General features: G+C 41.3%; 2 protein-coding genes and 1 non-coding gene across 3 annotated transcripts; 2 read left to right on the top strand and 1 right to left on the bottom strand.

The window, feature by feature from the left end:
• Nucleotides 1-25,274: 25,274 nt before the first annotated feature.
• On the top strand, nucleotides 25,275-26,693 carry LOC141590896 (bidirectional sugar transporter NEC1-like). Its single transcript, XM_074411410.1, has 3 exons — nucleotides 25,275-25,423; nucleotides 25,645-25,764; nucleotides 26,202-26,693. The coding sequence occupies exons 1-3, from the start codon at nucleotides 25,298-25,300 to the stop codon at nucleotides 26,514-26,516; spliced, it is 561 nt and encodes a 186-aa protein (XP_074267511.1). The 5' UTR covers nucleotides 25,275-25,297; the 3' UTR covers nucleotides 26,517-26,693.
• A 3,539-nt stretch (nucleotides 26,694-30,232) lies between these two features.
• LOC141589739 (uncharacterized) lies at nucleotides 30,233-34,728 on the top strand. Its single transcript, XM_074410365.1, has 4 exons — nucleotides 30,233-30,289; nucleotides 34,065-34,242; nucleotides 34,370-34,493; nucleotides 34,591-34,728. The coding sequence occupies exons 2-4, from the start codon at nucleotides 34,070-34,072 to the stop codon at nucleotides 34,726-34,728; spliced, it is 435 nt and encodes a 144-aa protein (XP_074266466.1). The 5' UTR covers nucleotides 30,233-30,289; nucleotides 34,065-34,069.
• An 8,331-nt stretch (nucleotides 34,729-43,059) lies between these two features.
• On the bottom strand, nucleotides 43,060-43,166 carry LOC141593706 (small nucleolar RNA R71). Its single transcript, XR_012521775.1, has one exon. It is a non-coding gene; the product is annotated as a small nucleolar RNA R71 (small nucleolar RNA).
• Between the last annotated feature and the right edge of the window lie 28,923 nt (nucleotides 43,167-72,089).

The raw sequence follows: 72,089 nt of genomic DNA, 5'->3' as shown, positions 1-72,089 counted from the left end.
GAGAGGATCTGCTATGTTATCATCTGTAGCAATCTTTTCTATCACTACTTCCTTTTGCTCCACGTAATCTCGGATTAGATGAGCTTTCCGTTGTACATGTCTAGACTTGTTGCTAGACTTTGGCTCCTTAGCTTGAAGATGGCACCACTATTGTCGCAATAGATGGTGATCGGGTCATTCGAACTAGGCACTACGGATAGTCCATGTAAGAATTGACGCATCCATATCGCTTCCTTTGTAGCTTCGACGCGGCATAGTACTCGGACTCGATCGTAGAATCTGTATAACTTTTGTTTCGAACTCTTCCACTGATCATGCAGCGCCATTAAGAGTAAAAACGAATCCAGACCGAGATTTCGAGTCATCTCGATCCGTTTGGAAGCTAGCATCTGCAGAATCGGTTGCGCATAGCTTTTGTTCACCTCCATAAGTCAATGCCCAATCTTTAGTCCTCCGTAGGTACTTAAGAATGTTCTTGACAGCCAGCCAATGTGGTTCACCTGGTTGCTGTTGGAATCGACTTGTCATACTCAATGCATATGCCACGTCTGGACGTGTGCATATCATGGCATACATGATTGATCCTATAGCCGAAGCATAAGGAATCCGTGTCATGCGCTCTTTCTCTTCCGGTGTCTCTGGTGCCTGAGACTTGCTCAAATGCACCCCTGGAGCCATAGGAAGGAACCCCTTCTTGGAGTTAGTCATGCTGAATCTCTCTAGGACTTTGTCTATGTAAGACTCCTGACTGAGAGATAACATCCGACGTGATCTATCTCGATAGATACGGATGCCCGAACTCTTTGCGCCTCTCCCGCATCTTTCATCCGGAAATGGTTTTTCAACCATACTTTCACCGAAGTTAAGAGAGGTATGTCATTCCCAATCAGGAGTATGTCGTCAACATACAATATTAGGAAGACAATCTTGCTCCCACTCGACTTGATATATAGACATGGTTCCTCGACCGATCGAGTAAATCCATTTTCTTTTATCACTTGGTCGAAGCGATGATTCCAACTCCTTGATGCTTGCTTAAGTCCATAAATGGAACGCTTAAGTTTGCATACTTTCTTAGGATGTAAAGGATCGATGAAACCTTCGGGTAGTACCATGTACAACTCTTCCTCCAAAAAGCCGTTTAAGAAGGCGGTTTTCACGTCCATTTGCCAAATTTCATAATCATGAAAAGCGGCAATCGCTAAGATAATCCGAATGGAACGCAGCATGACTACGGGTGCAAAAATCTCATCGTAGTGCAAACCTGGCACTTGGGTGAAACCTTTAGCAACTAGTCGTGCTTTGTAGATATCTTGTTGACCTTCCACAGAATGCTTTATCTTGTAAAGCCATTTGCATCGAAGGGGACGAACCTTAGCAGGTAAGTCGACAAGATCCCACACGTTGTTCTCATACATAGAGTCCATCTCGGATTTCATGGCCTCAAGCCATAGTTTCGAGTCAGAACTGGTCACGGCACCTTTATAGGTTGCGGGTTCACTACTCGTTAAGAGTAGAACGTCATATATGTCATGTTCCTCGACCATACCAATGTATCTGTCCGGAGGAATAGAGACTCTTCCCGACCTCCTAGGTTCCTCAGAATATTTACCGCAGATGGGATTGAAGGAATAGGTTCCTCCAATGGTTGCTCGGTGTTTGGTTCTGGAATCTCCGATGTGTCGAAGGTTCTATCACTCTTTGCATTCTCGAGAAATTCCTTCTCTAAGAATGTCGCACTAGCCGCAACAAAAACACGTTGTTCGGTTGGCGAATAGAAGTAATGACCACGTGATCCTTTAGGATAACCTATAAAGTATGTCTTGACCGATCGCGGGCCGAGCTTATCTTCGTGTCTCCACTTGACATAAGCCTCGCAGCCCCAAACCCGTATAAAGGACAAGTTAGGGACCGTTCCCTTCCATAGTTCATATGGAGTCTTGTCAACACTTTAGACGGACTTGATTAAGTATTAGAGCGGCCGACAAAAGAGCATAACCCCATAATGAATCATGTAAAACCGTGTGACTCATCATGGATCGAACCATATCAAGTAGTGTTCGATTTCTCCGTTCGGACACACCATTCAATTGAGGTGTTCCAGGTGGAGTTAACTGTAGGGCAATCCCACAATCCTTTAGGTGTTGATCAAACTCGTGAGAAAGATACTCGCCACCACGATCCGAACGCAGTGTTTTTATCTTTCTACCTAATAGGTTCTGTACCCTATTTCGGTATTCCTTGAATTTCTCAAAGGATTCACTTTTGTGCTTCATTAAGTAGACATAGCCATATCTACTCAAATCGTCCGTGAAAGTGATGAAATACCTATAGCCTTCTCGTGCGGTGATTGACATAGGACCACATACATCCGTGTGTATGAGTCCTAATAGGTCAGCAGCGCGCATTCCAACACCTTTGAAGGAAATACGAGTCATCTTACCGATGAGACATGATTCACACGTGCCAAATGATTGAAAATCAAAGGCCGAGATAGCTCCATGTTTGATGAGCTGTTTTACGCGTTTCTCATTGATGTGTCCCATACGGCAGTCCCATAGATACGTTTGATCTTTGTCACCAACCTTTAACTTTTTATTCATTACGTGTAATATATCTGTGGTCTGATCTAAAACATAAATTCCGTTCATGGAGACTGCCTTGCCGTAAATCATATCGTGTAATGAGAAAATGCAAGAATTATTTTCTATTACAAATGAAAAACCAAGTTTATCAAGTGCAGAAACTGAAATAATATTTTTCGAAAGACTAGGAACATAATAACGGTCATATAATGACAACTCGAATCCGCTAGGAAGCGGATCACATATGTCCCCTTGAGATGGCAAATACTCTTGCTCCATTCCCAACACGCAAGTCCACCTCACCCTTTACGAGGGGTTCGATGTTTCGGAGCCCCTGCACATGATTACACAGATGAGAACCACAACCAGTATCAAGTACCCAAGTTCCGTAACTTGCGTGGTTAATCTCAATCATATGAATAAAAGTAGAAGAAGAGGAAGACATACCAACAGGTTTAACACGACCTGCCTTTAAGTCCTCATGATAAACAGGACATGTGCGTCTCCAATGCCCAATCTTGTGGCAATGATGGCATTCCATGTTTTCATTCTTGCTCTTTGTCACGCCTGATGAGGTGCTCGACTCACCAGGCCCACTCTTACCTGAACCCGACTTCTTGAACTTCGCCTTACCTCTCGCTAGGTTTGCCCGAGCTTTGCCCTTACCCTTCCCTTTATTCGACACAACGAGAACATCCTGTTTCATGCTCCCATTGGACTTCATGTCCTTCTCGGTCTGTACGAGAAGGGAGTGCAGTTCATGGGAGTTTTCTTCAAATCATTCATATAGTAATTCGCTCTAAATTGCGAATAACCATCGTGGAGTGAGTGAAGTATGCGGTCGATAACAATGTTCTCGCTGATGTTACGCTTAAAGGTCTCCGGTTTCTCGACATTCTCAATCATGCCGAGAATGTGTGGGCTAACCGTTGGCCCTTTCGAGTCTCGCATCAAAGAAGCGAGTGGTATGCTCATAAGTCACGATTCTCGGTGCTTTCGAGAATTCCTTGGTGAGCGTGGTGAAAATCTTGTTTGCACCATGGGCTATGAAGCGTTTCCGCAAATTGGGTTCCATTGCAAAAATGAGTACGTTTTTAATCGCACCCGCTTCCATACGAAATCATTAAACTTGGTGATTTCAAAGCGCTCTAGCCGTGGGACCTGGGTTTGCCGGGATGGGCTCTAATAGATATTTGAGCTTCCCGTCAGCAGCAGCAGATTCCGTAATGCCGCCTCCCGGTCCGCGAAGTTGGATCCATCATTCTTCGATCGAGTAGACCGATTCATCCGATTCATGAAGATCCTAAGCCAGACTCGCGGTCCAATGTGGCACTTGGCATTGGGTTATCGGTAGAACCAGCCATTTGTTGTTTAGCGATTTAAAAACGTGATCTACACTGAAAAAGAAAGAAAACAAAACGAAATAAGCAACTCATCGAGGTGATTTAAGTCTATTTTAAAATTCATTTTAAACATGTAGACTCTTGCACTTGCATAATTGATCTCCCTCAAGAATGATACAAGTGATCCCAAGACTCAATTTCTCAGAAATTGATAAGCCAACTGTTTAGCTAATTCTTCCGTAAGAACTCTTGGTCGATAGATTTCCGTAAATCCTATCTTTAGTCCACCATGATCACAGGATCGTACGAGTGACCACAGTGTTGAGATAAAATAGGTCAATCGGTTCCAACTTACCCGACGTAGAAGGGGTCATATTATGCCTACCGACGAAGAAGGGAGTCATTGGAGTTTGACCTATAAAGACCGTTCTCAATTTTGGTTTATACGAGGAAGATCCCATCAACAAAATTATAATTCATTTTAAGTGAACGAATAACTAGCGTTTGTCGTGAATGAATTTATTTGGATGATGGCTTTAAAAAAAACGTGTGACATGCGAATGTCAAGGAAAACTAACTCGTGACCTCTATATGTGTCAGTTTTCATGCAATTATTAGGTGGTTTGGTTTTTAGGCGGAATATGATGCAAATTATCGTTGCGAAAAATAAATAAAAGAATGCAATACGTAAATAAATTCCTAGTGTGGCCTATCCTAATAAAAAAGAACAAAATACAACTTTGGAATCCACCGTTGGACCCAAGAAGCTTGTCTTGTTGTTCCATCTTGATCCATGTAGCGGGAGTGAGCATCTGGTCTCCGTCTTTGGTCTTCTCAAAAATTACAATTAAAATTACAAAATATAAACCTAATTACATTCTAATAAAAACTGTAATTACAAGTGAAAAATCCAAAACGGAGATACGAGATCTCAAAATACAACCAAGACCGTGTTCCATCATTACGGTAACACGTTCTACTAAGGCCACACTAAGTTACAACTGATTGCAAAATAAATAAATACGTAATTAAAAGGCATTCAAGGCATTCATAATTAACGAAAATAAATGCATCAACTAAAAACAAATTCATTCGTGACATAATTCCGTAATTATGTTAAATTTATCCAAACCACCTTTTAATGATTAAAATTCATGTGATAAAACCGCTTCTATCATTTAATTTTAATCCATTACAATCCGTTACTTTAAAAACGCTTTAAAATAACTTAATGGTACGTGTGTGAACCGTTTCACAATCATAGCGAGTGTACTATATCCGTATAAAGTACTTATTGAAGCCAAAAGAAAATTTAAAACAAAAGAAACAAATTTTCAAAGCTGTCAAAGACGAAATCCCTCGATCCAGGGACATAAGTGCTCGATCGAGGATTAGAGGGCTCGATCGATCAACCGCAAGTCGATCGAGAGGTATGCTAATCAGGAGGTACTCGATCGGCGAATCGGTGGTCGATCGAGGACTTATATCAGCAATACTGCTCGATCGAGTACGAGGACTCCTCGATCGAGCATTGGAGTTTTAAAAGCAGGTCGATCGAGTACAACAAGGACTCGATCGAGCAAAAACTAGTCAGAAAAACCACTCGATCGATTAAAAACTTGGTCGATCGAGTGCAAAAACCTCTGAAAACTTCAAACCCTCGTGAAACAGTTTTGGCAAGACAAAACAAACGCTATTTTGATCAAAACTGATTGAAAACAAATCTCCAAAATGCTAGACATTAACATATTGTTATAATGATCGTGTAAAATAACAATATGCAAATAATCAAAACGAAAATAACCCGTGTAAAACATGTCACGGTACGGTTTTCGATACAAAACAACAACAAGAGCAATCGTGTAAACAGGACACGGTTCCCAATGTAACAAAACCGCAGCAATAACAGAAAAAAAATTTCTGCCGAGAGAATAACTCGCTGCCGCACGGATTTTTAGACAAAACAAAAATCGTTTCAAGATAGTTTTATGAAAAACACATGGAAAAATTCACGTGGCCTCGCTCTGATACCACTTGTAGGGTTAATATCCGTATACTACCCTTTAAATATAGGACTATAACGTAAATTTAACATGCGAATATCGTCATAAAACATAAATACAATAAAGAAACGATAAGGAACAAGAATTAACCTCGGGTCCTTTATAGTGCGGCGTAAAGAACAGAAATCAACAGAGATTTCCTCCTAATAGTTGCACCCAAGACTTGTCCGAGATATGCCCTTGTGCTAGATGGTGTTCTCCGATTGACTTGCAATATTGGGAGAACTGATGTGAGTTTTCTTGAGATGTGAGATCTCGGTTTCTACAGAAGAATGCTCTTCAAACCCTAGTTTTCTCAAAATGAATTGTCTAGGTCAAAAGGAGAGGAGCCTCTCCTTTTGTGCGGTCGGCCGAGAGGTTTAACGAGGGGAGTGGGCTTGTCCACTTCCTCCTTATTAAACTCGTGGTCCGGTCTAAAACTCGCTAAGTGTATATGACGCGGTTTCATTATAAACTGCTATCGGTTATCGGAAATTAAAGCATCAACTAATCATACGGGTTAGTTGACTTATTAATACATGTCCGACAAAACAGTATTGTATAATTTTATTCAATATACATTTAATTAAATATAAATCGCTTATATTTAATTTTACGAATTAACCGGTTAATTCGCCTTAGCCCATGATATTTAATCCGTATTAAATATAATATCTCAACATCACATATTTTGACTAATTACTAGTCAAATAACTCGGACTAACTGGTTAGTCAAATTTGGCATCTACATGACTGTATTTTCATACCGTCACATCTCTCGAACGTATCCTATAGGTGTGACTTTTAGGGACCAGTTGATCACCGCCATCTGTATGACAATAACGTCAAACTTATCTAGCAAGCCAACCGTTATTGATAAACGTGGATCAACTGATAATAATACCAAAAGTATGCCCTTTGATCCTTTTAGAGGTTTATAAGTCCTTGCACTAACTGTTAAGGACACAAACCCCAACAAGCTCCCACTTGTCCGTACAAGTGCATGTGCAATGACGTTATCCGCACTAACTGGAGGACACAGCCCCAACAAACTCCCACTTGTCCGTACAAGTGTATGTGCGATAACCGATTCTCATATTCATTTAAAATTTCTCCCACTCAATGTAAAACAATTTGCAGATCCGGATCCGCAAAGGTCGTATTTTACAATCGATCTGTATCTAGAGTGGTTTCCCCGACTAGAGAGTAACTTAACTGATAAAACGAATCCGTATTCGAGCATGGCCATGCATTTCGATTCTGCTCCTCGAGTGGCCCTGAGAAATATCGAGTACCCGATAAAGGCTGAATATTTCCTTCAACTCGAACTCCTTCCGATCTAAGCACAAAGATGAAATGACCAGAAAAAATCTACTTGGCCCCCTGTTACGGATGACCGTGAGAAAGAAACCAAAGTCACCCAAAATCTGCCTTAGTCTCAAGAGACAGTCGATAGTCAAAAGAATCGACTCTTAGGATCACCATGGAGGTCCTATCCACGACCGGGCACCGAATGTTATAAAACATTTAGGACTCCACGTCGATGTCACAATTGTGTCCTACGAAATATCCGTATAAATCGCCTCTGTGATTGGTCAGTCAACCGGTTGACTTATGGCTCGTTGAACCCACCATCAACCAACGTCACAAAATAATTGCCAGAGTTATCAGCTCATGTGGGTAATTAAGGACTGAAAAATATAATGTTCTTACAGTTCACTTTGTGGTGTTCAAAATTTGTCGTACAAATCCACATGAAAAACAAAATGTAAAATATCAAAACGATGATGTCGTATAGAGTACAAGAGAGTATGAATCTGATCCATAAAAGAGTACTACAACTTAGGAACACGTTTAATTCCCATGGAATTAACATGCCCTTCATGCTTATCTTGTCGTAATGCTTTAGTGAGAGGATCTGCTATGTTATCATCTGTAGCAATCTTTTCTATCACTACTTCCTTTTGCTCCACGTAATCCCGGATTAGATGAGCTTTCCGTTGTACATGTCTAGATTTGTTGCTAGACTTTGGCTCCTTAGCTTGGAAGATGGCACCACTATTGTCGCAATAGATGGTGATCGGGTCATTCGAACTAGGCACTACGGATAGTCCATGTAAGAATTGACGCATCCATATCGCTTCCTTTGTAGCTTCAGACGCGGCATAGTACTCGGACTCAGTCGTAGAATCTGCTGTAACAGTTTGTTTCGAACTCTTCCAGTGATCATGCAGCGCCATTAAGAGTAAAAACGAATCCAGACTGAGATTTCGAGTCATCTCGATCCGTTTGGAAGCTAGCATCTGCGTAACCGGTTGCGCATAGCTTTTGTTCACCTCCATAAGTCAATGCCCAATCTTTAGTCCTCCGTAGGTACTTAAGAATGTTCTTGACGACCAGCCAATGTGGTTCACCGGATGCTTTGTTGGAATCGACTTGTCATACTCAATGCATATGCCACGTCCGGACGTGTGCATATCATGGCATACATAATTGATCCTATAGCCGAAGCATAAGGAATCCGTGTCATGCGCTCTTTCTCTTCCGGTGTCTCTGGTGCCTGAGACTGGCTCAAATGCACCCCTGGAGACATAGGAAGGAACCCCTTCTTGGAGTTAGTCATGCCGAATCTCTCTAGGACTTTGTCTATGTAAGACTCCCGACTGAGAGATAGCATCCGTCGTGATCTATCTCGATAGATACGGATGCCTAGAATTCTTTGTGCCTCTCCCAGATCTTTCATCTGGAAATGGTTTTTCAACCATACTTTCACCGAAGTTAAGAGAGGTATGTCATTCCCAATCAGGAGTATGTCGTCAACATACAATATTAGGAAGACAATCTTGCTCCCACTCGACTTGATATATAAACATGGTTCCTCGACTGATCGAGTGAATCCATTTTCTTTTATCACTTGGTCGAAGCGATGATTCCAACTCCTTGATGCTTGCTTAAGTCCATAAATGGAACGCTTAAGCTTGCACACTTTCTTAGGATGTGCTGGATCGATGAAACCTTCGGGTTGTACCATGTACAACTCTTCCTCCAAAAAACCGTTTAAGAAGGCGGTTTTCACGTCCATCTGCCAAATTTCATAGTCATGAAAAGCGGCAATCGCTAAGATAATCCGAATGGAACGCAGCATGACTACGGGTGCAAAAATCTCATCGTAGTGCAAACCTGGCACTTGGGTGAAACCTTTAGCAACTAGTCGTGCTTTGTAGATATCTTGTTGACCTTCCACAGAATGCTTTATCTTGTAAAGCCATTTGCATTGAAGGGGACGAACCTTAGCAGGTAAGTCGACAAGATCCCACACGTTGTTCTCATACATGGAGTCCATTTCGGATTGCATGGCCTCAAGCCATAGCTTTGAGTCAGAACTGGTCATGGCACCTTTATAGGTCGCGGGTTCACTACTCGTTAAGAGTAGAACGTCATCTATATCATGTTCCTCGACCATACCAATGTATCTGTCTGGAGGAATAGAGACTCTTCCCGACCTCCTAGGTTCCTCAGGAATATTCACCGCAGCCGGGATTGAAGGAATAGGTTCCTCCAATGGTTGCTCGGTGTTTGGTTCTGGAATCTCCGACAGGTCGAAGGTTCTATCGCTCTTTGCATTCTTGAGAAATTCCTTCTCTAAGAATGTCGCACTAGCCGCAACAAAAACACGTTGTTCGGTTGGCGAATAGAAGTAATGACCACGTGTTCCTTTAGGATAACCTATAAAGTATGTCTTGACCGATCGCGGGCCGAGCTTATCTTCAGGTCTCCACTTGACATAAGCCTCGCAGCCCCAAACCCGTATAAAGGACAAGTTAGGGACCGTTCCCTTCCATAGTTCATATGGAGTCTTGTCAACAGCTTTAGACGGACTTCGGTTAAGTATTAGAGCAAATTGACATAAGAGCATAACCCCATAACGAGTCAGGTAACACGGTGTGACTCATCATGGATCGAACCATATCAAGTAGTGTTCGATTTCTCCGTTCGGACACACCGTTCAGCTGAGGTGTTCCAGGTGGAGTTAACTGTAGGGCAATCCCACAGTCCTTTAGGTGTTGATCAAACTCGTGAGAAAGATACTCGCCACCACGATCCGAACGTAGTGTTTTAATCTTTCTACCCAATAGGTTCTGTACCCTATTTTGGTATTCCTTGAATTTCTCAAAGGATTCACTTTTGTGCTTCATTAAGTAGACATAGCCATATCTACTTAAATCGTCCGTGAAAGTGATGAAATACCTATAGCCTTCTCGTGCGGTGATTGACATAGGTCCACATACATCCGTGTGTATGAGCCCTAATAGGTCAGCAGCGCGCATTCCAACACCTTTGAAGGAAATCCGAGTCATCTTACCGATGAGACATGATTCACACGTGCCAAATGATTGAAAATCAAAAGCCGAGATAGCTCCATGTTTAATGAGCATTTTTCGCGTTTCTCATTAATATGTCCCATGCGGCAGTGCCATAGATACGTTTGATCTTTGTCACCAACCTTTAACTTTTTATTCATTACGTGTAATATTTCGGTGGTCTGATCTAAAACATAAATTCCATTCATGGAGACTGCCCTGCCATAAATCATATTGTGTAAAGAGAAAATGCAAGTATTATTCTCAATTACAAATGAAAATCCGAGTTTGTCAAGTGCGAAACCGAAATAATGTTTTTCGAAAGACTAGGAACATAATAGCAATCATATAATGACAACTCAAATCCGCTAGGAAGCTGGATCACATATGTTCCCCTCGAGACGGCAGCCACTCTTGCTCCATTCCCGACATGCAGGTCAACCTCACCCTTTGCGAGAGGTTCGAGATTTCGGAGGCCCTGCACATGATTACACAGATGAGAACCACAACCAGTATCAAGTACCCAAGTTCCGTAACTTGCGTGGTTAATCTCAATCATATGAATAAAAGTAGAAGAAGAAGACATACCAACAGGTTTAACACGACCCGCTTTTATGTCCTCATGGTAAACAGGACATGTGCGTCTCCAGTGCCCAGACTTGTGGCAGTGATGGCATTCCATGTTGTCCATTTTGCTCTTTGTCGCGCCTGATGAGGTGCTCGACTCACCAGGCCCACTCTTACCTGAACCCGACTTCTTGAACTTCGCCTTACCTACTGCTAGGTTTGCCGGAGCTTTGCCCTTACCCTTCCCTTTGTTTGACACAACGAGAACATCCTGTTTCATGCTCCCACTGAACTTCATGTCCTTCTCGGTGCATGTACGAGGAGGAGTGCGGTTCATGGGGAGTTTTCTTCAAATCATTCATATAGTAATTCGCTCTAAATTGCGAATAACCATCGTGGAGTGAGTGAAGAATGCGGTCGATCACAATGTTCTCGCTGATCTTACAATCAAAGGTCTCCAGCTTCTCGACATTCTCAATCATGCTGAGAATGTGTGGGCTAACCGGTTGGCCCTTCTGGAGTCTCGCATCAAAGAAGCGAGTGGTATGCTCATAGGTCACGATTCTCGGTGCTTTCGAGAATTCCTTAGTGAACGTGGTGAAAATCTTGTTTGCACCTTGGGCTATGAAGCGTTTCTGCAAATTGGGTTCCATTGCAAAAATGAGTACGTTTTTAATCGCACCCGCTTCCAAGGCGAAATCGTTATACTTGTCGATCTCGTTAACTCCAGCCGTGGGGCCTGGGTGTGACGGCATGGGCTCTAGCAGAATCGAGCTTCCGTCGGCGGGCGGCATTCCGTAATCTTTGCCTCCCGATCCGCGAAGTTTGATCCATCATTCTTCGATCGAGTAGACGATTCATCGATTCATGAAGATCCGAAGCCAGGACTCACGGTCCAATGTGGCACTAGGCATTGGGTCGTTCAAGTGACCAGCCATTTTGTTATTAGCAGTTTATGTGAACGTGATCTACACTGAAAAAGAAAGAAAAACAAAACGAAATAAGCAACTCATCGAGGTGATTTAAGTCTATTTTAAAATTCATTTTAAACATGTAGACTCTCCCACTTGCATAATTGATCTCCCTCAAGAATGATACAAGTGATCCCAAGACTCAATTTCGTAAACGATAAGCCAACTGTTTAGCTAATTCTTCCGGAAGAACTCTTGGTCGATAGATTTCTGTAAATCCTATCTATAGTCCACCATAATCACAGGATCGTACGAGTGATCATAGTGTTGAGATAAAATAGGTCAATCGGTTCCAACTTACCCGACGTAGAAGGGGTCATATTATGCCTACCGACGAAGAAGGGACTCATTGGAGTTTGACCTATAAAGACCGTTCTCAATTTTTGTTTATACGAGGAAGATCCCATCAACTAAATTATAATTCATATTAAGTGAACAAATAACTAGCGTTTGCGTGAATGAATTAATTTGGGTGATGGCTTATAAACGTGTGACATGCGAATGTCAAAGAAAACTAACTCGTGACCTCTATATGTGTCAGTTTTCATGCAATTAATAGGTGGTTTGGTTTTTAGGCGGAATATGATGCATACTATCGTTGCGATAAAATAAATAATTGAATGCAATACGTAAATAAAATTTCCTAGTGTGGCCTATCCTAATAAAAAAAAAAAAACAAAATACAACTTTGGAATCCACCGTTGGACCCAAGAAGCTTGTCTTGTTGTTCCATCTTGATCCATGTAGCGGGAGTGAGCATCTGGTCTCCGTCTTTGGTCTTCTCAAAAAATTACAATTTAAAATTACAAAATATAAACCTGATTACATTCTAATAAAAAACTGTAATTACAAGTGAAAAATCCAAAACGGAGATACGAGATCTCAAAATACAACCAAGACCGTGTTCCATCATTACGGTAACACGTTCTACTAAGGCCACACTAAGTTACAACTGATTGCAAAATAAATAAATACGTAATAAAAGGCATTCATAAATAACGAAAATAAATGCATCAACTAAAACCAAATTCATTCGTGACATAATTCCGTAATTATGTTAAATTTATCCAAACCACCTTTTAATGATTAAAATTCATGTGATAAAACCGCTTCTATCATTTAATTTTAATCCAATACAGTCCATTACTTTAAATACACGATAAAATAACTTAATGGTACGTGTGTGAACCGTTTCACAATCATAGCGAGTGTACAATATCCGTATAAAGTACATATTTTAGCCAAAAGAAAATTTAAAGCAAAAGGAATAAATTTTCAAAGCTGTTTAAAACAAAAATCCTTCGATCCAGGGACACAAGTGCTCGATCGAGGGACAAAAGGGCTCGATCGACTGGTCTGCAAGTCGATCGAGAGGGTGGCAAACAGAAAGTGCTCGATCGACTAAACTGGTGGTCGGTCGAGTACTTTTATTAGCACATCTGCTCGATCGAGTACGAGGACAACTCGATCGAGCAGTGGGGTTTTGAAAGGGGTCGATCGAATACAACAGGGACTCGATCGAACAAAACCAAGACAGAAAAGGCTCTCGATCGAGTAAAAACATGCTCGATCGAGGGCAAAATTTCTGGAAATCACAAAACCCTCGTGAAACAGTTTTGACGAGACAAAACAAAACCAATTTCGATCAAAATCGCATCAAAACAATTTAACAAATTGACAAAACTTGACATATTGTTATAATCTCCGTATAAAATAACAATATGCATAAAACAAATTGATAAACAAGATGAAAGAACCGTGTAAGACATGTCACGGTTTCAAAAAAAAAAAATTTTAGCCGTGTAAACTGGACACGGTTTTCGATACAAAGGAAAAACGCAGCAACACAAAAAAAATTTTCGTGATTAAAAACCTGCTGCCTCACGGTTTTAAAGCAAAAACGCAACATCCGTGTATTCAAGGCACGGATTTCGAGACAAACAATCGTTTCAACAACGGTTTTATGAAAAACACATGGAAAAATTTACGTGGCCTCGCTCTGATACCACTTGTAGGGTAATATCCGTATAAGACCCTCTAAATTTAGGACTATAACGTAAATTTAGCATGCGATTATCGTCATAAAACATAAATACAATAAAGAAACGATAAGGAACAAGAATTAACCTCGGGTCCTTTATAGTGCGGCGTAAAGAAACAAAATCAACAGAGATTTCCTCCTAATAGTTGCACCCAAGACTTGTCCGAGATATGCCCTTGTGCTAGATGGTGTTCTCCGATTGACTTGCAATATTGGGAGAACTCGATGTGAGTTTTCTTGAGATGTGAGATCTCGGTTTCTCTGAGAGAAGAATGCTCTTCGAAACCCTAGTTTTCTGTAAAATGAATTGTCTAGGTCAAAAGGAGAGGGAGCCTCTCCTTTTGTGCGGTCAATGCCGAGAGGTTTAACGAGAGGAGTGGGCTTGTCCACTTCCTCCTTATTAAACTCGTGGTCCGGTCTAAAACTCGCTAAGTGTATATGACGCGGTTTCATTATAAACTGCTATCGGTTATCGGAAATTAAAGCATCAACTAATCATACGGGTTAGTTGACTTATTAATACATGTCCGACAAAACAAAAGATATTGTATAATTTTATTCAATACACATTTAATTAAATATAAATCGCTTATATTTAATTTTACGAATTAACTGGTTAATTCGCCTTAGCCCATGATATTTAATCCGTATTAAATATAATATCTCAACATCACATATTTTGACTAATTACTAGTCAAATAACTCGGACTAACTGGTTAGTCAAATTTGGCATCTACATGACTGTATTTTCATACCGTCACATCTCTCGAACGTATCCTATAGGTGTGACTTTTAGGGACCAGTTTGATCACCGCCATCTGTATGACAATAACGTCAAACTTATCTAGCAAGCCAACCGTTATTGATAAACGTGGATCAACTGATAATAATACCAAAAGTATGCCCTTTGATCCTTTTAGAGGTTTATAAGTCCTTGCACTAACTGTTAAGGACACAAACCCCAACACTTCGACCCATTCTTCGGGAAGATATCTTTGGGGTCGCTATTCCCCGTGTAATAGCTAATAAGTAATTTTCGGGGCTTTGCCCCTCAGTACCAAAAAAAAAAACACGTTCAAACGTAAAAGGGCTTTGTATCACCTCACGTGCAAGGTCACGAGACTCGGCCTCTTGGACGCGAATTCGTTAAATTATGGCATTAGATGAATGTGACTAAGATGCATAATGATGATGTGTGTATATACAACAGATCTTGAAAGAGACTATCACTTAGTAAACTTTTTGATACTTTGACATATCAATTAAAAATTAATGGAAAAATGGCACTGACAGTAGTAATATGGGTACGTATACACTATAAATGGAGTACTAATAAAAATGGTTACAATATATGACAAGATAGGTACCATTGTTATGAAAACATTTTTCAAATAAAAGAGACATTTGAGTCGCAATCAATAATAAAAGTGGTACGAAAAATACTTAAAGAGGTACGACAAAAGTGATCTCTCAATAACTTAATGAGAAACGTTTCTGCAAAGTTTTTGTAAAACGTAGGATTGGAGTATTTTTTTTTTTGTTCAATAAAGTTGCAATTAAATCCAAACTCAAAAAATAAGAAATGAACTTTATAGAGATCCTTACAATATTGTACTTTTTTTTTGGGTTATAATTGATGAGAATAATCTCAAATATGTTTGTCCTGCTTAAAATAATTTCAACTTTTCAATAACTCAAAATAACCCTGTCATCATTTAACTTATATTGCCCCAAGTGAAGGGCTACCTACTCAGCAGGTAACTCCTTCATCTTTACTCGGTTTAAACCCTTCACTCACTTACTTGTTTAATTCCCTATAATAAACTTTTGTTCATCATCTATCATTTTCTTCAATCAAATATCATCATCCTAATCAATCATTTTTTGTTGATTAATGAAAGAGATGAACACAGAGATCTATAGCAAGTAGGGTCTCACACAAGTTTGATGGGGCATATTCTGCACCGCTGACCAAGTCAACATATTGAGCAAGGTCAAAGATATCCACAGCAAGTCAACGACTTAGACAGCCTAGCCGATGCAGCCCATCGGCTGTCGGCTGGTCTCGGCATGGCAACTTGCCAGCCGGGGCACATACCCGCGTACTCACATCCAAGACCCCTCGGCGGTGAGTCAACAGGGCCCGCCGGCCTGCCATAGAAACCTCGGCCGAGGGGTAGATCAGTCTTTCCACCTACTAGCCACTTGGCCACTTGGCCACTACGTGACAAAAGGTGAAAGCCTATAAATACTCCTCAACCTTCATTGAGGAAAGGATCCATAAAATACACAACTAAACCTAAATACACTATTCATCTGGTAATATCTTCCTTATCTCTCTACAATATGCATTCAGCCAAGTAACAACTTATCCTTTAAGTTTACTGACTTGAGCGTCGGAGTGAGTACGCTTGGCACAAAGCCAAGCCCTCAGTTCGTTCATTGTTGCAGGAGAGGCCGAGAGGAACGATTAATGAAAGAGATGAACACAGAGATCTATAGCAAGTAGGGTCTCACACAAGTTAAAAAAAAAAAAGAACGGAAAAGGAAAAACAAACAAGGCAACTATCCATCACAGTAACAAGCCACTAACAAACACTAGCTTTCGAAGCCCTCATTTACACAATCCTTTTCTCCTCTCATGATCGCAATGTTGTCCGCTTATTTATCCACAAATTGCCATCACTAAAACCCACCAAAAATTGAAAAATTTTCCGCTACTCAAAATTAAGAAAAACCCAAGAATTGGATGTCCGGCCTGTGGATTATTGATTTTGTCGTCATTAAAACCTGATAGACGAACCATCTCAACCAAAACTTTAAAGTGATGGTTGAGGCTTAACAATTATATTTATATTTGTTTTCTATTATGCCCCCTCACTCGAATGCCCATTGAGCTCGAAGAGTGGTTAATGCACATGCTCCTCCATACCACGTGCTGAAATTTCACTTCCTTAGTTTTTGGAGGCTGACACTTTGTCAGAGTTTGAACCCGTGACCTTTAGTCACACTGACTTTAATACCAGAATAGATAAAACATCTCAACCAAAACCTTAAGTTGATAATTAAGACTCAACAATTATATTTATTCTCTATTAAAACCCAAAAAAATTACAAAAATTAGCCAAAACCATCTTAAAACAAGCCTCTTTTAATTATTTTTATTTATGGATTACATGTGCACAAGGACAAGAGTAAAAGTGAGGTGCAAATGCAAGGATTAGGAGGTGGCATTGTGGCTATAGTTTGCCACTATTGTTAATCATGTACAAATAACTTTTAAGTAATAGAGATTAGCCGGATAGCTATCCTCATTTGCCACCTCTCATGCCATATGCGACCTACTTCCTTATTCCTTCCTTGATTACCTTTGTCATTTTACTCTAGTTTTTTTCATATTTTATTATAGACCCTCTTGATTTATATTAATATATTATTACTTCACTTTTAGTCCTTCAAAACTTTTTCTTCCACCCATTGATATTTCTCATGCTCGAGAGAATCTATCTATTTCAGGTGTCGACCCATCATTTTGAATCACACAAATAGATGACGTAAGATTAATGTTATGCGGAAGCGTGAATATTTTGTGTTGGGTCTCTGCTGTATTGATGCCCACTGTCCATAATAGTATGATATTGTCCGCTTTGGCCAAGCCCTCACGGATTTACTCTTAGACTCTTTCCCAAAAGGCCTCTTACTATTATATTTTGTAGACACATATAAAGATGAGCTATATAAAGATGAGCTTTTATCTTTATTCTACCAATGTGGGATATGAGTTTGCACCCTACAATCCTCCCCTCAAACAAAGGACCATCATCTCGACTCGGACCTTGACCTCTATGGAGAACGCCCACACTTCTACAACCCAAGTTCTAGATAACCGAAACATTACAAGTCTTGATAACCTCCCCTTAGCCGACACATCATGCTACCACGAGCGATGTCTTGCACCACATGTCACCACCTGGTCAAGTGAGTGCCCACACATAGAGTTGGCATAAAGGGCCGCGGACCGGTGGGCGGCACGGCTAGGCACGACCCACAGCACGACACGACACGGCCCGACGAGAAAATCGAGGAAGCACGGGCACGACACGAATGGGCTTTGGACGGGCTCCGACGCGATTTTCATCAAAAATCCGTGCCTAGGCACGGCACGGCCCAGGCACGGTGGAGCCCTAAGACGCACCGACGACGGGCTTGGCACGGCCCGGCACGAAGAAAGACCCGTTTATTATTATTTATTAAATAAAAAGTACAGTAACATTTAACAAAATATATATTTAAGCCATTAATCATCATTTATTAAACTAAAAGTACACTAATATTTAATAAAATATATATTTAAACCATTAATCATCATTTATTTAACAAAAAGTACTAAAAATATATCAATTATATAACGTTTTTTATTTAAATAAAAAAAAATATTAAGGCACATGGGCCGGCTCACGGACAAGGCACGAAAAGCCCATGGGCCAAGCACGACCCGAGCACGAAAATGGCCGTGCCTTGAACTGGCCGCGGCGTAGGTTTGGATCAGTGGGTCTGGCACGGCACGGCCCGAGGAGCCCAATATCCGTGCCTAGGCCGGGCCAATTTTTGGGGAAGGCGCGGTGGGCCGGCACGCGGGCCGGCCCAGCACGGCCCATTGCCTACTCTACCCACACATGCTCCTGAGCCTGCATGTTCATGTGCCCTTTTTGGGGATTCGCTACACATGCATATCGAACAATTCTCTGCATCCAATATACCCTGGACTGGGTTCGTCACTTCAGTAGTTTTAGAACACAAACGGTCTCTGACATCCAACCTGGAAAGGAGTCACCAGACCTCTGACACCCAACCTGATAAGGGTCCACCTGATCAACAGTTCCAGTACACAAATGGTCTTTGTCCCACAAGACTTATGACGCCTTTTCATCCATTTAATCCTGGATCGGGCTTGCTCAAGGACTCACCCCGGGCTAGGAGTTCCATGTCTTACAGTGTACAACTTCAAGTCTTGGGCCTGCTGATGCATCCTCGTGTCTAGCCCAAGTCGAACCTTGGGCTCTGATACCATTTGTTCTGCGGAAGCGTGAATATCCCCGTGTTGGGTCTCTTACTATTATATTTTGTAGATACATATAAAGATGAGTTTTCATCTTTATTCTATCAATGTGGGATATGAGTTTGCACCCTAACATTTAAGTTATGTGCTAATATAATAACAACAACAATATTACCGCAGTGTCTCAATAACTCCTATAAATTACATAAAAGGGGTCGGACGTATACAACCTTACGACCCTACCTTTATGTTAACAACATAAAGAGATTGTTTTCAAATGACCAAGATGAAAATTGTATCGAAAACTACATTAAATGACCGCTATTTCATAAGAGAGAGAAGTACAACCACTTTAGTAAATCATTTTGATTTATTCCATTCTAATTCAAAACTAAAGAGTAAGGTGACTTTGAGTCTAATGAAAATATGAATTGAACTTATAAAAAATAATATTAAAATGATTATATTCCCATACACAAATTATGGTATAAAATCTATAAGATGATTTTCATTTAATTAAAAACTCATTTATTATTACTAGTAAATAAGTGTTTTTTTATATATTACATGATCATTTAAAACAACCTAACATAATAATTATTAACTTCAAATCATCTTATTAAAGCTTCCAAACATTTTGACATGCCTTTCCACATTAGTACTTTTACTAGATTCAGAAATGTGCAAATGCGATCTACTACTACATGAAACTGAAATAACTCTTTCGTACACGTTATATATGTTCATGGGATTTGATCAGCATCACTTCTAGCTCTATGTTAGACATTTATTTGGTTGTAAAAATAAAGGTTAACTTATTATAAAATTGCGAGTTATATAAAATATGGAAAACCACTTATATTTAATCTTCTAAATTGAAAGCGGTCTCGTAAACATTTCACTACTTATGTAACCAAACACTTTTAATTGATTTAATATTTTAAATTTCTATTTTGTACGAATATAAATAGATTACCCGTCGCCCAAGATCTATTTCATATCCGGCCATCAACTTTAATTATACACTAGTTTTAATCCCGTGCAAAAAATGCACGGGTCAATTTTTAGATTATGACATACGAAACATGTTAGTTAATACAATAGTTAGAGGTATTTAAAACTTTATTACATTAGTTTCAAGCAAGTAATTTCAACTTTTAATTTCTTTTAGTATTGATTGTGTATTTGTTAACATACAATCACAAAAGTAAGTCTACAATTATATATTATTTTCCATATTTATTTAACACAAATTAGTACTATTTTCATCTTATTTATTTATTTATTTACCTTTTTTCATAATATGAGAATATTTTAATAAAAAATAAATAGATAAATGAGACGGAAGGAGCATGAAGCCTAGTAGCTATTCTAATAACGGCTATTAATCAATAAAATACACAACCATCATTGCCTCATACATCCAATAAATCATAGAAAATTTACGTAAAAAAAAAAGAAAAAAGAATAGTTGAAATACAACTCTAGATATTTCTCTTACTCTCACCCTTTCCATCAATTTGTGTACTTCGCCGCATATACATCAAACCCTCTGTTTCTCTCTCTCTCTTTATCAGCTACCTTTTTATAATTTATCTACTTGATCTCTTTATTCATCTACCAGATCTCATGCAAATTTAAAGTATTTGACTTTAATATTGAGGTCAATGAAAGATAATAATCGGAAAAATTTCATGTAAGTATGATACAAAGCTTATATTTGGTTCCTATTATATTCCGTTGCATTTATTTTAAAATTTATATTTTATCGATTTGAAAAAAAAAAAGTCTTATTTTTATATTATTTTGCGAAAATTTTCAAACCTACTTGTACTATATTGGTTAGGTTATATTTCGTTTTTTTTATATTTGTTTGTATTTATTTTAAAGTTTATAATCTTTCGATTTGAAAAAAAATCTCGTATTAATTTATTTTTTACGAAAAATTTCAGATCTTCTTGTAATAGGTTATATTTACGAAAATTTATAAAATATCATGTCAGTAATTGTATAATGTATAGTTTGGTGTAAATTTTTAATCGATAATTAAATAAGAGTAACAAAAGAATAGAGGTGTAATTAAACCTACTAAGATAGTGGCGGTCCCTACATAAAAAAAATGGTTTTTTTCATCCCTAAAAAGCATCAGCCAATGAGAGTCCTTTAAAGAACTCGGCTTTTATACTAGGTAGATATTGTATTACCGCACCAAAAAAAACTCTACATATCGTATTTAACAAGCACACAATAAATAATGTGTATTCACTTACTTTCGCATGGTTAACAGGCTTTTAATTATCACGTGTAATCACAATTAAAATAATGTGTGTTTCAAGTTTTTCAGGTGAACTGAAGAGATATTATTATAAATCACGAGAAGTCGTCTTTGGCTACATAACCTTACCAGATTAGAGCTAAAACAAGTACCATTTACCAACCCTATTTCAAGAAATTGTATGTTAAATGTTTTATATGAATCTAAATAGATGACTCGTCGACCAAGCTCTATTTCATGTCCGATCACGAACCTTACCTATCGCATCTAACAAGCACACAATAAATAATCTGTATTCACTTACTTTCGCACGATTAATTGGCTGTTATTTATCACATGTAATCACAACTGAGATAACATGCACCTCAAGTTGATAACGACATAATTAACACTCACGAGAAACAATCTTTGGCTACATTATCTTACCAGATTAGAACTAAAACAAGTACCAACCTTATTTCACAAATTCATATTTGAAAAATTTATTTATCACATGTAAACAACTAAATAATGTGCCTGTCAGGCATTTAAGGTGAGCAAATTTAATTAAAACTCACGAGAAATAATTTTACGCTGGCAGTCGCCCTACCAAACTCGAATTTAATAAAATTATAAATTGAAAAAAAAGTAACTATACCAACATTTTTAATTTTTTTCACAAATTTTTAAAAAAGATGCATGTTAAAAGGCATGCATGTGTTGCATGAATAAGGTTTTTATTGGTCGGTCACTCGGTCCCTACATAGAGGATCTGCTATGAGCTGCTGTTGTTAGTCCAACCTCAAATGATTTACAAGTAAGAACCCACAGAACATATGCTCGAGAATGGAAGACCAAAGATTAACCGTAAACTTAAATGAAGGGACTACAATTAAAGCTTGCTTCTTGTAAAATTAATACTCTCCTCAATAAAGCAACTACTCCTAGATGATCATAAATCACTCATTGGTAATCAATGTAATTTATTTAGTTTTGGGAAATTCTCACTTGTACCTCTCTGATATAGCCTAACTATTATTAATTCGATTAGATTATGAAGGTTTTGTTTTAGATTTGTTAGTCGTCTAGGTATCATTTCATACCAGATTAATTCAACATCTAATAGTTTTAAATTCTTTCAATTTGAGTCCAATTATCAGTGGCGTATCTAGGATTTGCTTATAGGGGGTGCAAATTTATATGCTTCTAAAAAAATGAAATATTAATCGAATATTACAAAGTTAGGCGTCTTTTTAATACTGTATGCTCTCAAATTTTCGAACTAATAGCCTCTTTCAAGAGAGAATGATGTATTAATTCAAACAAACTATACTCCCTATATCATATAAAATGGATGATCAAAAACATAACTATTAAAAGATACCAAAACAGACCAATTTAAAGAACACAAATTCTAGAATAATTCTCAATCTATGAGACGGTCTCAAACTATGAGACGGTTCATTTTTATAAAAAAAAAGTTGTTCATTTAGTGTTAATAAATGAGTTGTCTTTGTATATAATGGGATCGTCTCACCGTCTCACAGTCACAGTAAGACGTCTCACAAGAATTATTGTTTACAGAAATACTCCATAAATTCCTCAACTGTCATTTATTGCAATTTGCAACTCCTCGTCTACTGGGTACTTTTCCACATCACTATCACTCTATTCTAGGCCCTAGGAAAGATTAAAAATCTTTGATAAATAAAAAAAAGTAAAAATTGCCTACTAAAAGTCTCGAACCGGCAATCTGTTGGATAAAATCCAAGTTTCTAACCATTGCACCATAATAGATCTCTAGTCTTTAGATGTTTCTTTATATATATTAACATTTTTTCCTGAAATCAGGGGGGATACAAGCGCACCCACTGCACCCCCGTAACGACGCCTCTGCCAATTATATAAAATTGTTGTTATCCATATACTTCCTCCATTCCAATCAATTATATACATTTACTTTTTAAGCACTATTCATAGGTGCGGAGAATCTTCGATACAACTTCTAATATATAGCATAAAAGATAGTCATGTGAGATCTTGTTTTAATTGTCTTACCGAGTACATTGTGAATATCAAATTTTTATAATTTTTCATAATATGTAACTAAAGATATGAACAAATAAAAACGGGCATTGATAGACGTATATAAAGCAAATGCATAGAAATGAATGGAATGGAGGAAGTATTATTTATGATTCGAGTGGAATCATTCGAATTGAGACGCCATCCTAGATATAATTCCAAGTACGAGCTAGTATGTAGCAAAGTTAGCCAGACAAAGTTAAGCTATACAACAGGCGGTATTAGTAGGCCTAACAATAATCGGGTAGCTTGGACTTAGTAATTTTAGATACAATTCATTTTCGAGACAACTCATTATTTTGAAGGTCGATTGGTATTAGGTTGTGCCTGTGTTAGCTGTGTTGGATTATTAACATTTTTGTTTCAAATTTGTTAATTGTCAATTTGTCATTTAGATACAATTAATTCAGTTAATTTTAAATTCTTTTAATTTCAGGCCGCCAATTCTGTAAAATTTTATAGTTCGTATATTATTTAAAATTTAATTAAGTCGAATCATTCGAATCGAGACGTTATCCCTAGACACAATTCTAAGTATGTACGAGTTGGAAAGTTAGCCAAGCAAAGTTTTAAGCTAATAAGCTAGTAAAGCAAACAACAATTATTGTCAAGCAATGCATGTAAAACCTCCACCCAACCCTCTCGAGACTTGTAGTATTAGTCACAATAACAACAATATACAGTAGCTAGCAAACTATGTAAAACAACTCACACCTAATAAACCAACAAGTCTTGCTGAAGACGGGTCGGAGTAAGTGACGGGTAATGTCACTCACAAAACGGATTGGGGGGGATAAGGTGGGGCACCTCCATGTGCTTCCCTCTCTCCTCTATTTGGGTCATTTGTGAGAGGAAATGGTATCATGCCGTCTTCAATGAGATTTTGTGTAAACTGAATTATTAATTTCTCAAAATAAAGCTACTTTTTTTGTAACGAAATTAATCACGTAAGAGTATAAAAGTAAAGCCTTTATTTGTACCACTCAGTACACGCCATTTGTGGTTTACACTTTAATGTTACGGCCTATATAAACCACAACCTTGTTACACCATTTCTTGTCGCAGTCGCCATATTAATAATATCTCTTGATCTTCTCTCTACAAGAAGCTTATTATTACCTTCATTTGTTCTTTATTTCTTCTCTTTAATTCTAAGAAATTATTAAATTTAGAGAAGAATTAACTTGAGGTTATTAAAATGGCACTGACCCATTTTAACCATCATGAATTAATGTACATATTTGGTATTCTTGGTAACATTGTTTCCCTTGGTGTCTTCTTAGCTCCGTTGTAAGTCCTTTAATTTTCACTCTTTCATATACTCGACGTCATTTTGATCTTAACCTACTTATTCTCGTATAAAACTGTTTCATAATAAAAGCGTAAGAGCAGATGTTAACTAGTTTAGCTAAAGAAGTCATGAGAAGTAGTACTCACGTGTCATTACCCGAATTCGAATCCCGTCAGTAACATATTGTCCAGCCTTGTGTAGAGATGATCTAGCATCATAATACAAGTCTTATAATATGTTACCCTGGTGAAATTGTCGTGAGAACGTGTTATACTAGAGATTTAATGTTTAATGTGGTGTATATATGTAGGCCAACATTTTGGAGGGTGTTCAAGAAGAAATCAACAGAAGGGTTTCAAGCATTACCATATTCAGTGGCACTCTTTAGTTGTATGCTGCTATTGTACTATGCAATGCTAAAGACACAAAATGCGATGCCAATAATCACTATCAACTCTGTTGGATTCATTATTGAAGCTTTTTACTTGATTGTCTTTCTCATCTATGCACCCACTAAGGCCAGGGTACGTACTTCTATTCTATGGTCTTTATCACACGTATTAGTACTGATTTGGGTGTCGGACTTGGCTATAAGTACATACTAATAATGTGGTTGAATATATGGTGAACAGGTATACACAATAAAATTAATAGCTCTATTCAATGTCACATTTTTGGGGCTAATCATAGTAGGAACCATGGTTTTTGCTCGAGGTGCGGATACACACAACTTTTTCTCAAAAGGAGGCGTACGTGAAACATCCGTAGGATGGATTTGTGCAGTGTTTTCTGTTTGCGTATTTGCTGCACCTTTAAGCGTTATGGTAAGAAATCTAATCAGTTTAGTTATTTTTTGTAATATATATATATATATATCGTGTTACCGTTACATTTAAAACTATTGTTTTGACAAAAAAAAAGAACATTTAAAACTATCGTATTTATTATAATTCGATTTTTATAAAGCTATGCAAACTTTATTTCCATGTAGAATACGTACAATCTTTAGCTAACTCACGTCATTATTGTCCTTTTTTGATGACAGAAAATGGTGATCAAGACGAAGAGTGTAGAATTCATGCCATTTTGTCTATCATTTTCTCTTACCTTATGCGCCGTTATGTGGTTCTTTTATGGTTTCCTCATCCAAGACTTTTACATTGCGGTAAGTAATCACCATGCATTAACTTCTTTCTCTATATATGGATGTCAATTTTTCTAGGAATTTTTTACTACAAGGTCACCATTTTTACCACGGTTAAACTTCTTAAGCAAACTAAAATACAATGATATTATCAAGTGATATTGAATCTCGATATCACTCTCTTCATGTGCATTAAGTAGTAGTGGCTCTAAGGGGATGGATTAGCGAAAGTGTTCGATCCTTCGATTTTTATTTTTTAGTCATGTGTTTTGACCTGGGTTATGAATATCATCCTTATGACTTTACCAGCTAAACTATCTGATATATGCATGTTATTTATCATGTAAAATTTGTATATTGCATGCAAAGGGTCGTATTGAATTTCGATATTATTATTTGATAATAACTCCATCATATCATATGTTAATTAACACACAATTTGTTTAAAATGTGAACAGATGCCAAATGTGCTTGGATTTCTATTGGGAATAACTCAAATGCTATTATACATCATTTACAAAAACTCATCACCAAAAAACCAACAAAAACACCTTATGCTAAATGATAATGAGATGAAACAATTTGAAGCTGAACTTGGTATTGAAATCATCAAGATCAACAACATGGACAAAATCAACAAAGATCAAGAAATCATCACAAATAATAATAATCCTGATCAAGTTGTTGAGATTATAGTTCATGATATGAAGGGTAATGACATAATGACCGTTGACGGCGGAGATCGAACCGTTGATGTTCTGCCACGTGTGTGAAGGTGCATGGTATAAATTTGAGAGCCTTCAGAATTGCCGCTACTTCAGCCTGGCCAGAGCATGCGCAAACAGACCATCTTCCGTACAATTCCAGATTTTTAAACAGTTATTCACCTTAGTAATTTCAGTTGCGGTTGTTCTAGCTGAGATTTCGTTATAAATAGAACTAGTTTTAAAACCGTGCAAATAATGCACGGGTTGTAATAACATGTGTAATTATTGGACATAAAATGAGCTTTAGTAAATGTGAATATCGGGAAAATATAAATAAGTCCATAATTGGAGATTCGATGTACATGTAATTTAATTAACGTTTTTCATTCCGACGACATAATATGTTTTTCATCATTAACATGATTAACGTACATATAGTTTATGGGAAAAATGACGGTTTTCATTCTGACGATAACAGATTTCATCATTACTAATTAAACTAATAGAATTAACTTCTCTCTCAATACTCACCACTCCAATATATGAGATTAATATAACATGATATTTATGGTCATCCTTAATTTTGTACAACTTTTATTATATTTATTTCATACCAAACATACAATTTTAATAGTTTTTGCCATGTAGTATTATGCAGCAAGATTGAATAAATTCTTAATGGATGATATATCATGATAATCTTAGTTTTTATTATTTTTCTAATATCACTACCTATTAATACTATAATTTTTAATATTAATTATTCAAGTAATAAACTATTTTTATTAATTTAGTAAGTTTTAATTACATTTTGTAATTTTATATGGAGATAAAACCACATAAAAGATATTATATAATGTAAATTTTAAGGTCATACTTAATTAGTAGCTTACGTCAATCTCCCACGTGCAACGAAAGCAAACAATCGACAAGTAAACCGTAAAAGTAAAAAACTGCAACCAATAATAAAATGAGGTAGTATTTAGGGTCAAACCCAAGGAGAAACCCTCCAAAACGGAGGAAACCCTACTAAACAAAAAGCTAAGACTAGAATCTACTATAAAAGAGTACTAGTACAACGTGACCAGCATCCCAAATAAATACCAATTTGGAACCCACAATAACTAAAGATAATAACCTCTAGAATGCTCCGCTAATATTGGTAATGCCACCAAATCGCCAATCACAAAACCCCTAGAGTAACCCCTCAACTAGTTTATTATAACACTGGTGTACTACCTCTCACACCCTCAAACCCGGACTTTGAAGTCACTTTGTTTGATATATAATTTTGTGAGATTATCGTTTCCAAAGGATTTACATCCTTTATAAAGTCATGTGAAGTGTCGTTATATATTGGAATCATAAAGTCACTTCACATTATCAAACAAATGAATTAAAACAATTCATTCGTTTTATGCAAATCCTTACACAACAGAATTCACAAATGTACGGTATCGTAGTAGCACTTGAGGGTCGATTTCACGGGGATCTTGTTATGCAATAATGATCAATTCTAGCTATATGTTAGCTAAGTCGACAATAATTGAGTTTGATTTTAATCTAATCAACTAAACTAATTACAATAAAATGCAATTAAACTAGATTTAAAAATTGAGCAAGTAAATGTAAATTTTGTAATTCAATGGAATAAAAAGCCTAGGACTCGATTTCCCACCAGGATTTTGTGTTTATTGTCATGATTCCTTTTAACTAGCTATTGGGCGTGATACGTAAGGAGGATATGAATCCAATTCGCCTAACACCCCCCTTACGGGTTCGCATTAGGACACTAGTTCTTCCAACCCCCTCCCTTTCGGTCTCGGAGGTCGGAATCCTTAGGTAGAATCACGACTACCCTAGAAACGTAAACTTTCCCAAGGTATCCTAACATCACCTAAGTCCATTAAACCCTCATCATTTTACGGGTCATCCAACTCCTTCTCTCGAAGGTCGAATTCAAACAATAGTCTAGAGGTGTCCTCTCTTAGTCCTCCCTTTCGATCTCAACCTTGGTTAGCAATAGGTCTAATTTTTGGGTACCCGATTCCCACCCTAACCAACTTTCGTTGATGGACAAGGGTCACAAACCAACATTATCCACAATCGACCAATTCATCAAATCAATCCTATAGCCTACTCTTACTAATCCTCCCCAGCAACTATTTTTGTAGGAATCAATCAAACAAACCACTCATGCTGGGGTAAATCGAGTCCTAATGAAAGGACTACTCACTTTATTAGAACAAAACAAATGATAAAGGTTGATAATTTAGCAATTGACATGTTATTAAATTAATTTCTACAACTAATCATGCAATTAGTAACAAAGATGATGATAATAGACTAATTAAACTATAATTAAACTGAAATCAAACTTAAAGGTGGTAACTTTGACTACAAAAGATAAGACAAACATAAACTAAGGAAATGAAATTGATAAAAACAAAATAAGAAATTGAAAAGAGGAAAAGAAAATATACCAACTAAGATGAAAGAAATAAACTTGATTGAATTAATTGCTTGAATAATTGAAGAACAAGATGAGATCCAAATTCTTCTACAAAATTCCTCCAACTACCCAATTTTTTGATCTAAATTAAAGTATATCTACTTATGTCTCAAATAATAGGGTTTAACTATTTATACAAAAGGTCCAAAACACAATTACAAGGGTAAAAAACTGAGTTAGGCCTAAATCACGGGTCCATCTGGTGTATTGATACGTCGATCGTGTGCCTTTTTCGCCGGATGGACCTCAGTTACACCCATGCTCCAAAAATTACACCCATAAGGCTAAAAAGATACACCCTACAAGTCCTTGTTGCACCTTGCTTGAAGTCAATACACCCACCTTCAACCAAATACATCCATAGGAGTAAAAAGATACACCTACGAGTACTAGTTGCACCTTGCCTGAAGTGGACGCACCCAAGAGGCTTAGAAAGGCTTTAAAACGGTTTTAACTCTTCATTTCCTTTCTTGCAATTGGTTCCGGTCTTTACTCGATCTCCTGTTTTACCTATAAAAGCGTGAAGTACTACAAGAATCTAGCAAAGCCGTGAGCAAAGTACATAGATGCAAATTGATCATAGAGCAAAGATATTTAGCATGGAAATACATCAAAATTGGGGTCAAGTTAAGGGTTTTCGGTCAAAATAGTAGGGCGATAATGTAGTTATCAAACCTCTTGCTCTCCACCTTCCCACAAACAGGAATTTCACCATTGCGCCCGTCTGTAACCTGAAAATAATTTACCTTCCTTGTCTCTTCCGAGAACGAAACACATGCACGACTTTTCCATTTCTAGTTATCCTGTGAGGTTTTTACTTTATATGCATCCAAACGGTATAAGCCACAGCGTAGCTCCCCTGCATAAGGACCATAGAACTTTTAGCCACTTTTATTACTCCCACTACAAGAAAACACGACAAAGGCGACAGACATACTACAGTCGCCAAATTGGCGACAGAAAAAAAGACACGGGCGACCACTATCCGTCGCCAATTTGGCGACTATACCTTTTTATCCAAAAATCCGTATGAAATCCACGGCGACGACAATATTATCCAATTTGGCGACCGAAATCGATCGCCAAATTTGGCGACCATTACCCGTCGCCAATTTGGCGACCAAAAACGGTCGCCAATCGTATATATTTTTTTCGCGATTCTTCACCCCGTCCACTTCATTCACTCTAACATCAACTTAAAAAAAAAAAAAAACGCCTGTAAATCGACGACCCGACGCCACCACCAACTACAACGACCACCGGACACCACCACTCGCCGCCGCCATCCGCACACTACATCCCTACCGACCCTTTGTTTATAATAAAGGTTTGTTTTCGACTCAAATCGATTTAATTACTTCAATCCTTCATATTTTGTTTAAGTTGTGATGCTTATTTAGTATCTAGTTGTAATTTATACATTAGTGATGCTTATTATTGTATGTAGTTGTAATTTAATTAGCATTTTTGTTAATTAATTTGAGTTAGGGTTAGAAATTGGGGTTTTTGTTAAATTAGTAATGTGATTTGATTAGGGGATTGTATAAGGTAGTATAGTTTTATGAAGGTAGAAATTGGGGTTTTTGTTAAATTAGTAATGTGATTTGATTAGTGATGCTTAGTTTTAGTAATATTGAAGTAGTATTGTTGAAGGTAGTATAGTTTTATGAAGGTAGTATAATGTTAGGATTGTATAAATTTGCCTTATAATTAACCAAATTAAGTTAGAATGATTTAATTAGCATTTTTGTTAATTAATTTGAGTTAGGGTTAGAAATTAGCATTTTTGACAACTTGTATAATTAACCAAATTAATTAAGTTAGAATGATTTAATTAGCATTTTTGTTAATTAATTAGCATTTTTCTTGAATAGAATGAGCATGATGTATAAATTTGTTAAATTAGTAATGTCATTTGATTAAGGGATTGTATAAATTTGCCTTATAATTTTGACAACTTGTTTAATATATAATGACCTAGTAACCGTTCAAGAATTACTCATTAGGAGCAATTCTTGAATAGTCCCCATTTTGGGATCCTGTCTTTGTGCGTTTCAAGTCACTTAGGTAGTAAACACATAGTTGTGATTTTATTAATGAGAAAAGAATTTGGTTGCAAATTTCTCCAATGTTCTCTGAATACATATGTGGAATATGTATCTTTTCCACATTGTGTATTTGGAGAACTAAGGGGAATTGCTTTGCGAATTTTTTCTCATTAATAATTCACAAATGTGTGTTTGCTAGTGACTTGAAACGTACATTGATGGGTTTAGGTTGGAGTGATAAGGACCCAATTGAAATCTTGAAATTAGCATAAAATGGAGGATGAGATAACCATTGCTTTTTTTGTTGAAATTAAATATTATTATTTAAAATGGTTAGTTTGCTATATATTGCTTATAGATTAAAATGAAGAGATCTGAACGTAGTTGGATGTACGAAGAAAGAGTAGATAAGAAGAAACGTCCTATCGCTAGATTTGTAAAGGGAGTTCGTGGATTTATTGAATTTGCTAGATGTCAAGATTCATATGATTTGGAACAACATAAACTTAGGTGTCCTTGTACTAAATGTAAAAACTTAAAATATTTATTTGACATTGAAGTAGAAGAGCATCTTGTTACAAATGGTTTTTTTCCAAACTACTACAATTGGATCTCCCATGGAGAAAAATATTATCCCGAAGAGCCTCAAATCCAACAAAATGAGAACCCATATAGAGAAATGGTACTTGATGCCTTTCGGTCTAATGATTTCATTAATGACGACCGTGTACCAATGATTGATGAAGAACAACCAAACCCAAGAGCAAAAGCCTTTTTTGACATGCTAAGTGCTTCCGAAAAAAACCTTATATGAGGGGAGTAGAATGACATTGTTACAAGTTGCATCCAGGATAGTTTCTTTAAAATGTGAGTATAATATGCCATTTAAAGCCGTTGATAGTATTGCTACGTTGGTTGAGGATGTTATACCCGATAATAATGTTATGACCCGAAATTTCTATAATACCAAGAAAGTGGTCAAAGGTCTTCAACTTCCACATGAAAAGATTGATGCATGTCCTAAAGAATGTATGCTTTTTTGGAAAGATGATGCTTTGCTTGACAAATGTAAGAAATGTCAAAGGGATAGATATGAGACAAGTGAAGGAAATATTGTTTTGAAGGGGAAGAAGGGTAATAAAAGGAGTGGAAAGAGAAAGAAACCAATATCAAAAAACACATTAATTTATTTTCCATTAGCTCCTAGACTTCAAAGAATGTATGCCACGAAAAATCTTGCCAACCAAATGAGATGGCACAAAGAAAATCCTCGTACACCAGGAAAGATGTGTCATCCGAGTGACGGGGAGGAGTGGAAGCGTTTTGATAGGTTATATCCCGATTTTGCCGAGGAACCTCGCAATGTGAGACTTGGCTTGTGTACGGATGGGTTTGACCCTTTTGGTCAGTTTGGTAGAAACTACTCGTGTTGGCCCGTAATGACCACGCCGTACAACTTACCTCCTTGGCTTTATCTGAAAAGACAATTTATTTTCCTCTCTTTACTTATTCCCGGTCCTGATAACCCAAAAAACCATCTGGATGTTTATTTACAACCGTTGGTGGAGGAACTGAAGTATTTGTGGGAAGTTGGTGTAGAAACATTTGATGTGTCGAAGAAGCAAAATTTCCAACTAAGAGCTTCATTGTTATGGACTATAAATGATTTTCCCGCATATGGTATGCTATCAGGATGGGCAACCGCTGGGCGAAAGGCATGTCCTTATTGCATGGATAGGAGTAAAGCATTTTATCTTCCTAATTCCAAAAAAATTAGTTGGTTTGATTGTCATAGATGTTTCTTACCGGATGGACATATTCATAGAGAGAACAAGAAATCTTTCTTAAAAGGTAAGGAGGTGCGTGACAATGCTCCGGTTCGACTCCAAGGGGATGAGATATGGGAGGTCAGTACGTGATTTGCCAACAACTGTCGATGGGATCAAGAAGAGTTTAAAGAGTTGAAAAAGAAAAAAATGGTTGGTTTAAAAGAAGTATTTTTGGGAGCTTCCCTCTTGGAAAACAATGTTGATCGGACACAATTTGGATGTGATGCACATAGAGAAGAACTTCTTTGAGTTACTTATTCATACGATTATGGATGTGAAAGGAAAGACACGTGATGATATTAATTCAAGAATAGAATTGAAGAAATTTTGTGATCGTCCTAAACTTCATATTCGTAAGGATGGGGCTAAACCAAAAGCCATATTTACTCTTGACAAAGCTCAAAGAAAGGTATTGTGCGATTGGATAGGAAACTTGAAGTTTCCCGATGGATATGCATCCGATTTGAGCCGTTGTGTTGATTTGAAGGAACTGAAGTTGAAAGGGTTGAAAAGTCATGATTGTCATGTTTTCATGGAGCGCTTATTACCCGTGGCTTTTAAAAATTTACTCCCGACTACGATTTGGAATGCGATTCTGAGAAATAAGTCAATTTTTTAGAGATTTATGTTCCTCCACGATATCAGTTGAGGACATGAGTCGTTTAGAAGACCAAATACCAGAAATTTTGTGTAAACTTGAGATGATATTTCCGCCTTCTTTTTTCAATTCGATGGAGCATCTACCTATCCATTTGCAATGGTGGGCCGTTTTTAAAACAAAGGCACGATCAGAAGTTGATACATCTTTTTTCCAAGAAGAGGTTGTATCAGAAACAGTTTTGTCCCCAGTTGATCATGATGAAATTATTTATGCAAATGAGATAGAAGCGGAGGAGGAGTTAGAAGAGGAAGAAGAAGAGAATGATAAGGAGAGGGATGGGATAGAAGAGGGGGAAGAAGAAGAAGAGGAGGAGGAAGAGGAAGAAGAAGAAGAAGAAGAAGAAGAAGAAGAAGAAGAAGAAGAAGAAGAAGAAGAAGAAGAAGAAGAAGATGAGGATGATGATGATGATGAGTAAGAGAAGGTATTAAAAGTATACATATCAAAATTTGGAAACAATTATTAGCGTTTTATTTTGTCTTTTATACTTGTTTATTAGGTTTTATTTTTTTGTATCTTATAATAATTATCCTGTAATATTTGCTAACACTTTTTATTCAATTGTAGTACACATGGCTCCTGGAGGAAGTAGGCAGCGCGGAGGCTATAGTGAGGGAGGTAGTAGCTCCCGAGAGCAGGAGGAGGACGTTGACCGTTCTACTACGGAGGTGAGTGAGGAGGAGGAGGAGGTTGCTATACCCCGACATACTGACAACAGGATGATCCTTGATCCGAATGGTCTTTGGTAATTTTTTATTCATTCTATTTTGTAATTTTTTTATTTAGTAATAAATGACTTTTTTTAGACATATGTTAATTATACATTATTTTTTTTTCCTATATAATTATGTTTTTAACATGTTTGATTTCAGGTTTAGAAGTCAAACAGTTGTTCGTGGTGTGACTAATAGCACCCAAGAGAACATGACACACGGCGTTACTTGTTGGAGTAACGCTAGTGATGAAGATAAGGAGATGTTGTTCAACAACTTCCGGGTATCTATTTATAAAATATATATTATTAAATATAATTTATTTATTCTTTTTACCTTATTATTAATTTGTTTCTCATCTATGTGTTTACTTTTTGTAGCGTGTGTTCTATTGGCCAACCAACCTTGAGCGCCTAGTTTGGCAAAGGTATAATGACATTGGCAAGAAGAGGCTAAGGGACAACATGTATAAGGTGTCTAAGAGGAAGAAGGCGCCATCTTTCATGAAAGGTATTTAGTTTCTTTTAATACCCGTAATTAGTTAAAATTCATTACATATTTTGAAAATATATTAATTAATAATTGTTATTTTATTGATTACGGGTTCGTCATATGAGGAATATACCAAGTACCGAACAGTCCCGAGTTCAAGGAAGCATCGGCCGGAACAAGATCAACGAGAAAGGAGGGGATAAGGATGCGGAAGTTGAGCCTACTCATTATGGAGGGTCTCAATCTTTTCATGATCGTGTGGTGTTAGATGTAAGTTATTTGTCTTAGCTTTTAATTTAATAGTCTTCTAATTTAATTAGTCTCATTAATTATCATGTTTGAGTAACAATTTCCTTGTTTTTTTCCTAAGACCAAGAAGAATAAGGGTAAGGTACCCACGATTGTTGATCTCTTTGTTGACACTCACGCAAAGAAGACAAGCAAGGGCAAGTTGATCTTCGCGAAGGAAAAAGATCAACAATTATATGTAAGTGTCAAAAAATAAAAATTTCTTAGCTTTTTAAAGTATATGTTTTATCAATTTTTAGATAAGTAACCTCTAACCATTAATGTTTTATCAATTTTTTAGGAACAATTCCTTGTCCGTAGGAAGAACAACCCGGAAATTGATGACAATGAGCTATGGTTTGATCTTGTTGAGGGGTTCCAAAGAGGAGATGTGTATGGAGCCGGGTCGGCAAAGGAGATTTTCTACCCTCCTACAAGAAGAAGAGGGTCAATTTCCTCCCAACAACAACCTTATACCCCAAGTGTCGTGAGTGTGCTCCAAGCTCAATTAGCCGCCGGGAGAGAGCGGGATGCCGAGAGGGAGAGGCGGGATGCCGAGAGAGATCTTTGAAATTCGGAGGATGAAGGAGGAAATGGGACGGATGAACTCCTTCTTCGCCAATTGCAACACTGGGTGGCGCCCGCAACCAAAGGATCCTAGAGATCCTAATTTTGGAGGTGGTAGTGGAGCGGGAGCAAGTTTCCCTGTTATGTAGTTTTTTAGAGAACATGTTATTCCCGGATAATGTTAGATGACCAAAACTCGTAGAACTCGTAGTTGTGTGTATGGAACATGATTTTCTTTATCAAGTTTGGTTGTGTTGGCTTCCCATGTGTTCTCTGCTGGAAGTGTTGGTTTATTTGCAGGTTTTTACGTATTTGGCTAGGTCAAAAACGATTTTTAGGCTAAAAAACATGTAAATTTGGCGACGGATACTGGGCATTTGGCGACGGGAAACCGTCGCTAACCTTCTGATCATGATTTAATTTTAAGGGCATTGGCGACGGGGAACAGTGGTTTTGGCGACCAAAATCTGTCGCCAAATTGGCGACCAACATCTGTCGCCAAAATGGCGACCAAAATCCGTCGCCCATTTTGAAGATATGGAGATGACGTGGATTTTAGGTAAGCGACTAATAGCAGTCGCCTTTTTAGCGACTAATGACGATCGCCAATTTTGGCGGCAATTTGGTCGCCCGCTTTAAAAAATTTCAGTCGCCAAAATTGGCGACGAACGCCTGTCGCCAAAAGCGACCAAACCTAGCTACGAAGTGCGGGCGACGGGTCTTAATCGCTTTATTCTTAATGGCGACTGTTCTCAGTCGCCTTATATGGTCGCCAATTACCTTATTTGTTGTAGTGTCCCACATGAGCTTTACACCCATAACCTTCAGAGTCTAGTTAAATAAGTGAGATTAGATTCTGCGCAACTTTGGAACATAAGCAACGTTGTCCAAAGTATGCACCACCCCATTTAACATTTTGATTTTCACAACTCCAACACCCTCGACATCAACCATTGAGTTATCAGCCAAACTCAATTTTTTAGATACGCCTTCTTAGAGCTCATCAAAAATATCTTTACGGATGCAAACATGGTTGACACAGCCAGAATATAATATACATTCTTCCTTAAAAGACGCGTTGTTCACATCAATGACCGCAAATATGTCACTACCATCGGGAAGGAAATAACCACTACTCCCTTCACCGCATGTAAACAAAGTTGGTATCTGTAACACCCCCTCATACCAAGGTACCTTACCAAGGACTACCCTACCATGAAAGGCTGTTACCATCTCGGTTTCCCGAGGTTAGTATATCAAAGTTACCAATTCCAAACAACCTTTATTAAAGTATAAAGAGTTAGTGATTATATGTTAGCAACAGCAAACCAAAGTATAACTGTGAAAGGTCTAACAACTACAAAGAACGCAAGCTAAGTCTCTTGACGGCGGAAGCTAGACTCGAGTGATGACTCCCCATGACTGTGCCATAGCTAAACATCTGCATTACCTGTCATAATCTGCTCACCATCCCCGAATGGATCACCACAGGTTTTACAAAACAACAACAATGGGGTCAGTACCGTTCAATCAAGATAAGACAAACAAATATTGTAATCGGCTGATCATCCTCCATCCCCGGTCTCCCGATCTCACACAGTAACCGACTACACACCGAAGTGTGTAGCCCTGTCAGATTACCCATCGCAATAGGTAATCCTTGCCGCCAGTGGGTGACCGCAGCCCATCCCCACCTAGTCCAGCTCATCAACGAGCGACTAATAATCCTTGTCCCTTAATGTGCACATCCCCTCCCGTGACGGGTTCCACGGAGGGCGAACTAGGGTGTGAAGTCACTCCCGCAAGTGACTCCACCACAATCACACACACAACATCACAGCTGTCACAACACCACAACCGTCACAATACAGCCACACCAACACCGTCACCACAACACCCAACCTCCGATGGTCAGCAGACAACAACAATTATAAAACTATGCAATCTCAATCAATTAACAGTACTGAGTAGGAAAAACCCTACCTTTTCGCAATCCGCTATGCTGCAATAAATCATACAATATGCATAACAAATACCACATCGGCACCTACAACAATGATAATCAACAATCACATAACGCAAACACTATATGCAAAACCCCATTTCCCCCAAATTCATAATCAAAGACAAACCCTAGAATAATCATCAACAAACGTGGGGATAAGGACTTACCGAAGGAGGAATAAAGGATCGAATACGATTGCTACGATTATCCACACACACACAGATGAGAGATTCAGAGTGATTAGAGCGTCGTACGGTGATTAGGTTTTGTAAATTATGTTTAGGAAACTGCTTAACGAAATATATATCGTTCTAATTACTTCCGAATCAAACCGCTGAAATATTACTCGCCAGACCGGATACTCGGTCGAGTATAGAGTATACTCGGCCGAGTATCCTCTACTCGGTCGATTATTCATCATACTCGGCCGAGTATTCCACGGCAGAAGCTAAACAGAACATACACTTAGCATTACTCGGCAGAGCAGGCTCTACTCAGTCGAGTACTTAGCTTAATAAAATCTGTAGTATTACAGTCTTCCCCACTTAAAAAGAACTTCGTCCCCGAAGTTCCAACCCAACCTATAAAACATGGACACCTAACACTAACTCCACCAACCACGCTTACTAGATAACATATCCTCTCGATATTGACTCCATAATATTATCGAATAACCACAATATAATGTTGCCAACCTTGTCTCACTTCCATAACACTCACTAGCAACTCAATACCCAGACAATCCACAAAATAAGATCAACCATCAAAACGGAATGTTACATTCTACCATCCTTAAAGCGAACTTCGTCCTCGAAGTTTACTCACACACATAAACATCCTCACACAATCCGTTACTCTCACTCATAAACATCATACTACTACGAGCATTGCCATTACCTGTAATAAAATCGGCAATCACACAAATCCATCCTTATTCTGCACCAACACTCAAACTTCCAATTGCAACATGTATGACCATCAAACTCTCTTGTCGCATCCTACTCCTCTTAAGATAAATGTTACGTCCTCGTAACTCACTAATACTAGGTCCTTTGCTATACCTCTCATAATCCTCATTACTACTGCATGATAACGATAACCCATTATAACCTCAACACCTACAACCATTCCTATATCCAGGACTCTCTTTCTTTAACAGTTCTCGTGCCTCCAATTGTTCTGCATTCCCATAACATATATCATAAAATCCTCAGTATAACCACTACTCCATCTCTTCTACATTACCATAACACGACATACTTCTATATACATATACACTCATCTCCACAGTCTTATCTCATAATCCTCAAGTGTTACACATACTTACATTAGCTTCTCAAGTTCATCTTCTTTATTACCACTACTCCCTTAACTTGACACGATACTAAGTCCTAAAACTTCGTACTCCTTGTCCCAAGGAAAGGTGCTAAACCACTTGTAGTTTCAAGTTCAATACCACACATGTTCCACAATTTCTTTTCACAACTATGCCCACCAATGCCTCATCTAACACAAGATCAAAAGCACTCCAACAACCTCTCACAATGGTATCTCATTAACAGAATATTACTATGTCATGACATCAACAGCACCGTACCCAACTCTCTCTCATACCATACTCTATTTCCACTCCTAAGCTGACACTGGTAAGAAACATCGGGAAACAACACAACGATCTATATACCCCGACCGACACTGACACTAAATAGCAGTAAACAAACAACGATCGATGACAACACGAAAATACTCGTATCACAACACGAATTACCGTGCCCAATGCACAACACCACATCGATAGTCATTGCAACTCTTACAATCTCATAATACTAACTTAGCACAACTTCCTTGACCACAAGACTGTCTTAAAACTGCTCTACCAGATCACGACGCAGCACGTTAGAAGGGATCACAAATACCAACCTTATGAATATTATCCATACTATGACTCTTGAGGCCGGGACCTCACACCATCATTTACAGATATCATACATACACATCCCACTTTAATTCCTGTTTGTATAACATATGACGCGGAACACACATATAACGACTCGTAACTATCACGTCACACAATTACTCGTGAGGCCAGGACCTCACACAAAGTTTTACACATCCCATGGACCCATAATCAAATCTAACTAGCCAATCCTGATCTCGTAAGTTACCACTTGACAATGAATACCTCTCATCCGGACTTAACTCAGGTGCCTTTCATAACATATCCTCTCATACACATAATTATCACCCCTCCGGCAAATGTAGCCATAACATTATTGCTCAACTTCCAGCGAGCACCTCATATATCTAAATTTTATACTCCCTCACAACCAAACATACTAATAACCTCCACAAGATAAACCTCATTAGGACAACTAACTTCCCTAAAGTAACATCATCCTAAACCACTAGTGACAATACTATGACGCCAACATCCTTCATGTGATTACTCTCTTACTATCACTTCTTAATATAGTAATCTGTTTCCTCTATTTGGTTATCATCCCAAATAACGAACATTCAATCCATCAACAAAATCTACCTCAACATTATTCCCAATTCTATCCTTTATCATATCGTTACCTAACTCTCCATCAAAATCTCATATCGTGCAAACACTCTACCAGCTTCTTATTCCCTTAATACCTCGAAACTCACGGCTAACATGTCGTCATGCTCTCCTATATAACTATTAACTCACACCCTTTAGTGAGGCTATCGTACATTGATATACGATTAATTTACTTCTAATTCCCCTCTTTCTTTTATGCATACCGACTCGTATCGAGTCGGTTTCAGGTGTTTTTCCTTGCATTTTGTGCCCAATGCCCGTACTTGTTACCTTGTGTATCCTTTTGTAGGAAACGATCCAAGTATAGAGAAATTGGGGTAAGAAAGGCACCCCATTGCCTTTACATGAAGAAGAGGTGAAGAAATGGTAAACTATGTGTTTTGCCGGCAGACCGGCAGCCGGTCTAGCCACCGGCAAAACACACCCCAGAGAATTACTTAAGAAGTTGAAGAAAAGCTGAAGACTGTGTTTTGCCGGCAGGCCGGCAGCCGGCCCACCGGTAGAACACAGCTAGAAGATTTAATTGAAGAATTTGGTGAAAAACAAGCTTGACCTCGCATTTGCCGGTTGGAGCACTAGCAGCCTGGTCAACCGGTGTCATTACGCACCCCAAAGAAGAAGAAGAAGTCTGAAGAAGGTGTTTTGCGGCAGGCAAGGCAAATGCCCACCAAAACACGAATGCCGATAATTTAATTCCTTGCGCGGTTTTGCCGGTTGAGCACCCGGAAATGGTGCACCGGCAAAAAAACGCAGCAAATAGATTTGGATTTGCTTTTCTCTCTTTTCTTCCTCTTTTCTTCCTAATCTTGTACAAGCCTATAAATACCCCCTCTTAAACCCTTTTGTACACACAACTCTAGATCCAGAATATTTACCCTTTCAAGTTTAAAACTTTGTTAATCTCTTTGTTAATCTTTCCCTAATTAGAGAAGTTCTTCAATCAAATAGTGATTGAATTTGGGTTTGTAAGAAGATTGAAGGATTTCCTTCTTTATTATTTCTATCCAAATTCCTCTTTTGCTATTGTGTTGGTATTAATTCTCTCCCTATTTTCATTTGTTTACTTTTTGTTCTTCTTTCATGTTTGTTTGATTGTTTATGTTAAAATTGTTGTTGTTGTTTGTTTGTTGTTGTTATTTTCACCATTGTTCATCTTTTCATTGTTCACCTTTCCTTTGCTTCTCTTTCATTTGTTCATCCTTGGATAGTTGTCCTCAAAGACTTAATCTTTGAGTTGATTTGGTTAAAGATTGTGTCTTTGAGTTTAATCAACCTAGTTATTAGATTAAATCATCTTTCTTTACAACTATTGTTGGATTGTTGCATGTTTAGTAGTAAGATTCATCTTCTCACCATGTTCATGACCAAAGTTTCCATCTTTATTGTCTATTTTGCAATTAGGACCATGATTAGTGAGTAGTCCTCCACTAGGGCTCGGTTTGACCCAACATGTGTAATTTCACTAATTGAATTTCATAAAGGCTAATTATTTGGGGAAATTGGTGAGGGTAGGCTAGAGGAATGACATGGTTTATGGGTTGACTTTTGGGTAGTGTTGACTTACGGCCCTTGACCACCAACGAGAGTTGGTTAGGTTGTGATTTGGATACCCGAGATTTGACCCTAGTGTTAACCTTGGTTGAGACCGAAAGGGAGAACCGGGGTAGGACACCTCTAATCTAGCGTTTGAAATCGACCCTCGAGAGAGGGAGTGGGATGACCCGGGAATTGATGGGGCTTAATGACCTTAGCAAATATTGGACTACCTTGGGAAAATGCATGTTTTTGGGGTAGTCGGGTATTGAGTTAGGGATTCCGACCTTCGAACCCGAGAGGGGGGTTGGTGGGTAGTAGTGTAGTACTAGTGTCCTATTTCGAACCCGAGAGGGGGGTCTTAGGCGAATTAGAGTCGTCACCTCCTCACCTAACTACCCTTGTGATTAGCCTAGAGATTTGATTGTGTGGAATTACGAATTGTTTGGGAAGAACCGAGTCTTAGGTTTTTAATCTATTTGATTTACATCCTTTCGTTCTATCTTGCTCTTTCTCCTAGTTCTTATTTAGTTTGTTTTACCTTCTTGTTGGTAGTTCTAGCATAACCTTCTCCCTTTATTGTCGACTTAGCTAAACTATAGGATTAGAACAATTAGTAGTCTTTTCAACTCCTTGTGGGATCGACCCTTAATAGTGTACAACGATAAAATCGTGCACTTGCGAGGTATAGCTTGATACCATCAAGTTTTTGGCGCCGTTGCCGGGGAGTTCGTCTAGATATTAATTGTTTTCGTTCTTGTTTAGACTGTGTCTTTTGTTACTAATCCCTCTCTTGAGTGTGTAGGACTTTTTGCATGGTTAGGAGAGCTCGAAGAGGTCAACCAATACGCCCGATTGACCACGAGATCGAAGCAACCGCGAGAAGACTAAATTCACTCCGTATAAGAGGGCTTATAGAAACACCGATTCCTCAAGAAAATTCAGTAATTGAGAACCTTCGTGAAGAACCACGGGTCTTTGAAACTTTCGAAAATCCTTTTGCAACGCCGGAAACGGAAGTAACAATGGCCGCGGTTCCTATGAGAGATAACTTGGCTCCGAAAAAGGTGGTGAATCCGAGTATTGTGAAGCCACCTATTCAAGCCAACAATTTTGATGTGAAAGCCACCTTGCTACAACTTGTCCAAGGGAACCAATTCGGAGGGGGAGCCACCGAAAACCCCAACGAGCATCTCAACGAGTTCTTGGATAGTTGTGACATGTTCAAGGCCAATGGAGTGACGGAGGATGCCGTGCGCCTTAGGCTTTTCCCTTACTCTTTGAGGGGAAGTGCCAAGGAATGGCTTAAAAGTTGTGAACCCGACTCTCTTCGGACTTGGGACGATGTCTCTAAGGCTTTCCTAAACAAGTATTTCCCACCCCCAACGAACCGCAAGAATCAAGAGTGAGCTCCAAGGGTTCACCCAACAAGAAGATGAGACCCTTTATGAAGCATGGGAGAGGTACAAGGGCCTCCAAAGGCTATGTCCTCACCACGGTATTGGGGATGATGAGCTCATCAACAATTTCTATGAAGGGTTAAACAATGAGATGAAGATGAACCTTGATTCCGGCTCGGGGAAGGGGGCTTTGAATAAGATACATCACAAGACGGCGAAAGAGCTTATTGAAGAAATGGCTTCTCGTACCTTTCATTGGAACAACGATAGGCACAAGAGGAAAGGGAAGTCAACGGTCGAATCGGCCAACAATGTGGAGGTAAAAGAGATGATAGAAGAGCTTAAACAACAAGTTGCCTTGATGAGCTCAAGCAAAACATCTAGCAATTCTTCTATGAGGAACCAAGTCTATAGTTGTAAACTTTGTGGAGACCAAGGGCACCCACCCAATGAGTGTCCTTTGGTGGTTGGAGATGGCAATTGTATGGAGCAAGTGAACGGGATATGGGAGTCTAGTCCGGCAAAGCAAGCATTTAACAACAACCAATATCACCCCGGATTGAGAGCCCACCCAAACTTCTCTTATGGCTCTCAAAATGTCCAAAACCCAACCTTCCAACAAAAGTCACAACAACCAAACTTCCAAACTCAAAAACAAAACACAACATTCAATCAAGGTCCACCGGGTTTCCAAGGAAGAACCTTCCAACCTAGACAACAATTTCAATCACTTAACCCACCCTCCACCCAACCTTTCCAACAAACCACCCAACCTTTCCAACAAAATTTCCAACCATTCCAACAACCCACCCAACCAAAGTCAAACATGGAACTCATGATGGAACAAATGATGACATCTCAAACACAATTCATCAACCATACCACTCAAAAACAAGAAGAGACAACCACATCCATCAACCAACTTAGAACCCAAATGCAAGCTTCTCAACGGATGACGGACAACCAAATCTCCCAATTGGCTACCCAAATGAGCCAACTACAAGCCTCCCAAGGGAAATTCCCGGGTAAAACCGAGGAAAATCCGAAAACCATGAATGCTATCCACTTGAGGAGTGGTAGAGATTTGGAAGACCGGGAATTTGTCAAGAAGAGGAAGAGTAGTAGACCGGGTGATGTCATTAAACCTCAAGTTGTGGTTGAACCTCCTAAGGTAATTGAAGAAAAGGAGGGAGAATATGAACTCGTGGAAGTTGTTGTGGAAACTCCAAGAGTGATTGATGAACCAACAAAGGTGGTTGAAGAGCCTCAACAACAAGTTGTAAGAACTTATGTGCCACCAATCCCCTTTCCACAAAGGTTGGCAAGAGCCAAACTTGAACAAAAGTATGGGAAGTTCATGGACATGATGAAGGGTATCAACATTACCATGCCTTTCATTGATGTCGTAAAGGAGATTCCAAGCTATGGAAAGTTCTTGAAGGAGCTCATCTCAAACAAAAACTCCTTGAGCCCGACAACCACGGTGAACTTATCCAAGGAGTGTAGTGCAATTCTCATGAATGAGGCTCCTCAAAAGCTTAAAGACCCGGGGAGCTTCTCCATACCTTGTAAGATTGGGACCGTGCACATTGAGAGGGCTTTGTGTGATTTGGGGGCAAGCATTAGTCTTATGCCCCTCAAAATTTTCAAGAAGTTGAAAGGTTATGAGCTTTCACCAACAAAGGTCTCTCTCCAACTTGCGGATAGGTCGGTAAGATACCCGATTGGTCTTGTGGAGGATGTCCCACTCAAGGTGGGGAAACTTGCATTTCCATGTGACTTCTATGTAATGGACATCCCCGAAGACTCAAATATTCCCATCATATTGGGGCGCCCTTGCCTTGCTACGGGGGGTGCCATGATTGATGTGAAGAATGAGAAGCTTTCTTTGCAAGTGGGTGAAGATAAGGTTGAATTCTCCTTGAACAAGGCTATGAAAGAGCCTTCGGAAGAAAAGTCTTGTTATATGATTGATGTGGTAGAAGAATGGGTTGATATGAAGAAATTTGATGAAGACAAGGGTTTGCAAGGGTTCCTTGAGGGCAAGGTAAAGGATTGCAAGGAGCACCGGGAGTATGCTTTAGCTATGGAAGCAACAATTGAAGAAGACCCGGACAAAGAATTTGAAAGCTTGAGAGGAGATAGTAAAAAGGAGGAGAGATCCACGCCTCCTCAAGTGGAGTTGAAACCTCTTCCCTCTACTCTTAAACATGCTTTCCTTGGCCCTAATGACACTTACCCTATTATTGTCAATAGTGCAATCAATGACACCGAACTTCAAAAGTTACTTGATGTTGTAAGAAAGTACAAGGATGTCATTGGGTACTCAATTGATGATATTAAGGGGATTAGCCCTTCTTTTTGCACCCATCGCATTCACTTGGAAGATAAGAGTGCATCTTCCATTGAGCCTCAACGCCGCCTTAACCCCGCTATGAAGGAAGTGGTTAGGAAGGAGGTGTTGAAGCTCTATGATGCAAGCATAATTTACCCTATCTCCGATAGTGCATGGGTGAGCCCGGTGCATGTTGTGCCAAAGAAGGGCGGAGTCACCAATGATAAGAATGAGTTAATTCCAACAAGAGTCACAACCGGGTGGAGAATGTGTATAGACTATAGGCGCCTCAACAAGGCAACTAGGAAAGACCATTTCCCCCTCCCTTTCCTTGACCAAATGTTGGAAAGACTTGCCCAACACTCTCATTTTTGCTACCTTGATGGGTTTTCGGGATTTTTCCAAATCCCGATTCACCCTAATGACCAAGAAAAGACCACCTTCACGTGCCCGTTTGGCACCTTTGCTTATAGGCGCATGCCCTTTGGGCTTTGCAATGCGCCGGCCACGTTTCAAAGATGCATGCTAGCTATATTTTCCGAATATGTTGAGAATATCATGGAGGTTTTTATGGACGATTTCTCCGTCGTAGGCACCTCATTTGATGGATGTCTAGCTAATTTGGGTAAGGTCTTGAAAAGATGTCAAGAGAGTGGTCTAGTCTTGAATTGGGAGAAATGTCACTTCATGGTGACATCCGGGGTTGTTTTGGGTCATGTAGTGTCAAGTAAAGGCTTGGAAGTTGATCAAGCCAAGATAGAAGTGATTAAAACTTTACCCCCTCCCACTAATGTTAAAGGAATTAGAAGTTTTCTTGGGCATGCCGGTTTTTACCGGAGATTTATCAAGGATTTTTCTTTGATTGCCCGACCCTTAACATTGTTGCTTGGAAAAGATGTGCCATTTGAATTTACTAATGAGTGTTTGGATGCTTTCAATAGGTTGAAGGAAGCTCTCATCACCTCTCCAATTATACAACCTCCCACTTGAGGAGAACCTTTTGAGTTGATGTGCGATGCTAGTGATGTAGCGGTGGGAGCGGTGCTTGGACAAAGGAAGAATGGTAAACTTCATGCCATATATTATGCAAGCAAGACCTTGGATGAAGCTCAATCACACTACACCACCACCGAAAAGGAGCTTTTGGCGGTCATATATGCCATGAACAAGTTTCGTTCTTATTTGGTGGGCTCTAAGGTAATTGTACACACCGATCACACGGCATTGAGGCACTTGCTAATCAAGAAGGAGTCAAAACCACGCTTGATTCGGTGGATACTTTTGCTACAAGAGTTTGATATTGAAATTCGAGACAAGAAGGGTGTGGAAAATGTGGTAGCCGATCATCTTTCTCGGCTATTACATGTGAAGGGTAAGGATGGATTGCCAATTGATGACTCCTTGCCGGATGATCAATTATTCGCACTTGCTTTGATGGATGTCCTTTGGTACGCGGATTATGTCAATTACTTGGTATACGGGGTCATCCCACATGGTTATGACTCCCATAAGAAGAAGAAATTCTTTCACGATCTTAAGCAATATTTTTGGGAGGAACCATGCCTTTACAAGTCTTGTGCGGATGGGATAATTAGAAGATGCATCCCGAATGAAGAGGTAAAACCCATAATCTCTCATTGCCATGACATGCCAAGTGGAGGGCATGGTAGTTCACGAAAAACCGCCGCAAGGGTACTTCAATGTGGTTTTTATTGGCCTTCTTTATTCCATGATGTGGCAAGCTATGTCAAGGGGTGTGACAAATGCCAAAGAAGCGGTAACATTTCAAAGAGGCATGAAATGCCAATGAACTACATACTTGAAGTGGAGGTATTCGATGTATGGGGCATTGACTATCAAGGCCCTTTTCCCTCATCAAATGGGAATGAGTATATCCTTGTAGCGGTGGACTACGTGAGCAAATGGGTGGAAGCAATCCCAACAAAGACTTGTGACGCAAAATCAGTGACCAAACTCATGGAGACGATAATATTCCCACGGTTTGGGGTTCCACGAATTGTGATTAGTGACCGTGGAACTCATTTTCGGGAAAGGACTCTTGATGCTCTACTCAAGAAACATGGGGTGCAACATAGGCGGAGTCTTGCCTATCACCCACAAGCTAACGGCCAAGCCGAAATCTCTAACCGCGAGATCAAGATGATCCTTGAAAAGACCGTGAGCCGGTCACGGAAAGATTGGTCAACCAAGCTCAATGATGCATTGTGGGCTTACCGGACCGCATTCAAAACACCAATAGGAACTTCACCGTTCCGGTTGGTGTACGGGAAGCCTTGTCATTTGCCGGTTGAGTTAGAGCACAAAGCGCATTGGGCCATCCGACTCCTTAACTTTGACTTGAAGAGCGCCGGAGAGAAGCGACTACTTGACATCAATGAGCTTGAAGAATTTAGGCTAGAGGCTTATGAGAGCTCTAGATTGTATAAGGAGAGGACCAAAAGATTCCATGACAAGGCTATCATTCGGAGAGAGTTCAAGGAGGGAGAGTTGGTTCTCCTCTTTAACTCAAGGTTCAAGTTGTTCGCGGGGAAGCTCAAGTCTAAGTGGTCGGGACCCTTCACCGTGGTCCGAGTCTTTCCACATGGCGCCATTGAAATATCAGATGGAGATCAATCCTTCAAGGTGAACGGGCAAAGGCTCAAGCACTATGTTGCCGGAACCCCTATCATCAAGAATGTGAGCTCCATAGCTACCTATCTTCAAAATTATTGATTGTTAATCATAACTCCGTCGAGCCTACGACATAAAACAAGGGCGCTTCATGGGAGGCAACCCATGCATCTTTGTATATAGCTTGCATTCTAGACTAGTAGTGAGAGATTTGGAGTCGTATTTTGTCTATTTGGATTGGTGACGGAGGTCACTTTTGAAGAACACAAGCATTATTTTCGTTGACCCGAAATCCCGACATCATGCGTTGGAGTAGTTGTGGAAAACATGAATCCCGGGGTCAATGAAAAAGCTCGAATCCCGAGTTGAAGAAAAATTGAGCAAATTGGAAGAACACAACGAAAAATAGCTGTGTGTTGTGTTTTGCCGGTGGACCGGCAGCCGGTTGGTCCACCGGTAGCGAGGTCAAGCCAAATTGTTGAAAAATTGAAGTAATGGTGTGTTTTACCGGTAGGCCGGCAGCCGGCTCACCGGCATAACACACCTGGCAAGATGAAAAAATGAAGGATTGATGATTGGGAGTGTGTTCTGCCGGCAGGCCGGCAGCCGGCCCACCGGCAGGACACACCTGATGACTTAGAAAGATTGAAAATTGGTGAAGAGGAGTGTTTTGCCGGTAGGCCGGCAGCCGGCTCACCGGCAAGACACTCATGCCTTGAAGCTGGGAAGTCAAAATTTGAGTTGGAGTGTGTTTTACCGGTAGGGCGGCAGCCGGCTCACCGGTATAACACACCTGGTGCCAGGGAAAATTATTTGAGAGGAGTGATTTGCCGGTGGACCGGCAGCCGGTTGGTCCACCAGCAGCGAGGTCAAAAATTTAGAAGGAGAAATTCGAAAAATAGAAAATTGGGAAATGCGTTTTACCGGCAGACCGGCTGCCGGTTCGCCAACCGGCAAAACACATCATCAGACGCAAATTAAAACACGAACACACCCTTTTTCCTCATTTCATTTCTTCTTTCTTCCTCCTTCACTCCTCCATTATTTCCCCCCTTTTTCAACCCTAACTCCATCAAAACTTAATCAAACTTCCTCCAACCTTCACCAATCTACTCCAATCATCAAGATGGTCGGAAGAAGAACAAGAGCAGATATAGCAAGGGACCAAGCGGCATTGATTGCTCAAGCAACAACCGATACATACCCCGATCCGGACTTTCCCACAGTCGAGTTTGCCACACCAACTCAGAAGGGTAAGTTTATTCTCTTCAAAAATCGTCCCCTCACCCCTACTAAGTTTCTTCATCATCCGTCTTTGTCTACCCTTGGGATTGCTAGGGAGACGGAAGCTTTATTTACGGGGTGTGGTATGAGGGGGATATTTACAATGCATGAGTATACTTACCCTCGGATCACATGGGAATTTTTGAGTAGTCTTAAGATTACCAAACACCGGCAATAAAACATGGTGGCTACCCTTAGCTTTAGACTCATGAACCGGGAACACAACATCACTTTGGGTCGGTTGGCTCAAATTTTTGGGCTGGAAAATGCGACGTCGCATACCCCGCCCGCTGATTTTCACTATTCCCGTGTATGGAAGGCGATTTCGGGCCTTGATGATCAAGTTGGGGTGAAAAGGCCCGCGATAAGTTGCCACAATCCCGTCATTCGGGTGTGGCATAGATGTATGGAGTGCACCGTTCTTGCGGTGGATGAGCCATGGGTGTTTAGGACCCACGAGCTTGAAATATTGGGGTCCTACTTGTTCACGAAACCTACCCCCTTCCGAATTAATGTGGCTCACTACCTAGCCCTTAACCTATCCAAGATTGCAAGTTCCCCGGGGCACAAAGTCCCGATACATGTGGGTGGCATGATCACCCGAATTGCCCGTAACATGGACCGTCCGGTTGACCTTTCCACGATGAATTGGATAACCGGGGACACTTACTTGTCAAAGCACTACTTGACTACAAAGCTTGAGTGGCTCAAAGAGAACCCCGACGACGGCCTTGAATATTGGCAAATCAATCACAAGAACTCCATCCGGCTTCCAAATGTAACCGCCGTTAAAATTGAGAAAGATAAAGATGATTACCTCCTCCCAATTCAAGCGGAGGCACCCACCGACCAACCTCCCCCTAATCCTACTCGTGTTTATTCACGAGACCGTCGAGTGAACACCCCATCTTCCCTTCAATACCAAATGCCGCAAACTCACCAACCACCACCTTGGCAATTTCAACAAGGGGACTCCTCCTCCTCGGGCCAACCTACTTATCCTCCCTTACCACCATCTCTCACCGAGTGGATGGAGAGGATGGACATTGCCACGGCGAAAGCCGCTAGTGAGAGGGACATTTTGGGGAGAAAGTTGGACCGGATATACTATGATCAAGCTACCGGTACTTATCCCATCTATGATGATTTTTGTCGACGGGATTACGTGAGCTATAAGGACCCTCACCCCTCCTACTTCACTTGGCCCGATGGGAACTACCCGAGAGCGGATGGGAGTATAGTCCGCGGAGGTTTTAACCTCCAACCGGACTACTTTGCGGCCCCTGTTTTTCCCCCTAGGCCCGAGCATCGTCCGGAGGGTCATGATGCCCAATGGTTAGGGGGAGTCCGGCCGTATTTTGCTAGTGATGCGGGTGCGTCGGGATCCGGTGGTGGTTTCACGGGAGGAGATAGCGGCGTGATGAATATGAGTGGCGATTTCACGGGTGGTTTCCCGGGTGTCGGCGGTAGTGGAGGAAATTTCACCTTCAACCCCGATGATTTGATTCAAAGCTCCGACTTTACTACCGGAGATAACAATGATGAAGATGATGATGATGAGATGGGGTCTTAGTCCCCGAGTTGATGGATATTTATCCTCCCTTTTCAATCCAAAGCCTTTGGTATGCTCCTTATATTCAATCCAAATGACAAGTACGATCTCTCCCTTTTATCCAAATTCTCTCCTTCACGTTTAATTTTTCGCATGCATTTAGTTGATAATTCATTTAGTTGCATTCATATAGGATTGCATTAGATTTCAAATTTGTATTATATTGTCAAATTTAGTAATTGCATTCAGTTAGCATAACTTGCATTGTCATTTAAATTTTGCATATAGAATAGAGCATGCATTGCATTTTCAAAATAAAAAAAAAACCAACTAAAAATTGAAAAATGATAAAAAAAAAAAACAGCAAAAACATGTTATTTTATTTCACTAAATTGCCCTCCCATGTCTATAAATAAGTGTGGGTAGGGCCTAAAAAAAACAAAAACATGTCTTTTAATTTGAATTCCCTCCACACATTTATTTCCATTTGGAAGTAATGTAAATAAATAAGTGTGGGGAGGGAGTTCTTATATCAAAAATCACCAAAAATATGTCTTTTTAATTTTCCGAAAACAAAAATCACAAAAATATGTTATTTTTCCCTTTGAAAAATCAAAAATCAAAAAAATATGTTCATTTCTTTTTGTTATTCACTCCCTATGCTTTTGTCCATTGAGGACAATGTACATCTCAAGTGTGGGGAGGGAAATATCCACTCTTGTGAATATTTGTTTATAATTGTAAATGTTTATAAATTAGATAAAATGCCTAAAAATTGAAAAATTTCTGAAAAATTCAAAAAATTTGCATTGTATATATATGTTTTGTCTAACCTTTTGGCTTGGCGCATCGACCACTTGAGGCAAAAAAGGAGCTAGAAGACCGCTTGGTATAATCCTTCCTACCTCTTGCTCCTTTTACTATTCTTTCTTTTTGGTATCTTGGATATTTTGAAGGAGAATGGGAATTTTGTTGCTTTGGGTGTCTCCTTGGGAGACCGTTTGGATTTTTGGTGTTGATGTGCTGCTAGGGTTAGCCAATTTGTTGCACGTTTCATTTCATGTTTGTTTAAATTTCCGCATACATTTGTTCACATGTAAATATATGTTGCATTTCTTTCTCTTTGCATTGAGTTTGTATATAATTTTTTTTTATGGAAGAACATGGTCAAGGGAAGGGAACCAAGTACCCCCATGATGAACTAATGTGCCCAATTGTGCATTTCCCCTCCTCGTGACTCGCACCCGTGGCCTCTTAGTTAGCCGAGGAAGGAGGGCTTGACCAATGAGTTTAGACCGATCTTGTGAGACCTAGGGCCGTAGACTAGACCTTTGGCTCGACTTAGCTACTCAAAGGTAAGGGTAGAGCCTCCTAGGGTGGGTACATTCATACCCCGCCCTCATCTAGGTTTGAGAGTAGGCCTCCTCGCGAGGCGTGTCACATCACTACGCATAAGTGTGTCGCATCGTCCTTAGACCGTGAATTTGCATTACATTTTCGTGCGCATGATATGAAGTAAAAATCAGTTTTTATAAACCTCACATAGCCAAATAGCCTCGTTTTCTCCCCCTACATTGTTTCCCTTTTTGATTCACCCCCTTTGAGCTTAGCCTTTTCATTTGGCAAACCCACCTAAATAGCTACATTCCCATAACCACCCTTCCCGAATCAAGAATTGGTCGGTTTTTGTAGTTGTGTTGTAGGAGGTGATTTGGGTCGTGACGGTGGATGGCTTGCACGTCCACTTGGGTCGGATTTCGATGTAAATTTGGTTTTGTATATAAATAAGAGGTTTTGAAAAAGAAATGAAAAGCAAAATAGAAAAGTGAAAAAGTCATGAAAAATCAAAAAATGTGTTGTGTTGTATATATTTGTTTGTTGTCAAGAAAAAAAAAAGGAAAAAAAAAAAAAAAAAAAAAAAAGAGAAAAAGGCAAGCAACACCCCTACTCATCATTTAAAGGGGTAGAAAAAGCCGTTGCTAAATAAAAAGGGGCAAATTGATGTTTTTCCAAAGATGAGTCGGGTTTACACATTTTTTGCATGGCTTGGAAAACCGAGTCGTTGTTACGGTGTAGACGTTACCATTTGTTGAAATAAAAGGAGTTTTATCAAATTTTTCCTTCTTGAGTTGGGTTTATGCAATTTTTGCATAGTTTTGGTCATCAATGCTATGTTAGGGCATAGACGTGTCTCATGTGTTGCAATAAGAGATGGGATGTGATGTGTCGACGATTCTTGATTTGAGCCCCACATGTCCAAACGGTGCTTGCACCAATCCCGTTTCGACCTACTCCTTAGCCCCGTTGTAACCCTTGCTTCATTTTTGTGTGCATTTTGCCATTGTTTGCATTACATTGGACATAGGACGATCTTACACATTAGATTGCGGGCACGTTTTCGCTAGTTGAGTTAGTCGAGTGATTTTGGTTACTATTTGTTACAAAAATCACCTTGTTCTTTCATTGACTGACGGGTGAAAACCGTGAGGATGTCGTTGCCTTGGTCCCCTTAGTCATGGGTCCTTCGGTTGAATCTTGTGTCGGTTTTGTAATTCTCGGCGGACTTGCCTTTCTCCCCTTTCCCCGCTCTCGAATTTGTTTCTTGAGCATTGGTCACGCAAGGGTTGCTTTTGTCACATTTAGGGGGTTGGCACCTCAATTGGCACTTCTGAGACGGTACTCCCGACCAAGACCGTGTTTTGTTATTTGAAAGATTCGGCCACTTAGATGAGGAAAGTGGATCATTTTGTTAGATGCATTCTATTTGTTGATTACGTGCTTTCATGATGAATGTGTCGAAAGTTTTGTAGAAAGACCCAACTTGCCTTGCAATAGGGCACTCTCCCCTCATGAGTGTCAAATTGTGAGTTGAAGGGGCGTTGAGTGCGCTAATACTCGATCGGCTTAAGTAGTAGTCTAGTTGAGTGATGCTTATATTGTGCATCCACTCTCCATATCTATCATAATAATGCTTTGTACATTTGGTTTTGGGACTTACTCGGGGACGAGTAAGGTTTAAGTGTGGGGAGGTTTGATATACGATTAATTTACTTCTAATTCCCCTCTTTCTTTTATGCATACCGACTCGTATCGAGTCGGTTTCGGGTGTTTTTCCTTGCATTTTGTGCCCAATGCCCGTACTTGTTACCTTGTGTATCCTTTTGTAGGAAACGATCCAAGTATAGAGAAATTGGGGCAAGAAAGGCACCCCATTGCCTTTACATAAAGAAGAGGTGAAGAAATGGTAAACTGTGTGTTTTTGCGTGAGGTCTAGCCACCGGCAAAAACACACCCAGAAATTACTTAAGAAGTTGAAGAAAAGTGAAGATCTGTGTTTTTGCCGGCGGGCGGCAAGCCGCCCACCGGTAGAACACAACTAGAAGATTTAATTGAAGAATTTGGTGAAAAACAAGCTTGACCTCGGCTGCTTAGGTTGGAGCACCGGCGGCGGTCAACCGATTCGCACCCCAAAGAAGAAGAAGAAGTCCTGAAGAAGGTGTTTTGCCGGCGGGCCGGCAAGCCGTGCCCACCGCAAAACACGAATGCCGGATAATTTAATTCCTTGCGCGGTTTTGCCGGTTGAGCACCGGCGGCGGTGCACGTGCAAAAAAAACGCAGCAGGCCCGAGATTTGGGCTTTTCTCTCTTTTCTTCCTCTTTTCTTCCTAATCTTGTACAAGCCTATAAATACCCCCTCTTAAACCCTTTTGTACACACAACCCTAGATCCAGAATATTTACCCTTTCAAGTTTAAAACTTTGTTAATCTCTTTGTTAATCTTTCCCTAATTAGAGAAGTTCTTCAATCAAATAGTGATTGAATTTGGGTTTGTAAGAAGATTGAAGGATTTCCTTCTTTATTATTTCTATCCAAATTCCTCTTTTGCTATTGTGTTGGTATTAATTCTCTCCCTATTTTCATTTGTTTACTTTTTGTTCTTCTTTCATGTTTGTTTGATTGTTTATGTTAAAATTGTTGTTGTTGTTTGTTTGTTGTTGTTATTTTCACCATTGTTCATCTTTTCATTGTTCACCTTTCCTTTGCTTCTCTTTCATTTGTTCATCCTTGGATAGTTGTCCTCAAAGACTTAATCTTTGAGTTGATTTGGTTAAAGATTGTGTCTTTGAGTTTAATCAACCTAGTTATTAGATTAAATCATCTTTCTTTACAACTATTGTTGGATTGTTGCATGTTTAGTAGTAAGATTCATCTTCTCACCATGTTCATGACCAAAGTTTCCATCTTTATTGTCTATTTTGCAATTAGGACCATGATTAGTGAGTAGTCCTCCACTAGGGCTCGGTTTGACCCAACATGAGTAATTTCACTAATTGAATTTCATAAAGGCTAATTATTTGGGGAAATTGGTGAGGGTAGGCTAGAGGAATGACATGGTTTATGGGTTGACTTTTGGGTAGTGTTGACTTACGACCCTTGACCACCAACGAGAGTTGGTTAGGTTGTGATTTGGATACCCGAGATTTGACCCTAGTGTTAACCTTGGTTGAGACCGAAAGGGAGAACCGGGGTAGGACACCTCTAATCTAGCGTTTGAAATCGACCTTCGAGAGAGGGAGTGGGATGACCCGGGAATTGATGGGGCTTAATGACCTTAGCAAATATTGGACTACCTTGGGAAAATGCATGTTTTTGGGGTAGTCGGGTATTGAGTTAGGGATTCCGACCTTCGAACCCGAGAGGGGGTTGGTGGGTTAGACTAGTGTCCTATTTCGAACCCGAGAGGGGGGGTCTTAGGCGAATTAGAGTCGTCACCTCCTCACCTAACTACCCTTGTGATTAGCCTAGAGATTTGATTGTGTGGAATTACGAATTGTTTGGGAAGAACCGAGTCTTAGGTTTTTAATCTATTTGATTTACATCCTTTCGTTCTATCTTGCTCTTTCTCCTAGTTCTTATTCAGTTTGTTTTACCTTCTTGTTGGTAGTTCTAGCATAACCTTCTCCCTTTATTGTCGACTTAGCTAAACTATAGGATTAGAACAATTAGTAGTCTTTTCAACTCCTTGTGGGATCGACCCTTAATAGTGTACAACGATTAAATCGTGCACTTGCGAGGTATAGCTTGATACCATCATACATATCCATAAATTCCTACCTTCATGCTCCTTAACTCCGGTCAACGTTCTCTCAACTTACTTCCATCCCTTTTTCCCCCTTTTTACTCAATAATACCAATTAATAAGTCATCTCCTTTCTCTTTCTACCTAACTCTTTAGTAATCCGATTACCTTCTTGTTACTCCACAACTCAAATTCCGGTAATTCACATCGATATCTTCTCTTTATTTCTTATCACTTATCTCCTCTCATCATACTATTCACTCGCACTTGTTACCATTAATTCTACACACTAACGGTTATTCTTCTATAAGCCGTATCTCCCTGTCGTATCTCTAGGAAACCAAAAATTCATCTCATACCGTTAATTGCCCAAAGAATTACACACTAGGCTCACCTCTTGATATTCCAAATTCCCAAATCAACCACTGTCTACTCATCGCGGCATAACTTGACCTCACTATACACTATTCGTTTCCATCTCTCTATAGCGACCTTTTATCACATATATCCTTAAGCAACTCAATCCAAACCGTCTCCCTCCATAAGTCCTTACACATCCCAATATGTCACTATTCGTATCCCTCATCTCAATCTTTCATTCTCACGTTTCTTTAAACTTACATCACCCTTGCCCATATACACTTACTTTTATATTACTCAACCCACGACTATATCACTCATCATATCTCACAAAACATGCTCCTTGTCTCGATTAGCTCATCAATCTACTCTTTACTTGTTCCACTATCCCTCACAACTACATATAACTCATGTCCTTTATATCCAACACCTATCCCTCATACGCCGGCATCCTCTCTATCATAGCATTTGGTAACTTACGTATCAAGACCGTCACATATATAAAAGAATGCGTTAAGACTCAAAACATACGTGTACACATACCCCACGACTCAAAACAAATGTAAGAACATAGCCACCGACATAAAAATTAAGGTGAAAATATAGCCACCGACTCAAAATAGCCGCCCACTGAGGTACTTGGTCGAGTACATAGCATACTAGGTCGAGTACAGGATACTCGGTCGAGTAACTATATTACTCGGCCGAGTTTTCGACTCCAGAAGCAAACGTAATTATCACATGGGATTACTCGGTCGAGTATTGGGAATACTCGGCCGAGTAGCACTTACTCGGTCGAGTACTACTTTACTTGGTCGAGTACCAATACAATTCTCAGCATCGTCCAGTTTTCGTAAAACAGTCATATCTCACTCGTTACTTGGTCGTTTTGGGCTTGTGACCTATCGTTAGAATCGTAAGAAGACAAACTATCACCTTCAATTGGAATCACAGCAATATCATTTCTAGAACACGACTTAGGACAGTTTTAAGACAACCCCTTCCATAATCGGTTTTCATACAAATCAAATTTTCTCAACCAAAAAAATTTGAACATGCATAAGGTAACAACAACAACTCAATACTTCAAGAAACCAGTACATAGATGCACTTTTATCATACCTACATGAAAATTAAACACGACATAAACTTACGATAACATACTTAAGCATGCAATTCTATATACTATGCATCGCTACCCAAAGTTAAGTATATTACGTCATAAATCTGAAAGCCACCTAGTAAACACGTAACATGCCAATACTTTTCATGCCAAAACCGTTTCAACTGATTTCACACATCAATTCCATCATGCCTTTCTACCACTTTCACAATGTCCTTCACAGATTTTCACACATTACACCTTCTACCACAAGTTCCAAGCATTCCATTTCGACACACCACACGCATGAATCAAATAAACACACAACACAGTCCCCCCATGACCGGCTTGAGATCGTAAGGGCCTTAATGCGACTTTGGGACGTCTCCCAAGTCTTTGCGGTAGCTCCAAACAACTCTCCCCGGGTTCATTTTATTTAGACTCCCTAAGTTCATTGGGTTCATTTGTTTCAGGTGCCGGAATCGTCGGCTCTGATACCACTTTGTAACACCCCCTCATACCAAGGTACCTTACCAAGGACTACCCTAGCATGAAAGACTGTTACCATCTCGGTTTCCTGAGGTTAGTATATCAAAGTTACCAATTCCAAACAACCTTTATTAAAGTATAAAGAGTTAGTGATTACATGTTTCCAACACCAAACCAAAGTATAACTGTGAAAGGTCTAACAACTACAAAGAACGCAAGCTAAGTCTCTTGACGGCGGAAGCTAGACTCGAGTGATGACTCCCCATGACTGTTCCATAGCTAAACATCTGCATTACCTGTCATAATCTGCTCACCATCCCTGAATGGATCACCGCAGGTTTTACAAAACAACAACAACGAGGTCAGTACCGTTCAATCAAGATAAGACAAACAAATAATGTAATCGGCTGATCATCCTCCATCCCCGGTCTCCCGATCTCACACAGTAACCGACTACACACCGAAATGTGTAGCCCTGTCAGATTACCCATCGCAATAGGTAATCCTCGCCGCCAGTGGGTGACCGCAGCCCATCCCCACCTAGTCCAGCTCATCAACGAGCGACTAACAATCCCTGTCCCTTAATGTACACATCCCCTCCCGTGACGGGTTCCACGGAGGGCGAACTAGGGTGTGAAGTCACTCCCGCAAGTGACTCCACCACAATCACACACACAGCATCACAAACACACAACACCACAACCGTCATAATACAGCCACACCAACACCGTCACCACAACACCCAACCTCCGATGGTCAGCAGATAACAACAATTATAAAACTATGCAATCTCAATCAATTAACAGTACTGAGTAGGAGAAACCCTACCTTTTCGCAATCCGCTATGCTGCAATCAATCATACAATATGCATAACAAATACCACATCGTCACCTACAACAATGATAATCAACAATCATATAACGCAAACACTATATGCAAAACCTCATTTCCCCCAAATTCATAATCAAAGACAAACCCTAGAATAATCATCAACAAACGTGGTGATAAGGACTTACCGAAGGAGGAATAAAGGATCGAATGCGATTGCTACGATTATCCACACACACACAGAGGAGAGATTCAGAGTGATTAGAGCGTCGTACGGTGATTAGGTTTTGTAAATTATGTTTAGGAAACTGCTTAACGAAATATATATCGTTCTAATTACTTCCGAATCAAACCGCTGAAATATTACTCGCCAGACCGGATGCTCGGTCGAGTATAGAGTATACTCGGCCGAGTATCCTCTACTCGGTCGAGTATTCATCATACTCGGCCGAGTATTCCTCGGCAGAAGCTAAACAGAACATACACTTAGCACTACTCGGCCGAGCAGGCTCTACTCAGTCGAGTACTTAGCTTAATATAATCCGTAGTATTACAGTATCGCCCTTGTTTTCTTCATTCTCACACTTCTTAGTACATAACTGCCTAATTAATATGCCCAAGGTCTCTACACTTGAAACACTTCACATTATTATGAGAAGCGTTCCTGGATCCTGACTTCCGATGCTTCGATCCATCATCCCTGTTAAACGATCGACCGCTCCTATCCCGACCAACTACAACTGTACCCATATTGTCGCTCCGTATCCCAACCTTATCCTTTTTCCTCGCATCAAAGGACAATAAAGTAGTATGTTCTTGCTCAATCGTGGTAGTGTCTTTCCCGCACAGAATCGTATCCACATAAGTCTCATATATGTCCTGAAGAGAATTGAGGAGTAGTAACGCCTTATCTTCCTTCTCAAGCTTTACTTCGATCTTCTTCAACTCGTCTGACAGTCCATTGAACAAATTCACACGTCCGCTTAAATTTTCATCCCATCCATCCTCAACTACGTCGCTTCAATAACAGCTTGTTGGTCAAAATATTCGTCATGTAGAGTTTCTCCAAGTTCTCTCATATTAATGATGGAGAGTCGTCATCAAGAACACAATTGATGATCGAATCGAGATGTAAAACCTTATGGTACTTGCACACTTGGTTCAAACCTCTTCCCAGTCATCATCAATCATCCTTTCTGATTTGCCATCATCTCCTTTCAATGCTCTAGCCAAGCCAAGATGTACACGGAGATCCTTCATCCTCCTTTTCCAAAGAGTCACTATGCCAAATATTAGCATTAATAATAACAGACAAGATGCAACGGTTTACTTCATCTAATAACGACATTTAGGGTACCGTTGTCAAAATATTGGCAGAAAACTCAGGCGCACAAGTCACTCGTAATTATCACAATGGTTCCCTGGAGAAACCGTTATAAAATGTAGTTTACAACTGTCGGTAGACAACGCGTTATAAATTTATTGCAACGGTTTTTCCATTAACCGTTGTTATACTTGACAACGGTTTACTTTACACCCGTTAATAATTTTTTAGAACGGTTTTCCCCATAACCATTGTAATGTTATTCAGAACGGTTTTCCTACAAACAATTGTTACATTTTTAATTCTTTTATTCGCCTCCACAACGAAAAATACATGTAAACGGACAGAACTTTATAGTACATCATGCATTATCATTTATCGGAACTTTAATACAAGAGTATATGTAGCAATGTATGCATTATACTATTTGCACTATAAATATGTTTTAATAATTTCTTAGTTGAATATCATGATTTATCAAACATAATTAATTACTTTTTAATTTCTCTCTCTAAATATGTCTTCCTCCAATGCTGGTTTACCGGACCTGCGATCACGTTCTCTTTACTTCTATTATTTTTGTTCCGGGTGTAATTCTGGAGCAGGATTTGTGACCACGTAAGCTTGTAGAATGATGTCTTTGCTTGTCTCTTCCTTTCGCTCTTTCCTGTTTAAGATGAACAAACTGAGGGCTCGGCTTGGTACCGAGCGTACTCACTCCGACGCTCAAGTCAGTAAACTTAAAGAGATTAAGTTGTGTGTTACTTGGCAAAGTATATTGTAGAGAGATAAGGGAGTTTATACCAGATTAATAGTGAGTTTTAGGATGAATTGTGGATCGTTTTCTCAATGAGGATTGAGGAGTATTTATAGACTTTCACCTTTTGTCACGTAGTGCCCAAGTGGCCAAGTGGCTAGCAGGTGGAAAGATCGTTCTACCCTCGGCCGAGGAACCCATGGCGGCCGGTGGCTGGTTGACTCCATGCCGAGGGGACCGGATGTGAGTACGCGGATATGCCTCCCGGTGGCTAGTTGCCCAGTAGAGACCCAGTGACAGCCGACAGTCCGCGGCGTCGGTTAGGGTCATCTAATACGTTGACTTCTTTGTGAATATCTTTGACCTTACTCAATATGTTGACTCGGTCGGGTGCGAGAATATGCCCCATCAATTTGCCCCAGCGTAGTCTATGCCGTGGTATGGACCTTCGATGAGTGTTGAGCGTATTCTGCGCAAGTTGAACTTCTTCCCGGCTTCTTCTTCCTCGGCTTGGTTACTGTTGGGCCGTACCATATCTCCCCTCCACATGGATGTGTAATGGACATCCTATGTGGAAAAGAAAATGGCGCGGGCCGAGACCAAGGTTGAGAGTGCCGTTTGTACTTTTGATTGTCCCACGGCCGTCTTGTCTTTGCTTTGTTGATCACCTGGCGTTAGCAACAGAGATACCAAGGAGCGTGTCGAAGAAGTTTGATAACTGTATGTCGATTGACATTCCGTGGCTGCATGCTTGACACGTGGCCTGGCATTGATTGGTGGACGTTTCATGGGTTTTGCCCTGATTGGTCCGCCTCATGGGCTTTGCTCTATAAATAGAGCAGTGTGCCCCGTTTTTTGGCCATCAAACTTCATTTTCTCAAAAAAATTTCCCCTTTCTTCGTTTTTTCGAAGAAATTTCTCTCTAGTCTTCAAAGCGTTACTCGGCGTAGCACTTTTCCAAGGTAAACAACCAAATTTTTCCAACTTTTAATTGTTAAGTTTTTGTTGTCATTATGTCTTCTGCGGATGCTCAACCCAGTACCTCTACGCCGGGGGGCGAACCGTCGCGTCCTGATGAAGAGGAGGCACTGGTTGTCACCCCGATAGGGTTTGGGGTCCTGCCGCTTTCTCCGAAATTGATGAGCAATTTTTGGAGGGTTTTGATGATGACGATGATGAGGCAACCCTTCGTCGTAAAGAGGCCGCATTTCTCGTGGCATGGCGGCGCTGTTCGATCAATCCCGATCGTGCTTGGACGAACAAGTTCGCTAGTTGTTCCGGTTCGACCTTTTTGAAGATCATTACTCCTTCGGCGGGGGTATAAAATAATTGTTCCGAGGGTGATCAGGCCGTCTTTGCCCTCCCGAGGGTTGTATCGGCGTATACATCGGACACCGGAGTATGGGCTCCGGTTTCCTCCGAATGAATACGTTCTTTGCCATAATTAAAGCCATGAATGTCGTCGTGGCCCAACTGCATCCGTTGGCCATCAGGACGATTATTGGCTTTGTATGGTTATGTCTTTTTAAAGGGGAGGCCCCAACGGTGAACCTATTCCGCCGGCTCCACCATCTTCGCCAGACTACCCTAGGTGGCACGGGGTGGTATAGCATACAAACCAAGGCGGGTTATGTTACCGTTTCCAAGTTGACATCTTGCAAGGACTGGAAGGGGCGGTGGGTATACGTTGAGGTTCCGGAGGACTACTCGCCGGTCCTTTGAGCCGCGTCAATTTACGGTGTGAGAATCAAGGGGAGCATGACAAATATGTCTCCCGGAATAAGCTTAAGATGGACGCCATGAAGGTCTATCTTAATGAGGACGAAACGCGGGCAATGAGGCTGTTTGAGGCTGAGAAGGATGGCACGCCGAAGGGATGGATGCCCCGACGCGGATCGTTCTTCGGGATGAGTCTTTGCCACGTCGGCCTCATACCGGCCCTCGGCCCGGGTGAGTGGGGTCGGTATGAGGCCCATCTTTGCTTTTTATGTTTCTCGTATTTGAACCTTGATTTATTTCTTTTGCTTAACTCCCGCTTCGTTTCTTTTGCGACCGATTTGGTTTGGCCGGGCGCTCTGTCTCCGTCCTCAAGAGGTTGGGACTTGACGAGAACGGGAGAGTTGTTGAGCTGCATCCTAAGGCCGGGCCACGTGATCGCAGACCGGCCCCTCACGAACTTATAGAGCAGCAGTTGAAGGCATTGGATGTGGCGGCGGCTCAAGCGCAGATTTCTGGTAACGTGCCGCGCCGGAGACCAAAGGCAACGTCTACGGCGGCAACGGCGTCAACTCCAGCTCAATCTGCAATCCCCGTGGTCCAAAAGGAGCAGGTGGTCGTTGATGTTGAAGAGGAGGTCACCGTTGTGGAGGGCCCTCCTCCTTCAAATAAGAGAAAAGAGGCCGAGCCTGCCGCTGCTGCTGTTACCGAGGCCGGGAAAGGAAAGGGACCAGCCAGCCCTCTGCCCAAGAAGGCTAAGACTGGTACGGATCTAACCCATGGCTCAGATTTAGCAGGTTCATTGGGCATTCCTGATGACAGACTTTCTGACATGTCAATGAATGTTGACATGAATGCTTTGTCAGGGTTTTTGTAGATCGGCCGCGTCACCGTCGTTCTTCGAACAGCATTGGAGAAGCAGCCTGTGCAGACGGGCGGTAAAAACGTCACCGTTGACTCCTCATCCCAGAAGGTTTCCCCTGCTCAGCTTGTGGCGGAAGGCAGAAGGTTGTCCAAGAGGCTGGGGAGGTGGACTGAACTAGCCGCCAATCATATTATCGAGCAAGAGGAGGTCATGGCTCGAGCTGGCAACACGCTTGAATGGCTTAGTCTCGATCTTGCCGCCGCTAAGAAGGAGGCCGAGAGGTCGAAGGAGGACTTCCAGACCGCCAAAAATGATTTCCTCGCTGAGCGAAAGCTTAGGGAGGACGCTGAGAAGGCGGTCCTAGCCGAGAGGGCCAAGGTTGAGGCTGCATTGGCTGATGCCGCTAAGCTGCGAGAGGAGCGGGACAAATTTGAGGGCGGCTATAACGCCGTGGTTGGGCAGAAGGAGAGATGGAAGACCTTGCATTCGGCTGAGGCGAAGGAGCATAAGAACACCAAGGCTATCCTTGCTCTGAGGGAGAAGGACATTGAGACGCTGAAGACCGTCATCATCCCTGACATGTGTGCCCAGTACCGGGACCAGGCCGAAGATGCTATCAGGGATGTAACACTGAAAGTTTCTTCCCGTGGAAAGATTTTGACCGGCTTCTTGATGAGAAGGCGGCTGCTGCGGAGACAAAGGCGGCGGAGAAGGCAAAGGCGGCGAAGGCCGCTGAGGAGGCTGCGGAGAAGGTGGCCCGGGATGCTAAGGTGAAGGCGGCCAGGGAGGAAGCTGAGAGGGCAAAGGCAGGTGGAGCGCCAAATCGGCTTCCTCGGGCCTCCCATCGATGGTGATGCTTGCTCTCTGCTGCCGGTGGCGAGCGTAAACAAGCATAGGGAGACGGGCGGTCGTCACCGGATTCACCCGACCCTTCGACAGCCAGTGCTCGGGGCCAACTATTGAGCCTTTCCTCCCTGCCATCCTTTTGGCGCTTTCAAGTCTTATGTCTGTAACCTTTTGTTGTACCTTTTGTTTTTGTTAAACTTTGGTAGGTTGTGTTTAGGCTATCCCTATGGGGACGGCCGTCGACTTTGTTTTGCCTCACCTGTAAACATTTTTCAATAAAGTTTGTTTATTTTGCCTCCATTAAGTTGTCTTCTTACGTTTCAACATATTGAGTCCTTTTTCGTTTTTACTTTCGGCTTGGCCGAGGCAGTTAGAAGGCGCATCTTAATTGTACTTAAACGTTTTTAAACATGTTGGCATGTCAGTCGCTTCCTCCTCCACTCCCGGTCTTAGCCGGAGCGGTCAGATTTGCGCTTCCCAACCGCCGTTGTGAACATGTTAGCGTATCGGTCGTTGTGTCCCCGTCACTCCCGGCTTTGGCCGAGGCAATCGAGGTTACGGCTCGACAGCGTTCGTATCTGTAGACATATTGATCGCTTCCTCTGCCACTCCCGGATTGGCCGAGGCGGTCAGATTTGCGTTTCTCAACTGTAATTATACGTTCCTAAGCATGTTGGTCGCTTTCGCGAGTATCGACTGCATTGGTAGTGACTGCCCGGTTGGCGTCTACTAAGCATGTTGGTCGCTTTTGCGAGTATCAACCGCCATTGTAGTGACTGCCCGGCCTTGGCCGTGGCGTCTACTCGTGACTGCCCGGCGTTGGCCGCGGCGTCTACCTTGGTACGACTACGGAGGGGACAAGCATTTCAATGGAAAACTTGGATCACTCTTCATAAGGTATAATCAAGCGTTGGGATGCCCACAATGGTCTCGGACACCTCCGCCACTATACGAAGTATTTCCTTAGGTTGTCTGTGTTCCAATGGCTCATTAGAGGAACACCCTCCATGTCTGTCAGCCGGTATGTTCCCGGCCTCATTTCTTCAACCACCTTGTAGGGTCCTTCCCAGTTGGCCGTCATTTTACCATGGATGTTTCCTTTGTTGGTTGCGGCCGACTTTCTTAGGACTAGATCTCCTACTCTTAAGTCTCTTTTGTGGACCCTGCGGTTGTATGCTCTTCTCATTCGGTTTTGATATACTTCCAAGTTAAGCCGTGCCATGTCTCGACTTTCTTTGACCAGGTATAGGGAGGCTCTCAGGCCTTCCTCATTTTCGACTGGGTCAAAGGTTTGCGTTCTGAATGTCGGCACCGCTGCTTCAATTGGCATGACGGCCTCAGACCCATAGACAAGGTGGAATGGACTGTACCTCGTTGCTTCTTTCTCCGTGGTTCTAAGGGACCACAGGACGCCGGGTAGTTCATCAGCCCGCCTTCCCTTTAGATCTTCAACCTTCTTTTTCAGCCCGTTTAGGATTGTTTTATTAGCTGCTTCCGCCTGCCCGTTGCTCTGAGGGTGGCAGACAGAGGATTATGCAAATTTGATACCGAGCTCCTCCAACCAGTTCATCACCATGTCGCTCCAAAACTCTCGGCCGTGGTCAAATACCATGACTTGGGGCAACCCAAATCGAGTTATGACGTTCTCCCAAATCACCTTTCTTACGGCCGCCGTGGTCTTGGCAGGTACCGCGACAGCCTCGACCCATTTGGTGAAGTAGTCAACGACGACGATTAGGTACTTCCTTCCTCCGGAGGCCGTCGGAAATGGCCCTAATAAATCCATCCCCCACTGTGCAAATGGTAGGGGGCTAAGTACTGGTTGCAAGTCTCGGGAAGGTGCGTGTATCACCGGAGCATGCATCTGACAATTCTTGCACTTCTTGGTCTTAGCTCTGGAATCCTCAAGCATGGTAGGCCAGAAGTAGCCGGCTCGGAGAGCTTTGTGGGCTAGCGTTCTTGCCCCCATGTGATGTCCACAGATGCCTTCGTGAATCTCTGTCGGATATGCGCTCCCGCGTCGGTGGCCGACATTTCAAAAGTGGTCTTATCACGGACCTTCTGTATAGTTCTCCTTCGAACACCAAGTACCTTGCGGCGATCCTTCTTATCTTCTGAGAGAGACTGCGGTCGTCCGGTAACTCTTTTGTTAGTTTGTATTTCATTATCGGAGTCATCCACGTCGTCTCGGCTTCGATGTCACCCACCACGCCGACGGTCTCAGTGATGCTTTTAGCATTCCTGATATCCACCAGCACGGTTCGACTGACATTCTTGATGCTTGAACTGGCAAGTTTTGAGAGAGCGTCGGCTCGGTTGTTCTCAGACTTGGGGATGCATTGTATTTGAAAAGATTTCAATTTTGCAGTGTCGGTTTTTATCCTTTCCAGGTATCTCACCATCCCGTCGTCTCGAGCCTCATACTCTCCTCTGATTTTATTGGTCACTAGGAGTGAATCTGTCTTCAACACAATATGCTCCGCCCCGGCAGCTCTAGCTAACTCGACTCCAGTTATCACCGCCTCATATTTGGATTCGTTGTTTGAGACCGAGAAGGTAAACTTTAAGGCGTACTCAAACTCGTCCCCGTTAGGGCTGGTGATAAGGATACCGGCTCCTAAGCTGTTTGCCGTGGAGGACCCGTCGGTATACACTTCCCACACACCGGGATGTGATTCTTCTTGGTATGTGCACTCGGCCAGGAAGTCTGCAAGTGCTTGCCCTTTTATCGAGGGCCTCGGCTTGTACTGGATGCCAAAGTCGGAGAGCTCCACTGCCCATTTGATAAATCGGCCGGATTTTTCGAATTTTTCCAATGCTTTTTCCAATGGCTGGGTTAAGACCGTCACGGGATGTGCGTCAAAGTAGGGTTTTAACTTCCTTGCTGCAACGACGACGGCGAAGGCCGCTTTTTCAATCAGTGGGTAATTTCTTTCACGGGCAGCGTGATGTATGGTGATAAAGTAGATTGAGTCTTCTTTGCTTATTTTCTTCCCGGACGATTACACAAGATCGACCGTGGCCGAGGTAATCGCTAAGTATAGATATAGCGTTTCCCCAAAGATCGGCCCCGGACAGGTGGTCGTGATGTCGAAGGTGAGCTTTCGATTGCACGAAAGGCGTGCTCTGTTCTCCCCAGCTAAAGTCTTTATTTCCTTTCAGCACCGTAAAGAATGGAGTGCTCTTGTCGGCCGACCGAGAGATGAAACGGGTAAGAGCCGTCATTCTCCCGGTCAGCGTCATAACCTCTTTTCGATTCCTCGGCTCCGGCAGGTCTAGTATTGCTTGGACTTTCTCTGGATTGGCATCAATTCCCCTGGCGCTGACAAGCACGCCGAGGAACTTGCCGGCCCGACACCGGTTGCATTTCATTGGGTTAAGTTTCATCTTGTATTTCCTTAGTGAACAAAATGTTTCGCTCAAGTCGGCCAAGTGCTCGCTGTCAGACTTGCTTTTTACAATAGCATCGTCGACGTAAGCCTCGATGTTTCGCCCTTTTTTATCTTGAAACACTTTGTCCACCAGCCTAGTGTAAGTTGTGCCAGCGTTTTTCAAACCGAACGGCATCATTTTATACATGTATGTACCGTTACCGGTGATGAATGCGCACTTAGGCATATCTTCTTCAGCCATAAACACCTGATGATACCCTGAGAAGGCGTCTAGCAGGCTTAGCATGGTGTAGCATGCCGTTGCGTCAATTAAACTATCTATTCGAGGCAAGGGATAACAATCTTTAGGGCACGCTTTATTAAGATTGGTAAAATCTACACACATCCTCCATGCCCCTGATGACTTACTCACCATTACAACATTTGCTAGCCACTCAGGGTAAGTACAAGGCATGATAAAGCCCGCCTCTAACAATTTGTCTACCTCGGCCTTGATGGCCTCATCCTTCTCGGCCGAGGAGTTCCTCATCTTCTGCTTGACAGGGCGAGTGGTGGAGAGTACGTTCAGCTTGTGAACGATCACCTCCCGGCTCACTCCTGGCATTTCCGCGGCTGAGTATGCGAAGACATCTTTGTTCTTCCTCAGGAGGTTTACGAGATCGGCTTTGAATTTTGGCTCCAGGCCGACACCGATAGTTACGGTGCGTCCTGGGTCAATTTCCACTTCCTCGGTCTCGGCTCCCTCGACCATGCCGACGTTGTTGGTGCTCATCGGATCACCCCCCCTGTTGTAAGGATGGGCTCTTTCCTTTCTCTGATTTTTTTGCCACTTTGAGGGATTGCATGTTGCACCCTCTGGCAGATACTTGGACATTGACGATTTCGTCTCTTTCGTCCTTTGAGACGAGCTTTTGCGCTTCCCCCCGGTCCGAGACATACATCAATGTCAGGGCCCGGATGGACATCACTGCGTCGGCATCGCTCAGAGTGACTCGGCCTATGAGAACATTGTAGGCAGACGAACCATCAATGACCACGAACTCGGATAAAACGTTCTTGGCCGCATCGGCTTGGCCAAACATCACCGCAGCATCGATTGACCCCAGGGTACCAGGCGGCCGGAGAAGTCAGATAGCGGGTTGGTGCGAGGGCTCGGTCTTCAATCTTCGACCGAGATTGAGAAAGCACTCCCTGAACATGATGTTTGTGTAGGCGCCTGTGTCAATCAGGCACCTTTTGACCAAGTGGTTGGCTATGTTTAAGTGGACTACGAGCGGGTCGCTGTGCGGAGCGATGACTCCTTCGTAGTCCTTCTTTCCGATGGTTATATCGGGGACGGTGGAAGCGGGGATCGCTGTTTTGGGCACAAAGTTGATGGCTTGGTATAGCTCATTCAGGTGCCGTTTGTGCCCATTAGCTGACCCACCGTTCTCGTTTCCTCCGGTTACAACCTGGATCACTCCCATCCTCCGGAATACGATTTTACATTCGCCCGTCGGAGCTTGTTTCCGGGCCTCTAGTTACATACTTGCTGAGGGCCCCTTTTCGGATTAGCTCCTCGATGGCGTTCCTCAAATGCCGACAGTTATCGGTCTTATGGCCGGTTTGGCCGTGGTAGTCACAAAATTGGTTAGTGTCGCCGTCCCCCTCGCTTTGGGGGCTCGGCCCACTTCGCCCTTCATTCTTACTCAGGGCAAAGACCTCGGCCGGTGATTTGACCAGGGGGGTGAGACCGTTGTACCGCTTCTGGGTGTATGGTCCCGAACTCCTCCCGGCGCCCGCCGAGTTCTGTTTCCTGTTAAATCTTTCAGGCCGTGACCTATTCATGTCACGGCGTCCTTCATCTACGTTGTCCCGGCGGCTCCTCCTCTCTGGGTGCCCAGCTTCGCTGTGGCCTACCCAGGTCTTGTGATAGTCCTCCACCTTTACGGCTCGATCGGCCATTTTTCTGGCGGTGTCGAGGTTGAGGTCCTCGCATTTGATGAACTCATTTTTGAACTCGCCTTTCGGCAGGCCCTTCATCAGTGCGAAGGCCGCCAGTTCGGTGTTCAGCTCACGAATCTGCTGAACTTTAGCATCGAACCTCTTCACATAGCTTCGGAGGGACTCGTCCTCCCCCTGTCGGATAGTTAGGAGATCCGAGGTTTCCACGGCCCTTCTCTTGTTGCAGGCGTACTGGGCTATGAAGTTGTCTCTTAGGTCGGCATAGCAGTATACCGAACCATTAGGTAGCCCCTTGTACCAACTCTGAGCCATGCCGTGGAGGGTTGTTGGGAAGACTCGGCACCACACCTCATCGGGTTGCTCCCATACCGACATGTATGACTCGAAAGCCTCGGCATGGTCGGTTGGGTCGCTATCCCCTTTGTATGATAGGGGCGGCGGCTTGTTTGTTGGCACCGGACTTCGAGGACGTAGGCACCGAGGGGCGTCGACCACGTCTTTGAATGACACGTGGCGATCGGCTCCTCGCAACCCTAGTCCGGCTTCTCTCCCCGTGGCGGGAAGGGCTTCTTGTTGTCCGACTTTGGAGAGTCGTACTTCTTTCCTCATTTCTTCGGGGGTGGCCTCGTTGTTGCCGCGGCGACGCTGTTCTTCCGCGAGTGCGGGAAGGACTTTGGTCTGCCACTGGCACCACGGGCTCCGCCGGTGTCCTTGCATACCCAGCTCCTTGTATTACTCCGGTCAAGTTGTTCGGAGTTACTTTGTGGGCCCTGGTCACCTGTGGAGGCACTGCCGTCACCGTCGTCGTGACAGGGGTGACCGGCGTACCACCCATCAGGTCCAGGAATAGCTTTGGTTTGGTCGCATCGACCACATGTCCCATGACGGTGACTTGGCGGTGGGCCGGTGTTTACTTGGCTCTCTTGGCATCCCGTACTTCACCGCTCGGTGACTCGGCCGGTGGGGGACCGCCGATCTCGAGAATTAGGGAACGTGTCGTCTGGTAGAATTCGCCACACTCACAAGTTCTGGCTGTTTTGACATCTTCTTAGCTCTTTGAATGGTTTTTGGTTGTTTTTTTTTTTTTTTTTTTTTGTAAGGTAGGTGACCAGCTTTTAGTATGGTTTTTCCACAGACGGCGCCAATTGTTCCGGGTGTAATTACGGAGCAGGATTTGTGACCACGTAAGCTTGTAGAATGATGTCTTTGCTTGTCTCTTCCTTTCGCTCTTTCCTGTTTAAGATGAACAAACTGAGGGCTCGGCTTGGTACCGAGCGTACTCACTCCGACGCTCAAGTCAGTAAACTTAAAGAGATTAAGTTGTGTGTTACTTGGCAAAGTATATTGTAGAGAGATAAGGGAGTTTATACCAGATTAATAGTGAGTTTTAGGATGAATTGTGGATCGTTTTCTCAATGAGGATTGAGGAGTATTTATAGACTTTCACCTTTTGTCACGTGTGGCCAAGTGGCTAGCAGTGTGGAAAGATCGTTCTACCCTCGGCCGAGGGACCCATGGCAGGCCGGGCCGGCCTGGTTGACTCCATGCCGAGGGGACCGGATGTGAGTACGCGGATATGCCTCCCGGTGGCTAGTTGCCCACCGAGACCCAGTGACAGCCGACAGCCGCGTCGGCGGGTCATCTAATACGTTGACTTGCTGTGGATCTCTTTGACCTTGCTCAATATGTTGACTCGGTCAGCGGGTGCAGAATATGCCCCATCAATTTTATTTGCATAGTGTATAATCTCCCGATTCGTTATCAAAATGGAAAGGGTGTAATGAAGGATTTTTCATGGATGAAGGTATTGCTTTGTAACTGCAGTTTCACTACGGTTAAAAGAGTAAACCCTTTTTCAACAGACAGTCAAGGTTTTTTAGGCTTCACTTTTATCAAGTTTAACGAAGCCAACTCCCTTGAAAATTTCGTCGGGCAAGAAAATTAGGGGTTATATGTAACATCCCCATTTACCCGGCCAAGGTAAACTGCGATGCTACCATCTCGGTTTCCCAAGGTAATGCATCAAAAACATCAATTAAGAAACAATTATTACAAAGTCCAAGTTTAGTGGTCAATACAAAATAAAATCTTTACAATACAAGATCTCGAAACTACAACGGAAGTTTATAAATAAATCTACGTCGTATCTATAATAACTACTAAGCTAGACTCGGTATGTAAGCGGCTCGTCCCATGCCCCAAGCATCATCGTCATACATGGTATCATCAATACAAACTTACAAGTCTAGCTGCTCCCCAATATGACCGGAAATATCATATTAGATCATCATAGTTTTAAAAATGATTAAAACACAAGCAACACACAAGGTTGAGTTCTCATTTACTCAAACAAACCTCAAAAGTGTGACAATGATTAATATACAATGTCCAATAATCTCTACATAGCCAACTCCCACAATCTCAAGATACGACCAATATATAAGACCAACAAAACAATGCTCATCACATACGATTGTCAATGTAAATGGACCAGGGCGCTTGCTACTAATCACAAGGCGG

This window comes from Silene latifolia, chromosome 7 (genome assembly GCF_048544455.1).
Source record: "Silene latifolia isolate original U9 population chromosome 7, ASM4854445v1, whole genome shotgun sequence".
Taxonomy (NCBI): Eukaryota; Viridiplantae; Streptophyta; class Magnoliopsida; order Caryophyllales; family Caryophyllaceae; genus Silene; species Silene latifolia.
Note: the sequence above shows the minus strand (reverse complement) of the source record. Positions and strands in the feature narration are given on the sequence as shown.

Bases quoted from the DNA above. Each gene is read 5' to 3' on its own strand.
- LOC141590896 (XM_074411410.1), top strand. From the start codon at position 25,298: ATGGTTTTTGCTCGAGGTGCGGATACACACAACTTTTTCTCAAAAGGA. The intron at 25,424-25,644 runs GTAAGAAATCTA...TTTTGATGACAG, and splicing joins CTGCACCTTTAAGCGTTATG to AAAATGGTGATCAAGACGAA. The intron at 25,765-26,201 runs GTAAGTAATCAC...AAATGTGAACAG, and splicing joins TCCAAGACTTTTACATTGCG to ATGCCAAATGTGCTTGGATT.
- LOC141589739 (XM_074410365.1), top strand. From the start codon at position 34,070: ATGGCTCCTGGAGGAAGTAGGCAGCGCGGAGGCTATAGTGAGGGAGGT. The intron at 34,243-34,369 runs GTAATTTTTTAT...GTTTGATTTCAG, and splicing joins CTTGATCCGAATGGTCTTTG to GTTTAGAAGTCAAACAGTTG. The intron at 34,494-34,590 runs GTATCTATTTAT...TACTTTTTGTAG, and splicing joins TGTTGTTCAACAACTTCCGG to CGTGTGTTCTATTGGCCAAC.